Raw genomic sequence first — 72,089 nt, 5'->3', positions numbered from 1 at the left:
CCTAGTTCCTTTGTATTGAGTATGGAGCTTCCCTTGATCTTCATTTTAATCTGAAAGTTTGGCGATTTGGAGCACTTTGGTTTTTGGCCTTCATCTTCTCCATTTGAGGTAGGGATTTCTTTGTTCTTTTTCAATACTCCGTCTATAGATAGACATGTGGTAATTTTGTATTGCATGAAAATCATATCCGTGTTGGATTTGTTTTAAAATCATGAGGGGAACCTAGGGTTGGTTGTTTGAGAATGGTTTTGTTATCATTGACTGTGGTTTGGACTAATTAGAGAATAAAATTAGCATGTTATTATTGAAAGAAGAGAAAGCCCTAAATTATATTTTGATTTGGTAAAATAAAAAGGGTTTATGGTTGAACAATGTTGGTAAATTTCTATTGTTAATATGAGTTGTGTAGAAGGTGTTAACAGTTAAAGGATTAATTATGGTATTGGAGTTATTTTGAAATGAACGTATTGAATCAAGTTGGGTTATGGCTTATTATCCATGAAATTGATTTTGTAAAATGAAGAGAATTTAATTGGTTTTGTGAAAAGGGAAAAGTGTTTTTGGAATAAGTGATGGAACATGTTGACTTGAAAAATTATGAAAGTTGATCTTGAAAATGGTAAATGAAATGTTAACTCTATGTGAGTCTCAGAAAATAAATTTGAGAATTGAACTATTGTATCATGAGTGTTGAATACACACATTTGGGGGTTTTATCTTTACCTATCGTACTAGTGTCGTTGTTGGGTTTAAGGATTGCTTGAGAGTTGAGTCTCTTTTATTAGGTGTACTGAATACATGCATCTAGAGGTTTTGTCCTTGGTCATCGGTGGAGGATGACATTGTTGTGTTGAATTGTGATGTATACATTACACTTGTGTTGGGTAAACATTATTGAATAGTTTATGTGTATGTATTACACTTGTTATTTATGCTTTGTTGTATTGAGGAATTTGTACATGATAATCGCTTATATACATTGTTTTGTGTGGGAGGAGATAGGGGATGTACTCCACGGTTTAGGGGAAGATAGGGGATGGACCTCTAAACCGGATTTTGTTTGGGAGGAGATAGGGGATGGACTCCATTAGCACCACTATATATGTGCTTATTGATATTAGAAGTGTTTTTGTTTGATATTGATACAGCACTAAAATGTGTATCATTTGTGAAGTATAGAAGTGTTTTTGGTTGATATTGATACAACACTAAAATGTGTATCATTTGTGAAGTATGGAAGTGTTTTTATCTGAGATTGATACAGTACTAAAATGTGTATCTATTATGAGGTATGAAATGTTTAAAATGAGTTATTATCTCGCTTATCGCTTGGCGTATCCTTAGCTTACTGTGCATATAGCCGGTAGAGCAGAGTTTTAATTGTTATTGTCAGTGTATCAAGTATGTTATGGGTTGCGATGGTTACAGTTTTGAAAGGCTGAGCTGCCTCATTTGTGGATTTTATACATGTTGATGATTTGTTATTTCCCTTTTATTTAAGGCATGCATGTATTGATATGAATGTATTGGGAACAAACCAAAATGCCATTTTGAGATTTTGGAAAGTGTGAAGGAAAATGGGGTATTTGTGAACATGTTTTTCAAAAAAGGTCATTTTGTTGTAAGTACGGAAAATGGGGGAAGAGTAATGGGCTTGGTGAAATTGTTTTTTTTCTAAAACTGTTATAGTCATGAAAGTTTGGAAAATGGGTAATAAAAAGAAAAAAAAGGTGAACCGCTTATAGTGTCGAATGAAATGGATGTTTTCGAGAAAAGTTCATACTTATGTATATTTTGTATAAACTGCCACATTACTATTCTAGTATGAGAATGAACATTCATGATCATAGCTATCTGTAAGTTGTTATTGTTGGAGATCATGTTGAGATCCCTACTGGACTATATGTTCATCCCACGTTGTTGAATCTTTTTCAGGTGATAGCCAGGATGTTCTACAAGGTTTTGGATCTTCTTATTTGTTGGCCACAGGGCCTCTTTTGTGTTGGCGGAATGCCATTTATGTAAAAAGGGTTATACCCTTCTTCTTGACTTTTAATGATGTAAGCCCAAGGGCAATTTATTTAGTGTTCTCATGTTGTATTTACTTGCATACGAATGAGAGCAATGTTATTCACTTCTACAAGTTGAATATACGAGTTTATTTCCGCATGTTATCTCTGAAATGGAATTAAGTAAATGAAATTGGTAATACTTTGAGTAATAAAAAGTGGGGCGTGACAATAAGACTGATGTACTTTGGAAAACTAATGGTACTATGACATATGTTCCTTAATTTGTAATTTAGTCAGTGAACTAAATTTGTTATTATATTATGAATCAAATTATGATCATATATTACTTAGTTTGTTTAAAGATTAAACTTTAATCTATTATTATTATGAATCAAATTATGATAATATATTATTAGTTCTGTTATGTAATTTAGTCAGTGAACTAAATTTGTTTAAAGATTAAACTTTGATTCATAATACATTAGTCAATGAACTAATCTTACTTAGTGAACATTAGTCAGTTTAAACTTACTGATTCATCTTACTTAGTTTAAACTTATCTCATTAATCGGTGAACATTAAACACTGTCCATTCTTTTATCTTCATATGCCATTTAACATGTTCAAACATAGAGAAAGAGTCTGATGGTTGTTTTTCAAAAAGAGCATGGATTTGAGAAGCATATTTTGAATGATTTTTTATTGGTTGTTGGCAGTTTATTTGATAATCTTTTGGTCATGGATCCTCGAAGTGAAGAAACTTTTTTTGTGAGTCCTAATGTTGAGCCCGAATCATCTACTATTGACCCCTCTACCCAATCTAATGCTCCCCCTCGTAGACCACCCTTGGCCAAAACTAGTAGTAGTGGGAGAACAACATCAAAGGCTTGGGATCATTTTGAAAAGATTAAGGGTATTGATGGGAAAGATAGGGCTATGTGCAAGTATTGTAAGAAAGAATATATGGCAGGCTCTAAGAGTCACAGAACAAGTAATTTGTTAAGTCATTTGAAAAATTGTACAAAGTATCCATATAGGGACACTCATGGGCAACAAACATTGGGATTTCAACCTAGAGAAGTTGGCAGTGATGGTGAGGGTGTTGTTGATGTTGTGGTTACGCCATTTTCCATAGAAGTTGCTAGGAGGCATCTTGCCGAGATGATAGTAATTGATGAATTGCCCTTTAGATTTGTGGATGGGGTTGGTTTTAAGAGGTTTTGTAATGTCATGCAACCCAAGTTCAAGATCCCATCTCGATATACTATTGCTAGGGACATTGTAGACATATACACTAATGAAAGAGAAAGGCTGAAGAAAATTGTGAAGGGGCGTAGAATTTGCTTTACCACAGACACATGGACTTCCATACAAAATTTGTGTTATATGTGTCTAACTGCACATTTCATTGATGATGATTGGAAGTTACAAAAGAGAATTATAAATTTTTGTCAAGTTGAAGACCACAAAGGAGAAACACTTGGTAAAAAAATTGAGGCACTCTTAAAAGAGTGGGACATTGATGGCCTTTTCACCTTAACTGTTGATAATGCGAGTTCCAATAATCTAACCATTAGATTCTTGAAACGAACCACAAAATTATGGAAGGGAACTGTCTTGGGCCATGAATTTTTGCATATGCATTGTTGTGCGCATATTCTGAATCTCATTGTTAGTGATGGATTGAAGGATCTTGAGTCTTGTATAGCGAATGTGAGGCATGCAGTGAGGTATGTGAGGTCATCTCCAAACCGCCTTGACTCTTTTAAGAAGTATGTGGAAAGTTTGAAAATTGAGAGTAAGAGTCTCTTGTGCCTAGATGTGCCAACACGGTGGAATTTTACATATCTTATGTTGGAGGCAGCAGAAAAATTTGAAAGTGCTTTTCAAAGAATGGGTGAGGAGGACTACAATTATAAACAGTACTTTTTGGATAATGAAGGGGGTGAGAGGAGAGAGATGCCTACCGCCGAGGCTTGGGATAATTGTAGGGTGTTTTTGAAATTTCTTAGAATGTTCTACAATGCAACAAAGAGGTTTTCTGGCTCTTTATTTGTTACTTCAAATACATTCTACACTGAAATTTTTGTCATTGAAAATATGATTGGACAATTAATCAAAGACAATGATCCTATTTTGTCTTCAATGGCAAAAAAAATGAAAGAGAAGTTTGACAAATATTGGGGAAATGGGGATAAAATCAATCTCCTTTTGTACATTGCGGTTGTTCTTGACCCTCGAAGAAAAATGACATACTTGCAATTTTGTTTTTCAACAATTTTTGGTGGAGATGTTGTGAAAGTGAAAGAAATGTTGGAGAAGGTGAAAAATTGTTTGAGTAAATTGTATGATCATTATGCCGCGCTTGATTCAACAAATGTGCATGCCTCCAATGTAAATGAAACAATAGATATGGTGATAGATGAAAATGACCCACATTCTCTTGTGAACTCTCAATTTAACTCATTTTTGGAGGGGCAATTTTCTAGTAGTGGGAGTATGTCAGAATTGGACAAGTACTTGGGTGATATTGAGAAAGGTGGGAAGAATGCTCAATTTGACATCTTGGAGTGGTGGAAGGTTAATGCAACAAAGTATAGAGTATTATCACTCATAGCACGAGATGTGTTGGCAATGCCTGTTTCCACTGTTGCTTATGAGTCGGCTTTTAGTACAGGAGGTTGTATACTTGATCCATTTCGGAGTTCACTTGCTCCAAAGATGGTGGAGGTTCTTGTTTGTGCACAAAATTGGCTCCGAAGTAACATTCCAATATGCTTTCGACAAGCAATGAATGATATTGAAGAATTTGAACAACAATATGATTCGGGTAATACATTCAATGATTTATTTTGTTTTAAATTTCATTTATTTTGTATTATTCAAAATTCATTATTTTCACTTTACATGTTTTTCTTGTGTTATGTTTTATGTGTAGTTGTTTCAGAATCAAGTTCTTGTTCAAGCCCAAGTCCGGAACCTAATTTTATTGAAGTTTAATATCATGGTAAAATACCCCTCCCCTTTGCTAAATGTTGTTAACATATGTTTATTTGTTTTAAGTTTAAGACTTTTTAGTGTTTTCCTTATTAAATAATTTCATTTTTTTTTTGTTATGCAGGTTTAGAGGGCTCATGGTTTGACTCAAGGAAATTAATGACTTTTTGCTTCTTTTTGGATGACTGTATTATTGTTTGGATGACTGTATTATTATTATTTTTTTTAAAACTTTGGATGATTTTCAACTTCAACTTTGGATGACTATAACGAATTATGTTTTTGCATTGCCCACTAGAACATTGAACTTTGAATGCCCAGGAGACGATAATGGAAATTGATAACATGTCATATGAGGTTTGCTAAGTTGATGCTTTTTTGGAATTGTTGAAGTTTTCTTTATGCTTATGGTTTTATTTTTGTGAGCAATGGATTTTTGTTTTACTCATGTTCTGTTATTGACATCTCTTGTGAATAGATAAATAAACTTTTTTTTCCCTTCTTTTTCTGGTGCATTTGAGAATAATTTTCTTAGATAATATATGCACTTTGGCCAGAGATTGGTTTTTGGCACTTGGTTTGGGCAGTCTTGAATTTCCAACAGAATCACTTTTATTTGGAGAAGAAAAAGAAGCAACATTAGATATTGTAGGTGGGAGAGAATTGGAGAGCACTTGTGGTAACTGTTATATGTTACACTAGTGGCAAGATGACATATAAAATAAAATAAATGTGGAGTTCAATAATATTACCCTCTGCTTATTATTTAGTGAATGGTATTAGATATCTTCTTGTTTTTCAAGATTCAATTTACAGTTTTAGACCTATCAAATTTATGTATGTTTGTGCAATGTTTTCTGGTCTCACATCACATGTGAAAATGAATGGCAGATTTGCTACATTAGAGACTAAAAATATAATTTGAAATAATATTAATAGCACCTTGCTCAAAACGGCCCCAACTTCTTTCCATTCCTTTAAACAAAAGCATTCTACAGCAAACTTGAATTTATTGAAAATTCCTTGTATTCTAATAAAATGCCTAATAATGAATATCAAATTTACATAAAATACAAAAGATAGAAACTGCTAGAGTAAAATACTTTGAACATATGGGTTATTTTCATAGAACAAAGATAAAAGGTTCTGTGATCTCTTTCACCGTGCCATGCCATGCGGCTAATCTCATGGTCTCACCAAGGAATTGGAGTACGCAACCCAAACAGCAGGAAGGGGAAGCTTTGTTGATGCAATGTTTGTTGGGTAAAGTGGCTCAATGGTTGAGTCCTCCAAGTTGAACACACCCGTGTCATATCCTGAACTTTTAATGTACCTGTTTGTACAACAACACAAATCATCTGTAAAATATATGCAATTCGATTTAATCCCAGGCAGGCACATCACATTCAGACAGTGACACCGATGTTAATTGAATTTTTTCCTGGGTTTTTTTTTTTGTATGTTGAAAATTTGTAAATTTTCAAACCACCAAACCGATTCGCATCCATCCGCCAATCTGCCAATCCGCCAAATCCGCATCTGCCGGATTGGCGGACGGATGTGGATTGATTTCCACCAATCCACCAATTTGGTGGACGGATGGCGGATTGGAGGTTTCGTGGCTGCAACCGATCTGCGCACACCCCTACCTACAAGAAAGAACGAAATACTTAAACCAGCTGCTACCAATCGAAAGGCACTCTAACAATCTAACCAGTAATAATATCTCACAAGATAATCTCAAAACAACGGAGGTGTTTGTTTGGACCTTTTTGAGCGAACTTATAGCTTCTAATTTTGGAAAAGCTATTTTGGACTGTTTGGTTAAATTTATTTCAAACAACTTCAGATTTTAATAACTTATTTTAACTCAAAAAAATTGATTCTGAGAAGCTCCCCGTCCCTTGCTTCTGATTATCAACTTCTGTGGACATGTTAATTTACGGTTATATTCTTAGATTTTTTTTATTTTTTATTTTTTTAAAAATAGAAAAAGACCCAAATGGACTATAGATGATGATGATGATGATGATTATTATTATTATTATTATTATTATTATTATTATTATTATTATTATTATTATTATTTATGAGAAATATAGATAAGTAGTGAATAACAAAAAATAAAAATTAATTAAAAAAGCTACATTACAGCTTATTTAACAAACACTACTCAACAACTTAAATTTATAATCCAACAGCTACACCAAATAGATTAACAGCTTCTGATTAAAGTCATAATGTATAATCTGTTAAGCTATAATCTATAATCTGTATCAACGACTACACCAAATGGGGCCAACACACAAATAACTCACAAGTTCCCACGATGGTGCTTTTCTTTATATAAAATCAGTGCCCTCCTCTTCCTAGAAGTCAAGTTTCACTAGGACATGTTATATATTTTTTACTAATAACAATAATAATCTCCATGTTTTTTGTTTGTTTCATTTCTTGATTTTCACATTGGAACCTAAAGGAACACTTTCACTTGAAGGAAATTTAATATTTCGTTTTCCCTCCAATCACTTGGAATTTAAATTTTTAACTTGGTTCCCATATAGAAATTTTGAGCAAATGAGTGCGCTCTCATCTATTATAAATAGAGGAAAGACTTTCCATATTCTTTCAAGTTTCCATTGGAGGTATTCCATTGAAGATATTCATGAGATGGAGCTTCTAATTCTTTTGATATATAATATATATAGAAATAAATAAATAAATAAATTCAATATTCAAAACGGTTTGGGTTTAGACTGTTTGAATAAAACAATTTAAGATTTCAATTTCAAAATCCTAACTGCTAGTTGGTTTATGGACGTTGAGAATCAGTTTAAACATTTGAATTTCTGGTAATGTCTATAAAAGATGGTTGCACCCTTTCCTTGCTTGTTGTCTGTTCGAGTCCCATATAAAGAACTTTCTTCAACAGCCCAGAGATACTTAGTTTTTTCCTTCATTGTTTTCATTCTGTTTTTCTGGGTTAAGGTTCTAGTTTAGAAAACAATTAAGGAATACAACCTTAGTATTGTTTTTTGAAATAAGGCATTGTATCCTGGATATATAATTTCTAGGAGACCTTTCTATATAATAGAGAGGAAATTACTATCTAAAAGAAAGCATCTTGAATGTGCCTTTCTTTTAAGTGTTCTGCTTTTCTTCTTTAGTGAATCTGATTCTTTTCATGCACAGTTTATTTATTTATTTATTTATTTATTTTTCTACAACGGGACACTTGCCCATTATAAGAATAACACTTATCAGACTCTTCTTTCCTAGTTAAATTGGGTCAACCCTCTCATAAGAGTCTCAATTTATTCAACTCAAGACTATGTTTCTACTTTCTAACTAGACCTTTGTTTCCACTTCCTAACTAGGACTCAGGTCTACTCTGAATAGCTCTGAATTTGATGTGATCAAATCACACCTCGACTAATAACTATTATTCATGTGGCACCTCTGCTATGCAACTCAAAATTTATGTGGGGACATATTCAAATTTCAGAGAAGATGCTTAATCACAATGTTGTTCGATTCTTATATAATGAGATTTATTATTATTAAATTATGATAAAAAAATCATAATAACATTATTGGATCTTTAATGAATGAATACTGAAATAATAATTTGAGAAAGGGAGAGAGAGAATAGAGAGAGAGAGAGAGACAATTGTTATGTTTGTCTGTAAAATGTATTATGAATTACAAAGAGAATGCACTCTCTTTTTATAGAGAGAAAGATAGTGCATTGTATGCCAAAGACCACCGAAAACATAAGGCCTAAATCTAAAGGAATAAAGCTAAAGTTAAAGTTAATAATTATACGCTTTTAACAATTATGCACTAGACAATGATACACTAAACAATTATGCACTATACTATTAACAATTATGCACTAGACAATTATACACTAAACAATTATGCACTAGACAATGATACACTAAACAATTATACACTAACATCCCCCCGCAAACTCAAGGAGGGAAAGCATCAACCAAGTTGAGTTTGGAAACAAGGTCATTGAAGCGGCCAGGAGGATGAGCCTTAGTGCAAATATCAGCGGGTTGATCGACGGAAGCAATAGGGAGAAGATGAACAGTACCACAGGTAACATGCTGGCGAATGAAATGACAATCAATCTCAATATGTTTGGTGCGATCATGAAAAACATCATTGTGAGCAATCTGAATGGCACTCTGATTGTCACAATAGAGAGGGGTAGGATCAGAAGAAGAAACACCCATATCAGCAAGGAGCCAGCGAAGCCAGAGAAGTTCTTGAGTAGTATCAGCAAGAGCGCGGTATTCAGCTTCGGTGCTAGAGCGGGCAGTGAGGGTTTGTTTTTTGCTACGCCAAGCAAGAAGAGAATCCTCTAAGAAGAAGCAAAATCCCGTAGTGGAGCGTCGATCCGTAGGATCCCCAGCCCAATCAGCATCGGAGAAAGCACGCAGTTCAAGAGAGGAGGAAGCAGAGAAGTGAAGGCCATGGAACAGAGTGCCTTTGAGGTAACGAAGGATGCGGAGTAGAGCAGTATAGTGGGGAGTGCGAGGAGCCGACATGTACTGACTGACAATGTGAACAGCATAGGCAATGTCAGGACGAGTTACTGTGAGATAGACAAGGCTGCCGACGAGTTGGCGATAAAGAGTAGCATCAGAGAGAAGAGTCCCATCAAGAGGAGTGAGACGAATCTGAGGATCAACTGGTGTAGAGGTAGTTTTGCAATCAGTAAGACCAGCACGAGCCAGAAGATCGGATGCATATTTGGCCTGGGATAAATAGGAACCAGTAGAATCATGAGAGACTTCAAGGCCTAAGAAGTAGTTAAGAGTACCAAGGTCCTTCATCTCAAACTGGCGGTGGAGAAACTGTTTGAGGTGAAGAATACCAGCTTCATCATTACCAGTGATAATCATATCATCCACATATAGAAGAAGAAGAGTGGTACCATGAGAAGTAGTCCGTATAAAAAGAGCAGAGTCATAGGAGCTAGAGGTGAACCCGAAGTCATGAATGGTAGAACTGAACGTAGCAAACCAAGCACGAGGTGCTTGCTTGAGGCCATAGAGAGCACGCTGGAGTTTGCAAACCTGATGAGGGGGAAAAGTGGACCCAGGTGGAGGTTGCATGTAGACCTCCTCAAGAAGATGACCATTGAGGAAAGCATTTTTGACATCCATCTGAAAGAGCCCCCAGTGGCGAGCAGCAGCAACAGCAAGTAAACTGCGGACAGAGGTGAGCCGAGCAACAGGAGAGAATGTTTCCTCATAATCAATACCATATTCCTGGTTAAAACCCTTGGCAACAAGACGAGCTTTGTAGCGTTCAATAGAGCCATCAGAATGTGTTTTGATTTTGTAAACCCATTTGCAGCCAATGGCAGTTTTGCCAGGAGGAAGATCAACAAGATCCCAAGTATGAGCTTTGTCCAAGGCCTGGAGTTCATCGGTCATAGCTTGCTGCCAAAGAGGATTAGTACAAGCCTCACGATAGGAGGTAGGTTCATAAGTAGAGAAGGCAGCAGATCCAACAATATAATCACGAAGATGGAGAGGAGGTTGAGTTACCCGGCGTGGTCGACCCGTAGGAGGATCGGTGGGAGGAAGAACCGGTGGAGAAGGAGGTGTGGCAAGAAGAGGTAGACCTTCAGGGAGAGCAGGCTGGACAGGATCAGGAGTGAGCACGGGCGTCTCGATGGAGGAGGAACCTGTATCAAAATCAGCAGAGAAAAGATCTATGGAAGGATTAGTAAATAGTACAGTAGTGGAAAGTGCGGGTAAGTGAAAGGAGGATAGCGAGGAAAACATTTGGTGCTCCCAAAAAACGACATGGCGGGAGATACGAAGACGTTTAGAGAGAGGATCCCAACAACGAAAGCCTTTATGTTCAATTCCATACCCAAGAAAGTAACAAAGACGAGAACGAGGTTCAAGCTTGGTGTGTTCATGGGATTGAAGTGGCAGAGCCAAAAACTCGAAGATTGGCGTAAGGAGGGGGAGTGCCATGCAGACGTTCAAAGGGAGTTTGATTATGGATGACAGGGGAAGGAGCACAGTTGATAGTGTAAACAGCAGTGAGGGCAGCTTCCCCCCAAAAGTTTTCAGGGCAGGAAGAAGAGAGAAGGAGAGCGCGAGTAGTGTCAAGAATATGCCTATGTTTCCGTTCAGCGCGGCCATTTTGTTGGGACGTGCCAGCACAAGAACGATGAGGCAGTGTACCATGATGCTGAAGAAAGGAAAGGAAATCGGAATCCCGATATTCCATAGCATTGTCAGAGCGAAAAATTTTGATGGCTTTGGAGAATTGGGTGTGGACCATTTGGGCAAATCTATAATAAATGTGTTTAAGTTCAGACCTATTTTTCATGAGAAACAACCAAGTAAACCGGGAAAAATCATCAATAAAAACAACAAAATAGCGGGATCCCCCCATAGTAGTAGTAGGGGAAGGCCCCCAAATATCTGAATGTATAAGATCAAAATGTGCAAGGGAAACAGACGTACTTTTATTAAATGATAAAGCAGGTTGTTTGGCAAGTTGACAGGGGATACAATCGAAATTATCAGGAATGACATGACCCAACTGTCCACTAGAAACCAAAGACCTCAAACGATTAACAGAAATATGCCCTAAACGACAATGCCAAAGATGAAAGGGAGATAATGATGAAGTAGATGTAGGAGCAGCAATCTGAGGAGAGGTAGGAACATGGAGGTGAATGAGTTCATAGAGACGTCCATGCTTACGGCCGATCCCAATAGTCTGCCCTGTCTGAGGGTCCTGTACCAAACAATCAGTAGCAGAAAATGTGACAGTTAGACCAAGTTCACACAATTGACCAATGGAAATAAGGTTTAAGGTAAGAGCAGGGATATGATAAACTTGAGGGATAGATAAAGAAGGGGTGGAAACAGTACCAACATGATGGACAGACATGAGGGAACCATCAGCAGTATGTATTGAGGGAATATGAGGAGATGAAGAGAAGGAAGAAAAGATAGTAGAACTGGAGGTCATATGATTACAACAGGCAGAGTCAAAATACCAAGAAGAGTTACCTGGGATTACAGACAAAGCGGTAGGAGGAGGTGTACCAGATGGGGAGAGAAGTTGTTTGAGCATGTCCTCTACATCCGTCGGAGAAAAGCGAGGGGTAGATGGAGCAGGTGACTCAGAAAACCCCGCAAAGGTGGCAGCATCAGTGTGAGGAGACTGATTCCCGGAAGCAGCAGCAGCAGTGTGATGAGACTGATTCTTAGAAGCAGTAGTAGTAGTGTGATGAGACTGATTCCCGGAACGATGAAAGCTTCCCCGGGAAGAGCCACCGCAAGAGGAGTGGCTATTGGACGATGAGCGGGATGGATTGCGAAAACAATCCTGTTGCAGATGACCAGGACCAAGTTTGTTGCAGTAGCGGCAGGATCTGACGGGGCAATTGACTAGGAGATGGGTTGAAGGAAGGCCCCGATTCTGACAATAGAGGCAAGCAGTGGTCCGTTGGGTAAATGATGGCCGGTACGGAGGAGTGGCAAGAACAGAGTCCACATGATGAGTTTGAAGAGTACCGAGACGCGTCTCCTCTGATAGCAACTCAGAAATTGCTTGTTCAAGAGTGGGAAATGGATGGCGATGAAGCAGAGAGGCACGTACGGGCTCAAAAGAGGTAGTAAGAGCCATAAGAAAGTGCACCAATCTTTGCTGGTTGCGATAGATAGTAAATAAAACAGCATCTTCAGGGGTATGCCAAGTTGGTTCTGAAAGAGCAAGCTGATCCCAAACAGAGTACATTTGAGAGAGGAAGTCATTAATGGACTGAGTGGATTCTTGGCGCATGCGGTGAAGTTGGTTCTGAAGTTGATATTGGTGGGCAAGACCAGTAGTCTGGTATCGTTCTTTCAAGAAATCCCAGATGTCTTTTGCAGGAGTAGTTACTGAGTCAAGCTGAAAACGACCAAACTGAAGACTGATAGAGGTAACAGAGGTATTACGAAACCAGGTAATGATTTGATAATTCTTACTGTCCCATTCCTCAAGTCGGTCTTCAAATGTGGCAGTAGGAACAGTAGTCTCATTAGTGTCATTGTCTTTCACCGGTTTAGTCACATCCCCGGTGACAATTCGCCAGAGCTTCTTTCCTTTGAGGAAGGAGGACATTGCTTGGGCCCACAGAACATAGTTTGAACCATTCAAAATAACGGAAATAGGATGGGAGGCATCATGACGATCCATAATACTAGTTGAATAGGGTTTAAAGTAATAGGATAGACCTGTAGGAGCAAAATTAGGTAAAACAGAGTGTACCAGTGAGTCCGGAAGGTCGAAAATAGTCAGGAAAGGTATGCTGAACAGAGATGATGTCATCAAGATGTCAGCGGCGCACGTTAGCAGAGTGCAGGAAGGAACACGTTAGCAGGAAGCGGTGGTGCACGATAGCGGTCAGGCGCAGACGCGGCGCACGGTATTGGTTTCGGCGCACGCGGGTGCACAGTAGTGAAACGGCGCACGAGGGGCGCACAGTAGCAGGCGCGGCGTATGGTCTGACGTCAACCGCGGGTTGTGTGGGCGCGTGTCAGAAGTGACAAACAACTGATGGCGCGTTCAGGCGCGTGTGAGAGTGGTGGCGGAAATGGTGACGCACAGTGGACAACGGAGGCGCGTGTGGGCGCGTGGAAGGTTTCCTGAGGCCGGGCTTGGTGCCGTTGGAATCGTGAGGAAATCCCGAGTGGTTTGATATAGTGCCGCTGTGTATGGGACTAAACACCAAAATTACAAATTGCCAGAAATGTAACACTGGGCTCTGATACCATGAAATAATAATTTGAGAAAGGGAGAGAGAGAATAGAGAGAGAGAGAGAGACAATTGTTATGTTTGTCTGTAAAATGTATTATGAATTACAAAGAGAATGCACTCTCTTTTTATAGAGAGAAAGATAGTGCATTGTATGCCAAAGACCACCGAAAACATAAGGCCTAAATCTAAAGGAATAAAGCTAAAGTTAAAGTTAATAATTATACGCTATTAACAATTATGCACTAGACAATGATACACTAAACAATTATGCACTATACTATTAACAATTATGCACTAGACAATTATACACTAAACAATTATGCACTAGACAATGATACACTAAACAATTATACACTAAAATGGTGAGAACATAATTACAAATTAGAGTAGCAGCAGAGTGTTATTTCACTCAACCATTCATTTTTTATTTTTATTTTTATGCAAGTAATTTCTCACCCTTTCACTTTCCATACCATCATTGATTAAATGAGAGAGAATAAGTTTTTTTTTTAATTATTTTTATTACGCATATTTTTTTTATCGAATGTATAATGTTTAAAAAAATTTGCTAATTTTTAAAGGGACTCATAAATTATTTATTATTATTATTTTTCTTGATAACTAGCAAAATTTCCAAAGATATGGCATCACATCTAACAATATCATCTTGCGCTATGTTTTATTCATGAATTTGAAAAGAAAAATAGAAAACGTAGCGATCCAAACTTTGTTTGAATTACTATCAGTGGTAGGGGTGCTCGCGATTCAGTTGTGGCTTCGGAACTTCCAATCCGCCATCCGTCCAAAACTAGGCGGATTGGAGAAAATCAATCTGCAACTGTCTACGGGATTCGTGGATGTGAATTGAGCGAATTAACGAATGAATGCAAATCGATTTGACAGTTTATATTTTTACAAATTTTTAACATAATCAAACTCGTCGACATAATATATATATATATTGATAATAATCAAATCTGTATTTTACAAACATGATAACAATCCAATCTGTCTAGCTTCAGGAAAACCATGGCCTTGATGTACTAATCCGACAGATAATTTTAAAGCCCACCCTTGAAAAGCTAGTAGCCCTGCAAGTGAGGGCCATGAAACATGCACCAAAATTCTAAATAGGCTCATTTAACCACAAGTCCCCTAAAAAAAAAGAGTCGAAATGGGGCCTCCACCAAGACTAAGAGCCAATTTGGCAACACAATTAAAAGTTAAAAGTCAGTTTTTAACTTTTAACCATCTTTACAAAACATCCCTAAATTTAATAAACACCCATTAAGGCCATCTTCAATGGTTCACCAAATTTATCACCAAATTTGAACATGGTGAAAAAGGACAACTTTTTTTTTTTTTTTTTTTTTTTTTTTTTTTTGTCTCCAACGGTTTCATCAAAACAATATCAAATTGAGAACGGCCCAAATCTTTCACCAAACTAAGGATGTCTTGCACCTTTCAACAATTTACCGTGCATGGTCAGACGTCCAGCTGGACGTCCTCCCGCATGACCACTTCAAGGCATAATTTGTGAAAAATTTACATTGACCGATCGACCACTCGGTCAACCTCCCTGTCTGACCACCTCTCTCTCTCTATTCCAATTCTGTTAGACATGCATAGAAGATTAACAACAACAACAACAACAAAAAAAAAAAAAAAACAAAACAAAAGAAAAAAAGATACAAAAGAGAAATATATTGCTAGAAGATTAACAAAAACAAAAACAAAACAAAACAAAAAAAAGTTAGACATGCATAGAAGTATCAAAAGCAATTAACGGATAAAAAAGTTAGACATGCATAGAAGCCTTGGATGTGATGATCAGAACATTTGCAAGGCAGCATAAGAAAACTTTCGTGCGAATCACAACAGAATTGATCACCTCATCGGTAAGATGAAACATTGAAAGAACCTCAAAGCCTTGAAGATCACAAGGATCAACCACCGGATAAAGAAAAGCTCGAGCACCAAGAGCACTCCTCAGCACCAAAGTGGCTCCTGGAGCCATATACTTAGCCACCTCTCTCTCTATTTTGTCAACCAATTCTATCGACCACCTCTCTCTCTATTTCTCTTTTTGTTGTTAATCTGATGGCTTGGAGCATCTCATCCGGGAGTACACTACCTTTGTTGCAGATTTTTTTTTTTTTTTTCATTTGCTCTTGTCGGTCGACGACCGGCCGGTTAACCCCCGAACGACCTGTGTTTTGATGACAGCTACAAATTCACATTTTTTTTAGGGGTGGTTTTGTGAGAATTAAAATAATTTTAATTTAGAAAGAAGAATACCTCCTGCCATGATGCTCAAGCCTTTGAATCTTTATCTTTGAATGATAAAATCTTGAATATATAAATAAAACCCACTCACAGAACACTTTTACAGAACCATATGGAAAAAGTGGAAGGAACAGAGTTTCAAGCCCATTCTATTCACAAAACATCGTTTGTGTTTGATGGCTATCACGTGCATATATATAGATAGGCTTGGACCCATATCCAAGTGTAACTCCTTATAACTTTCCATCATCAGAGAAGTTGTAACTTCCTATGGAACCACCATATGGGATAGTGGACATATGTTAGTTACCCATTAAACTAATTAAATATATATATATAATATAAATAAATAAAACAAGCATGTGGCATATGGGCCACTTTATGGATATTCTTACATTCTCCCGCATTGCGCATATAACACACGTTGTTGACTGTCGGGTAACTAACAAACAGATTATGGCCATTAAATAAAAATACCCAAACCTTAGAGTTATAATACACGAATAATGGCGGTTATACTCTATTAATTGAGTATTTCCTTCCATGTATTACATTGCATGATTCTCTCAACTTTAAGTGGTCTCATTCTTTATGAATAACTTCAAATAAGTTATTCCGGGTCCAATGATCCCTATGGATCAATAGTCCTAATGGACTGCATAGCATCACAAATACTTTAGGTGCACAAAATGATGTTTTTCTTTAATAATAATCAAAATATCATGAAAAAATAAACAAAAAACAAAACAAAAACAACAACTACAAAAATTATCGAGCTAACCAATCAATCCCACGCCCTCGACGTGTTTTGAAAACACCTTTACAGAAAGACCTTTGGTCATGGGATCTGCAATCATCATATTGGTACTAACATGCTCAATGCTGACTTCTTGCTTCTTAACACGGTCTCGAACAGCAAGATACTTTATGTCAATATGTTTGTTTTGGTTGCAACTTTTGTTGTTGTTAGAGAAGAAAATCGCAGCCGAATTATCACAGTAAACCTTTAATGGCCTAGAAATTGAATCCACAATTCGAAGCCCTGTGATAAAATTCCTTAACCAAATAGCCTGTGATGTTGCTTCAAAGCATGCTATAAACTCTGCTTCCATTGTCGACGATGCAATTATCGTCTCTTTGGCGCTCTTCCATGAAACAGCACCACCTGCTAGCAGATAGACATATCCTAAAGTGGACTTTCTAGAATCTTGACAACCCGCAAAATCTGAGTCTGAATATCTAACCACTTCAAGACAGTCAACATGCTTGTAAGTAAGCATGTAGTCCTTGGTTCCCTTTAAGTACCTCATGATTTTCTTTGCAGCCTTCCAATGTTCCATTCCTGGATTGCTTTTGTATCTTCCAAGCATCCCAATTGCAAATGCAATGTCAGGTCGTGTACAAACCAGAGCATACATTAAACTGCCTACGACAGACGCATAGGGAATGCTAACCATTTGTTCTTTTTCCAAATCATTCTTCGGATATTGACTTAAACTAAATTTGTCACCCTTCAAAATGGGCGCTGCATTAGGAGTGCAATCGCTCATCTTGAATTTCTCCAAATCTCTTTCAATGTAGGCTTTATGAGACAGTCCTAATGTCCTTTTGGACTTATCTTTGTGAATCTCTATGCCAATGACATAAGAAGCTTCACACATATCCTTCATTTCAAAATTTTGGGAAAGAAATTGTTTAGTATCATGCAACAATCCCAAATCATTAGATGCAAGTAAAATGTCATCCACATATAGAACTAGAAAAATGTATTTGCTTCCACTAACCTTAAGGTATATACAATTGTCCATAACATTCTCCGTAAAACCATATGAAGTAATAACATTGTGGAACTTTAAATACTGTTGTTGGGAAGCTTGTTTTAGTCCATATATGGATTTCTTGAGCTTGCAAACTAAGTGACTATCTTTATCAGAACAAAAACCTTCAGGTTGTTTCATGTATGCTTCTTCCTCAAGATCCCCATTCAGAAATGCCATTTTCACATCCATTTGATGTAGCTCTAAATCAAAATGAGCCACTAATTTGTTCCTCTTGTGGTGGAAGTTCTTGAATTTGTTGATTTTCAAGAATATCGGGTTAATTATGTTGAAAGACAACCAATTCACCTATATTCATGGGTGTCGTATCCGGATCCCGTGATTCCTTCCACTCTATCTTTCGAGGGTAACTCCCACTAGGGTCAACTTCTTCAATAAACTTAGCATTTCTGGCTTCAACAATTCTAAGTGAATTTGAAGGTCAATAAAATCTGTAGCCCTTGGAGTTTTCCGCATAGCCTAACTGTTCTGGGGTCCAATTTCTTTAAATGTGGGTTATACACTCTTACTTCAACTGGACAATCCCAAACGTGTAAGTGTCTTAAACTTGGCTTCCATCCTTTCCATAACTCAAATGGTGTTTTGGGAACAACCTTGGATTTAACCCTGCTTAAGATATACATAGCGGTTTTCAAAGCTTCACTCCACAAATTCATAAGCACATTAGAGTAACTAAGCATACTCCTTACCATGCCCATAAGTGTTCGGTTCCTTCTTTCAGCGACACAATTTTGTTGAAAATTGTGCAATAATACCTTCTTTCTTAAGGAACTTAGCAAATGGACTAGGTAATTGTCCCAATTCTGTGTACCGCCCATAATATTCTCCACCTATGTCTGACCTCACAATTTTAATTTTCTTTTCTCTTTGTTTCTCTACCTCTGCTTTATAAACTTTAAAGGCATCAAGTGCCTTGGCCTTATCAAACAAGAGGTAGAGATACATGTATCGTGTAAAGTCATCAATAAATGATATAAAATATTTCTAACCATTCAGACAAGGTGGAGTAAATGGTCCACAAATATCAGTGTGCATGATTCCAAGAATTTCCTCACTCTTTTTGGCACTTTTACTGGTCTTGTTGGTCTGTTTTCCCTTTATGCAGTCCACACAAATACCAAAGTTGGTAAAATCAAGAGTCGGAAGGACTTCATCATTAATTAACCTCTTTATTCTCTAAATGGAGATATGTCCCAATCTCCAATGCCAAAGAATAGAGGAGGACGCATCAACAATATTACACTTAATGCCAATATCACCATGCAAGGTTAAAAGATTTTGTTCAAAAACAGGATCCAAATTTAATTTGTACAAACCATTAATTAAAGTACCAAATCCTACAAAAACAAAGTCTTTAAACAAACTAAAATTTGCACCAACAAACTGAAATTCAAATCCAAACGGTACTAGTCTAGAAACAAAAATTAAATTTTTAGAAAAAGATGGAATGTAAAAAGTGTTTTCAAGATCCAGAACAAAGCCATTCTTTAAAACAAGTCTGAAAGTTCCAAAAGTTTCGACGTGCGAACGCATCCCATTACCTGAATAGATGCCTTGTTCATTTCTCGTCAGTTTCCTTAGGCTGTGAAAGCCCTGCATGGTATTATCAATGTGAATTGTAGAACCCGAATCAATCCACCAATCATATTGATGAGTATTAACAAAATTAGATTCATAACACACAAGAGATATGAGATTACCTTTCTTCTCAAGCCATTTCTTATACTTGGGGCAGTCTTTCTTCATGTGACCCTTTTTCTTGTAGAAGAAACATGCATCCTTATGGCCATGATTTTTAAATGGCACTTTACCAAGCTTCTTCCATTTCTGATCAACTTTGCCCTTTTTCCATTGCCCTCCTTTATGTGTTGCTAAATGAGCACTTTCCACTTTTCCATGCTTCAGTCTCACCTCCTCTTGAACACACATGGTCAAAAATTCATTGATAGACCATTTTTCCTTCTGTGTGTTGTAAGAAATTTGGAATGCTCCATATTCCATAGGAAGAGAATTGAGTTTGAAATTGACAAGGAATGACTCAAAAATCTCAATCTCTAAGGACTTAAGACGAGCTGCAATGTCCCTCATTTCCATGATGTGCTAAAAAACACACACTCCTAGAATTGTTATGCTTCATTCCTGATAGTTTGTTCATTAGAGTGCTTGCCAATGCTTTGTCAGAACTAACAAATTGCTCTTGAATAGCCCTCATGTAGTTCTTGACCTTATCAGATGGTAGGATTCAGCCCTTAATGCTCTAGCTGATATATGACTTTATGAGCATTAGGCTTTAGCGATTAGATCGCTTCCACTTATCATAAGCACTCTTTTCTGTAGTGGAACTCTCGTCCGTGGGTTCAGGAGGTTCATCTACATGGAGTGCCAGATCGAGGTCCATGCACCCTAATGTTAGAAGGATTTTGTCCTTTCAGTCCGAAAAATTATCACCGTTCAAGAATGGAATACGAGAAGACATATTAGACAGTACAGAGGTAGAAATCACTGCAATTACCAAGAACATTATTATTGCTTCGAAACAATAACTATAGTCTGAATCAACCAATGTCAAATTCAGTAACAAATCTAAACCTTCCTATAGGTAAAGGTCACTAAACTGTATTAGATTTGCTATTACTTTATAATAAGACTAATGGGTTCCGAAATATTTAAGGAAAAGAAAACTCATACCTGTGGGTTTAGAGTGTTCAATCCCTTTAATACCCAATCCATTATCATATTCCAATTAAATTTCATAAATAATTACTTTCTTGTGGGACTGGGAAATTATTCATAAAACATAATTGCAATATGAAAAATGCCAAATTAATTTTTAACTTTATGTGATTATAATACTGAGGATCACTACATCTTTATGTTTTTAAGATGTTGTGGCTAATCTTAAAACAAAATATAATCGTTTTAATTATGGCATAATTTATTAATGTGAGCAAATCCATATGATCACAACAAGTACATAATCTTTTAATGCACATAATACATGCAATCAGAATAATATCACATGAAAATCCCAAGACCAAAACCCATGTAATTCAACCCTATATTAGATTTTGCTTAGAAGTTGGATCAAAATAAATTCCATAAGTCCAATACATAGTGTATACATGCTCTTATTTCACATAAATTTTCAATGCATAAATAATTACCTTAATGCATGTAATATAATATTGCATTTTATTTTAGATAACATGCCAATGAATCTCAAAAATTATAAAAACTAAAAGAACATGTTATAATTCACTGTAGCAAATTCAATTGAATTTGTTTACTATTTAAACATGCAACTATAAATAAATAAGACATCCTTAACAGCATGTTAAAATTTCTTTATGAAAATTCTAGAAATAAATTCAAGTCTTTCATGCCTTTTAAAATAAACCAAATAAATCCAAATAAAACATGATAATTTCTAAAATTTATACAAAATAAGAGGATGCAGTTTTTTTTTTTTTTTAAATGTTTGTCAATAAATAGAAATCAATACTTAATGACATACAATAATTCTCCAAGATGAAATAGATTCAGAACATGAGTAATTTTAGATGTAAATACTACAATCACATAATAGAATGAATTCTACTAATCCCTCTAAGTAATACATCATGCAATAATTCATCTTTGATAGACATCAAATTAATATTTTAATCCATCAAGTTTCTGTTGGGTATACTTCCTTATTGGAGTATGGGACCCAATTGGTTTATTAAAAGTATTTTAATTTGGTTTGGTTTGGGTATAATATATTTTATATATTAGATCTGACTTTTGAAATCCTAATAGGTATTTGATAATCAATTTGATAACAGTTAGGGTTTGATAAAAAAACCCAAGATTCAACCATATATATATATGGCTTTGGTTTCCCGTAGTACATAGAATTACACACATCAATTCGGTGGAATCAAATTTTGGGTGAGTGAAAAGTGGAATTAATTCGGCAATTTCTTTGCTTCGTTTTTTCGGTTTTTTGAAACACTGTTAGTGTGCATTTTTTGGATGATTTGGTGAAGTTGTTTTGGTGATTATTTTGAATCTTCTACAACTCTGTGTCGAAGATTTTTGTTCATCTATTTGGTGAGGTTTTTTTTTTCCACTTGTTATTTGTGATTATTTGGAATTCACCTAAGGGTGAATTTGTGAGACCATTCGTGTCTCGTTTGTAATCGTTTGGAAACTTTTTGGTTGATAGTGGAATCGGGTTTCAATCCCGTGGACGTACCTCACATTAAGGGAACCACGTAAAATTCTTGTGTTGTTTTTGATGTAATTTTTCTGCATTAGTTTTTATTCCTATGGATTGATTTATTTATGGGAAATCTTATATTTTCCCTAACAGTTTCATATATATGTGTATATATATATATATTAAGATGAATTAAACAATGAATATTCATTATGATAATTTAAAATTTAAATAATGTTAAACTATATGGCACAATCACAAGTCATGTATACTGATGGCACCATGTTGACTGAAACTTCACTATTTAAGTATTAGACTATCAATTTTATATTCAAAAGTATGATGGCCTGCTAGTTCCAAAACCTCCTTGACAGAAGAAAATAAACAGAGAGCTAAAAGCAGAGACGTGGTGTGCTTAGACTAATCAAAATATTAGGAAGCGTAAACCAGAATAATATATTATAGCCAACAAAACAAATCGAACAAACAAAGAAAATTTTCATGTCGAAATCATAATGGAATAGAGACCCAGCAAGTGTATGAAACAGAACGCAATAAGATTTCGTCTCCATAACATACAATAACGCTAAACAACAAGGACAGAAGGAGGCTCTGATACCAATTGGGAGAATTAAAATAATTTTACTTTAGAAAGAAGAATACCTCCTGCCATCATGTTCAAGCTTTTGAATCTTTATCCTTGAATGATCAAATCTTGAATATATAAACAAAACCCACTCACAGAACACTTTTACAGAACCATATGGAAAAAGTGGAAGGAAAAGAGTTTCAAGCCTATTCTATTCACAAAACAATGTCTGTGTTTGATGGTTATCACAAGCATATATATAGATAGGCTTGGACCCATATCCAAATGTAACTCTTTATAACTTCCCACCATCAGAGAAGTTGTAACTTCCTATGAAACCATCATATGGAATAGTTATGTTAGTTACCCATTAAATTGATTAAATATATATAATAATGTATATATATATAAATAAAACAAGCATGTGGCATATGGGCCACTTTATGGATATTCTTACAGATTCATCCACCACCCGATCTGCCATTCGTGAAATTCACATTTTTTTTTATCCGCATCTGCCCCTAATCGGTGGAACCCTGTTTTAAGTCCTTGAAGAGCATTGGGAAGGATCCAAACTTTGCATTTAAGTTACTAGCCACAAGCCTTCCAGTTACCATAACTTTCTTCTTAACCTACGTGGCCCTGAAGTAAGATCACATTTCTTTTTTGTTTGAGTAATGCTAGGAATACAAAATTTTCTACCAAATGAATGGTCAAATATCTCATGGGTGTAGGATCCACACTTTATGAACCCATGTGAGATATTTGGTCATTCATTTGGTAAAAAATTTGGATCTATAGCATTTTCCTTTTTTTTTTCTCTGCCTTATTTTCATCTTCTTTCTTGTCATAATTTGTTCATTTTACAAATGGCTTTGATAGATTAATTTTGTGCATGTCAAATTACATGTTATAATTGGATTGACATTCATGAGCATTTTTAATATTATGGCTATGGCTATGTCAGTTGATTTCATAATTTTCTTGGGTCAATTTAATTTTGAGTTGAGTTGTATGATTTTTTGAAATTTGTTTGACTATGAAGTTTGCTTAATTGCTTAAATGTTTGGTTAATTTAATCTCATAATTTTATTAATCTCTCAGGTTCTTTGTCGGCTATGGGCTGGAACTGTCTCGAATGGTTCCTTTAATCATTTGCCATCTTAAGAGGAAGTACCTTTGCAAGACTGAAGTTGAGCGAATAGAAGCTTGGGCTCCTGGAGATCTTGGGCTTGCAACTAGGGTACCTGGTGATTTGCTGGTTGTCACAATTGTCCTTTGCTACTCTGTCATCGCTCCTATCATCATTCCTTTTGGTGCGCTATACTTTGCCCTTGGTTGGCTTGTCCTTCGAAATCAGGCAAGTCCACTAACTATTTCGAACTTCTAGAGCTCTATTCAATATCATTGACAACATGGCTTTTGAATTTGTTCCTGTGCTGTTCTAAGTTGACATTGAAATCAAAATGTTCACCAAAAAATGCACTTAAGATGATATTTTTTCCTTAATTTTTGGTTGAATGCCCATATTTTGTTTCAAAGTTTGCTTCTTTCGAAATCTTTGTGGGGTTAATTACTATGATTTGAGATAATAACTTGTGCATTAGGTTGTGTACACTTGTCCTCTTCATATTTTGTTTTAGCAGGAACCTAGTGCATTAGGTTGCTCTTTTTATTTATTTATTATTTAAAAAAAATATTTGTCTTTAGGTTGCATGTATATCTTGCCCCTGCTCAGATCTTGCTTTAGTGGAAGCCCTCGTGCATTGGGTTGCTATTTTTTAATTTTTTTTTATATTGTTAAAATTTGTGAGTTATTATTATTATTATTTAAACAGCAAATATGCATTTGAACACTTAATGGCTTTTGTTGCAACAAATCTTTCACTTTTTTTTTTTTTCTATAAATCTCCCTTCATTTTCATGTATGTTTGCTTATTTTTTTGTTATTCTCTCCACCTCTAATATAGGTACTCAAAGTCTATGTTCCTTCATACGAGAGCTACGGGAGGATGTGGCCGCACATAAATGCGCGCATTGTGGCATTAATGGTTTGTTACTTCGAAATAAAGTAGTTCTACTACACGCCATTCTTGATCCCTCTTCCAATATTCTCCCTGATCTTCACCTTCGTTTGTAACAAGAAATTCTACAGATTCTTCCAATCCACCGTCTTGAAATTGCTTGTCGCAAATTGAAGGAAGCGCCAAACATGGAAGTAATCTTTAGATCTTTCATTCCACCGAGCTTGAGCGCTGGCAAGGCTGACGAAGAAGAGTTTGAAGATGCGTTATCTCATGGGGTTTCAAGGTCATCATCGTTCGTTTGATGTAGATTATATTTGTTTGTGTTTTTCCCACTAGTTTCATGGTGTTTATTGTGCCTGTTTGGTGCAGCTGAAAAGCTGCTTATTTCAACTTTCAGCTTAATTTAAGCTATTTTGATATGTTTGGTTTAGCTTAACAATGCAGCTTATAGCTTTTTGTAAGTCAGAAATCAACTTATTCTTTGAGTAGGGCAGGAGATGCTTAATTTATAAGTCAGAAATCAGTTTATGTTCATAGTTATAAGCTATAAGCTGTTTAGGCATAAGTTATAAGCACTTTCCCACAGCTTTACCAAACAGGGCCATTGTAACTTTGAAGCATGTAAATGTGACTGGTACTTAAATTGTTTGTTGGTAATTAGCACGATTAGGAAGTATTTTTTTTTTTTTGGTAACATATATATGATGTATGTGTTTCTGAAATGTGAAAATTTTCATTTTGCCTGTATTAGTACTAAGATAGAGTCTGTTGGTTTGCAAAAATGAAATCACATATAGCTTGATTATCCTACAAATAAAACGTGTAAACTTGATTTATTTTGGGTGTTGCTCATTGAATTGAATCTACATGTATTTTATTTTCACGATATTTTCAATAGTATTTTATTATATTTTTATTTTTGGAAGTTAGTCAACTTTGATGAACATGGATCGATTCAAGTGAAGTGGAACCTTTATTATTCCATTGCTCTCCAACTTTATGAGGAATAGTTTCATACCCAAATCATGAAATTTGTATTAAGAATATATCCTTCCCTAAAACATCCCAGAAAAGTGCATTTTGATTTATGAAAGAATATATTGAGGAAAACAAAAAATTCCTTCATAAAATAAATTTGTCTTTTAAATTTTGGTTGACTATACAATGGATATTCACACACAACTTCATGCTTGAGAAAAGTGTCTTGCATAATGTGCCCGTTTGCTGTGACTCTGATTGCAAGCCAAGGGCTTTATATTTGTGGGTTTGAATAACCGTTTTGTGTAACCAGGCTCAAGCCTTGGAAACTTGTAAACCCTTGGGGGTATTTGTTGTTTAATTAATTAATTGTATTCTTACATGAAGGCTATTTACATCATGTAATGCAAGTATGAGGATTTATGACCAGTTTTACTTTAAAGATCCATGACCATTGCATTACCATTTGGGCATGAAAAATGGAGGCGTTACAACTTGGTATCAGAGCTACCGGATTTGAATACTTGGAGCTCGTGGGAAGTGGTTGTTTAACCACAATGGGTTCATGCTGCATGATAGGAAGATGTTGTTATACATTTTGTGATTATGTGATAACTTCTTATATGGCTATGTGGGTATAGGGTTGGACTTTTGGGATGTTGTTTGCGCCTGTTAAATTCCTTGAGGTCTTTTTAGAAGGGTACTTGATCAATACTCGTTCTACTAAGAATTCATAGTTTTTCGTGGGACAAATTTCATCAGGAAAAAATAATCCGTATGTGTTTACATGATTAAGTGCTTATGTGGAATGATATTGAAATGTCCATATAGTAGTGAAATGTATAGAATCGCAACGATTAAACGTGTGAAGCAAATTGCGGGCACGTATGGGTTTGTGTGTTAAATCATTTCTTTTGTCCTCTATAGGATGTCAGGAAGAGGTCAAACCCGTGGTGGTAGAGGCGGGAGGCATGGTAGGGCTCGCCGAGGTGTACATGAAGTACCGGCCCATGAGATTCCGGTACAAGAAGAAGCGTCAAGCGAAGTGAATATGGCCGAACAAGTAGAACAAACGGGTCAAATCGCAATGAGGACCCTAGCCCAAGAGATAGCTGGGGCTATGAACATGTTGAGGGCTGATAACCAAGCCTGAGAGAATACCGTAGAGGCAAGGTCTAGTTTCCTTACTCGAGAATTTTTGCGGGCTAAACCGGATGAGTTCCATGGTGGCCCCGAGCCCAAGAAAGCGGATGAGTGGCTCGAGCAAACGGTGAAGACATTTGAGATGCTTCACATTAATGATAGTGAGCTAAAAGTGACTCTAGCGAGTTACTATCTTAAAGGGGAAGCGGGTCAGTGGTGGAAATATGCTAAGGGTAGAGTGGAGCCAACATGGGAAGCCTTTGTAGTTGCTTTCCAAGATAAGTATTTACCTCCTGCTGCTAGGGAGAGATTGAGGCAAGAGTTCAAAGACCTCAAACAACTCGACATGACTGTGGCCGAGTTCGAGGCAGTCTTCTCAAGTTTATCTAGATTTGCACCAAAGTTGGTAGCAACGGAAGAGTGTCGTTGCATCGAATTCGAGAAAAAAGTTAAAAACCAAAATTTTCTTCAAGATTGTTGGGAACATGATTTCTGAACTATGACCGTCTTGTAGAGGTGGCGGCATACATAGAGGTTTTCGTGCAAGCCGAGGAAGAGAGGCTTCGAAGTTCGAGGTCTAGGGGCCAAGAGTCTCAATGAGACTTTAGGCAGAACAAGAGGAGCAGGGGTACTTTTTCATCCCAGTCCCAACCACAGCAATCTCGTTATACTTTTCCTTTGCCTAGTGCAGGCCCGGGAAAGAGTACTTAGGGTGGCTTTTCGTGTTTCAAGTGTGGCCAACCGGGTCACAAAGCCTTCTCATGCCCACAGAAACGAGAAGGGCAGTTGATGTTGTCACCACCACCACCTAACCGATCACAGAGTCAGTCTCAGTCTCAGAACAGGGGACAAGGGTTTAATTGTTACCAGTGTGGTCAGCCGGGGCATATGAAGAGAACCTGCCCACAGTTGGGAGGCGCACCTGGCACATTAGGGTCAAGACAAACTCATAGCCACCAGCAGGCTCATTCAGCTCAGACTTCACGAGCTAATCAGGGAGCCACTTCGGCTCAGTCAGTACATCAGGCCTATGCTTCGAGAGGGGAGCAAGTTCATCAGGGACCACAAGGGTGTGTGTATGCTATTACCATGCTAGAGTAATTACCGGGAACCTCAGTTGTGGGAGGTATTTTTGTTATGTGCAATACCTTGGCTAATGTATTAATAGATACGGGTGCATCTCATTCATTTATATCTGCTGCATTTGTTTCTGCATTGGGGTTAGAGATGGCACAGTTAGCATCACTGATGAGAGTAGAATCACCTGTTGGGGGTATGTTTGATTTAGACCGGGGGTGTCATGATTGTGAGATAGAAGTTGCGGGCCGTCGACTTCCATTTGCTTTTGTATTGCTAAGCATGCCAAGTTTTGATGTCATTCTAGGCATGGACTGGTTATGTTCGTACCGAGCTGTGATAGATTGTTACCGTCAGAGAGTTACAGTTTGCACCTCAGGTGGTGATTGTTTTTACTTCCTGGGGAACCGAGTTGATAGGGTCTTGTCGCCAGTCTTTGACCCTTGTAGTAGGAGCAAGCTTAGTGGCCTTCTTGCAACACTCTTGAATGGTGAAAGTGACGGGACCCGTGTTGAATTACCAAGGGTAGTTCGTGAATATTTCGAGGTCTTTCCTGAGGATCTTACTAGTTTTGCACCCCACCGGGAGATAGAGTTCTCCATTGACTTAGTGCCTGGCACGACATCAATTTCTATGGCACTATATAGATTGGCACCAGACGAATTGCATGAGTTGAAGATTCAACTCCGAGAACTTTTAGACAAGGGCTTCATTCGCCCTAGTACATCGCCATGGGGCATCGGCTCTCTTTGTGAAGAAGAAGGATATATCGTTGCGGTTGTGTATTGATTACCGCAAGTTGAATCGAGTTACCATTAAGAACAAGTATCCTCTACCTAGAATAGATGATTTGTTTGACCAACTTAGAGGGTCTCGTTGCTTCTCAAAGATAGATTTGAGGTCGGGGTATCATCAATTGAGAGTCCGGGAGGAGGACATCCAGAAAACGCCCTTTCATACGCATTATGGCCACTATGAATTCCTTGTAATGCCTTTTGGGTTGACTAATGCACCGGCTTCCTTTATGGATTTGATGAATAGGATTTTCCAGGAATACTTGGATCTTTTCGTGGTTGTCTTTGTGGACAATATCTTAATTTATTCAACCTCCGAGGAGGAACATGAGGCTTACTTACGGGTAGTGCTCGAATTGCTTAAGGAGCACCGTTTGTATGCCAAATTTGACAAGTGTAAGTTTTGGCTCACCGAGGTGAAATTTTTGGGGCACGTAGTGTTGAGTGACGGAGTGATTGTAGACTCATCAAAGATAGACACGGTATAGGATTGGGAACAACCCAAGAATGTTTTTGAAATTCGAAGTTTCTTGGGGTTAGCAGGGTACTATCGACGCTTTGTAAGGGACTTCTCTAGACTAGCTGCACCTTTGACTAAGTTGACTAGGAAAGGCGTCAAGTTTGTGTGGAACGAGGCTTGTGAAAAGTCTTTCCAAGAACTTAAGACTAGATTGACTACAGCACCGGTTTTGATAATTCCGAAAAGGGGTTGGGATGCGTCCGGGGATGGACTGGGTTGTGTCTTGATGCAAGAGGGAAAAGTTGTGGCCTATGGATCACGACAATTGAAAACTCACGAGAAGAATTACCCCACCCATAATTTAGAATTAGCGGCGGTAATTTTTTCCTTGAAAATTTGAAGGCATTACTTGTATGGTGAGAAGTTCGAGGTCTTCTCCGATCATAAGAGTCTTAAGTATTTGTTTTCTCAAAAAGACTTGAACTTACATCAACGGAGGTGGATGGAGTTTATGGAGGATTATGACTTTGAGTTACACTATCATCTGGGGAAAGCTAATGTGGTTGCCGATGCTTTGAGTCGGAAAATTGTGAGTAGTTTGGCAAGTGTGGCAATTCGGGAATGGGTTATGCTAGGTGAAATTAACAAGTTTGATTTGCACTTGGGTGAGTCCAGCAAGAGTGCTACATTGTTTACTTTGAATGCTCAACCTACCTTGGTTAGTAAGGTCATAGAGGCACAACGAGGAGACCGTGATGTGGAATCAATCCGTGTAAAGATATCCAATGGAAAGGAAGAGAAAGGTTTGAATGTTCACTCGGATCTGAGTATACGTTACCTAGACCATTTGTTTGTACCAGAATCTTGTAGAGAGGAAGTACTTCGGGAGTTCCATCACTCACGCCTTGCGGTACATCCGGGAGGCACTAAAATGTATCATGATCTTAGTCGCCAGTTTTGGTGGAGGGGTATGAAGCGAGATGTCACTTTATTTGTTTCAAAGTGCCTTACTTGTCAACAAGTGAAGTCCGAGCATCAAAGACCAACGGGTTTGTTGCAACCCTTACCGATAGCCGAGTGGAAATGGGAGCACGTTACAATGGATTTTGTAGTTGGGCTTCCTAGAACACAGCGAGGCAATGATGCCGTTTGGGTGATTGTTGATAGGTTGACTAAGTCTACCCATTTTATTCCGATGTGCACCAGCGACTCAATTGAACGCTTGGCAGAGTTGTACATCAGAGAGATAGTTCGACTTCATGAAGTCCCTGTGACTATTGTGTCAGATAGGGATCCTCGTTTTACTGCCCAGTTGTGGCAAAGCCTTCAAGAGTCGTTGGGAACGAAGTTGACCTTTAGCACCGTTTATCATCCTCAAACCGATGGACAGTCGGAACGTACCATTCAGATTTTGGAGGAGCTTGTGTCCTTGATTTCAAGGAGTCATGGGAGAAGCATTTACCATTGATTGAGTTCGCATATAACAATAGTTACCAAGCTAGTGTTGGGATGGCGCCATTTAAGGCCTTGTATGGCCGACCTTGTAGATCACCGATTTGTTAGGCCGAGGTAGGTGATACACCGTTGTTGGGTCCAAAAATTGTTAGAGAGACCACCAAGAAAGTTGTTCTCATTCGGAAGAGGTTAGCTACGGCCCAAAGCCGACAAAAGAGTTATGCCGATAAGAGGAGACGACCCTTATCCTTTGAGGTTAGTGATCATGTGTTTTTAAAAATCTCACCAAGGCGGGGTTTAATGAGATTTGGTAAGAGTGGTAAATTGTCTCCAAGGTTCATTGGACCTTTTGAGATCTTAGAACGAATTGGGGAAGTGGCATACCGATTGGCCTTACCGCCACAGTTTTCGGGGGTTCACAACGTATTCCATGTGTCTATGCTTAGGAAGTATGAACCTGACCCTTCACATGTGCTTGATTGGGTTGATTTGGAGGTAGATGAGGATGCCTCATATGAAGAACGACTGGTTCAATTCTTAGATACCCGGGAGCAAGTGCTACGGGGTAAAACCATACCGTTGGTAAAGGTGTTGTGGAGACACCATGGGATTGAGGAAGCAACGTGGGAACGGGAGGCGGAAGTCCGCTCCAAATATCTGGATTTGTTTGAGAATGTTTGAGTTGCTTTTCGTTGTAATCTTCCTTAGTGTTTGAGGGAAATGCATTAAAAATGTTAATCACATATTGATTGTATGTTGTCAATTTGAGCATGAGGTCAATGTGGGTTGTCATTTCTTTTGGGAAACTTCATGTTTATGAATAGTTGTGAGGTGGTTGATAATGAGGTCACTGTGATGTAATGGTGAGGTTTGATTTGGAACTACTATTGTGATTTAAAAATAAAGCAGCGTGGTTTTGATCGCAAGAAACCCTTATTGAGTAGTTTGATCTAATTTCGGGGACGAAATTTCCTATGGTAGGGAGGTTGCGACGACCGGTTTTGTTGTGCGTCTTTGTTTCCTCCTTGTTTACCTTTTTGGTTTACACTTGTAGAGTGTTGGTTCAACATGGAGTTTTGTTGCTCGTTTGAGTTAAGTTGTGTTTAGATTGTTCTAAAAAAGTTCTCATTTTTGTTCATGCCGATATTGAGTTTCACTTGTCTCGGAGGGTGTGGAGTCGGGTCCGGTGAGTCGGGAGTTGAGTCAAAGCATTCCCGGGCTGAGGACCAGGGCCACACATGTTGGGCCTTGGGCCGTACGTGCGGGAGGTGAGGCCGCACGTGCGGATTTCAGGGGCATGGTGTGCAGCACACTGCTAAATAAGCAGGTGCGGCTGAGGTGCGGGGAGAGGAGGGCTGCACGTGCGGGAGTGTTGGCCGCATGTGCGGGAATAGGCTCCGCACGTGCGGGAGGTAGGTGAATCCAAATTTTTGTTCTCTTTTCTCCTCTTTTGGGCTGATTGAGTGTCACTTTTATGTATCCCTCTCTCTCTAAAAACATTTCCTCTTCTTTCTCTCTACATTTCCTACCAAAAACCTCAGAAGATCTTTGATTTCTCTAAATCCATTGGGATTTAGATCCAAGTTCTTCATCAAAGTTGGTTGGCTAGACGAGAGCTACGTTGTGTGCGGTGGCGATCGAGTTTCATCGTCGTTAATTTTGGGGTTTCCAAACTCATTTCTTCTTCAAACTTGAGGTAGAGATTTTCTTTGAGTTATATATATGTGTTTGCAAGATCAAGGTGACTTTCGAAATCATCCTTTGATTCGTTTTGAAAATTTGTTGTGGATTCAAGAAAGAGAGTAATTTTCAAAGTGGGTTTACCATTTAATCCTTTGAGATACAAATTGGGATTTTGAACTATGTTGACTGAAGAAAAAGGATTTTGGTGATATTTTTCTCAAATGTTTGAAGATGGATGGTTTTGGTGAAAAAACCTAGAAATTGGGAATTTTTAAAAGAGAAGTTGAAAATCCATAGTTGATATTGTCATATTTATTTTGAATGCCAAAATAAGTGACATTTAGAAAATTTCTTGTTTATATTGTATAAATGGTAAATTTTGAGAAGTATGAGAGTTGTTGCTCATTTCGGAAATTATTATTTAAAGGTTTTGATATAGTCTTGAAATGACTAAGTTGTTGGAAATGTTTGAAATGTGGGAACTACGTTATCCCTTGGATGAATTGAAATAAATGTATATTTATTCATCTTGTGAAATTGCATTAAAAGGAGAAATGGGAGTTTGGATCACAATAGTAGTATTGTGTGGAAGAATTGGAAATGGAAGGATTGTTGCATTGCATTGATTATTGTTGCATTGGCATATCAATTTATTTGATAATGAAGAGCTTTGAAAATTGATTTGAAAACTTGCATTGAGGAAGAAATGTTGAGAAACAAGTTTTTATGAAATGGTTTTGGAGTAAATACAGTGGTAAGTCTTAAAAGGTAGTGTAGAGAATATGTGTCGAGCCTTCCAGTCAATACTGGTAAAAATTACAGATTATGGGTGTCGAGCCCTCCAGTTGATACTGGTAAAAATGACAAATTGGTAGTACTTGTATAGTCTACTTGCAGACATTGAACTAAGGATTACCAGAGTCATATTTACCGCCCCTCGAATAAAATTGGATAAATGTTGAGCAGTTGAAATGGCATGACATCATTGAACATATTGGTTTTCAAAAGATGAAGTTGTGCAATATTTTCAAAAAAGCATGGCATGGCATAAGCATTCCATCTCTTGAGACTTGCATAAAATGTATATATTTTGTTAAGAATTCTCTACTGGGCTTTATGCTCACCCTACAGGATTTTTGTGCAGGAAAGGATGTGGTGATTCCACCTAACTAAAGGCGTGGAAGTGTGTGTAGAGAGCATAATGTGCTCATTTGCTGTGATTCTGATTGCAAGCCAAGGGCTTTATATTTGTGGGTTTGAATAACCGTTTTGTGTAACCAGGCTCAAGCCTTTGAAACTTGTAAACCCTTGGGGGTATTTGTTGTTTAATTAATTGTTGTTGAATTAATTGTATTCTTACATGAAGACTATTTACATCATGTAATGCAAGTATGAGGATTTATGACCAGTTTTACTTTAAAGAGCCATGACCATTGTATTACCATTTGGGCATGAAAAATGGAGGCGTTACACATGTTGTACTGTGCCTTAGATGCCAACAAGTTCAACAAAATTTCCACATATAAAGCTGCAAAAGAAATTTGGGACAAGCTTATAGTGACTCGTGAGGGAACTGAACAAGTTAAAGAATCTAAAGTCAGTTTGTTAGTCCATAATTATGAACTCTTTAAAATGAAGCCTGATGAGACTATTAATGGTTTAACTTCTCTTGGGAAAATATATACTAATGCTGAAATTGTAAGAAAAGTGCTTAGGTCATTGCCAAAAAGTTAGGAGACAAAAGTCATTGCCATTACTGAAGCCAACGATTTATCAAAGCTAAGTGTAGATGAGTTAATGAGATCTCTCTTAACTCATGAGCTCATAATGCAAGAAGGAAAGAAAGAGGAGGACAACAACAAGAAGAAATGAATAGCCTTCAAATCCACCTCGAAACATCAAGAGGATAAGGAAGATGATTCAGATGAGGATGAGGATGAGGAAATGACATTCATCACTAGAAAGTTCCAAAGGTTTGTGAGAAAGAAACAAGGCGTACGAAATTTTTTCAGAAAAGAGTTCAACAACAGGGATTTTCAAAGAGGAGAAAATCACAAAAAAATTGAAGTAACCTGCTACGAATGCAACAAACTTGGACACTACAAATCAGAATGTCCAGAACTTCAGAAAAAATTCAAGAAGGACAAGAAGAAAGCTATGATTGCAGCATAGGGAGAAGATAATGATGAAAGCGACACAGAAACCGAAGTTTGCAAAAATGAGGTTGCTAACCTATGCTTAATGGCTCTTGGAAACGAAAATGAGGTAAATGATGAATCCTTTACATTTGATGAATTACAATTAGCTTTTGGTGAATTACATGCTAAATTTAAGAAACTTAGTTTGAAAAGTAATTGTCAAAAGAAAGTAATTTCAAGTTTATCAAAAGAAAATGAATCATTGGCTTCCAAGATAAATGATTTAGAAAATGAAGCCATGAAAATGAAAAAGGAAAATAAGATTTTAACTCAAAAAGAGTCTTCAATTTCTAAAAAACATTTAGTTGTATTGCAAAAAGAAAACGAGTCTTTAAAAAAGGAGCAAATTATTTTGAAAGGAAATATTGAAGACTTGAAAAATACTCTTTCAAAATTCACTCAAGGTAGAGAAACTTTAGATAAAATTCTTAAAAATCAAAATCGTACTTTTGGTAGAGCCGGAATTGGATATAAACCTTTTTCAAAAGTAAAAACTATAAAAAAAAATGGCTTTGTGTATGCATCTTCTAATCACTCTCATCTCACATGTCATTTTTGTGGTACAAAAGGTCATATTTCACCTTCATGCCCTCTTAAAAAAAATCATTTTGCTAAAACAAAAAAGATGTGGGTCTCTAAGGACATTTCAAAAGTATCAAATTCTAACTTTTATGGACCCAAGAAAAAATTGGTACCAATAGAAAAATCAAATTTTTGTAGGTATGTTTCAAGACAAAATCCAATAACGATAGATGGTATCTCGACAATGCATGTTCGAGGCACATAACTGGAACTAAAGCTATGTTCGCCACACTTCAACCAAAGGATGGCGGATATGTGACTTTTGGCGATAATAGCAAGGGTAAAATCATTGGTGTAGGAAGTATTGGTAAAAATCCCTCTCCTATTATTGAAAATGTTTTATTTGTTGAAGGTTTAAAACATAACTTGCTTAGCATTAGTCAATTATGTGAGAAAGGTTATAGAGTTATTTTTGAGAAAACTCATTGCACTATTGAAAACACCCTAGAAAACAAAACTTTATTTGTAGGTTATAGACATGAGAATGTATATGTGTTTGATTTACATGATTTATCTTCTCATTTTAACATTAAATGTTTATCTGCTATAAATGATAATGGTTGGCTTTGGCATACAAGATTAGGACATGCTCATTTTGATTTAATTTCCAAACTTTCAAAACATGAGTTAGTCATAGGTTTACCAAAAATTGTTTTTGAAAAAGATAAACTTTGTGATGCATGTCAATTTGGAAAACAAACTAGAATTTCTTTTAAATCCAAAAATATCGTTTCAACTACTAGACCGCTTCTACTCTTGCATATTGATCTATTCGGACCATCTAGAACATTAAGTTTAGGAGGAAAATCTTATGCCCTTGTTTGTGTTGATGATTATACTAGATATACATGGGTATTATTTTTAGCACACAAAAATGAAGCTTTTTATAATTTCTCAAAACTTTGTAAAAGAATTCAAAATGAGAAAAATCATAATATTTGTAGTATTAGAAGTGACCATGGTAGAGAATTTGAAAATGATGATTTTATTATGTTTTGTGATGACTTAGGAATAGATCATAATTTCTCAGCCCCTAGGACTCCCCAACAAAACAGTGTGGCTGAAAGAAAAAATAGAACTCTTGAAGAAATGGCCCGTACTATGCTTTGTGAAAATAATTTGCCTAAATATTTTTGGGCGGAAGCTGTTAACACTGCATGCTATGTTATAAACCGTGCAATGATTAGACCTATTCTTAAGAAAACCCCTTATGAACTTTGGAAAGGTAGAAAACTTAATATTAGTCACTTGTGTGCTTTTGGTTGTAAATGCTTTATATTAAATAACAATAAAGATAACTTAGGAAAATTTGATACTAAATCGGATAAAGCTATATTTCTTGGTTATTTTATGTCCAGTAAAGCTTATAGAGTATTCAATAAAAGAACTCTACTTGTTGAAGAGTCAGTGAATGTTGTTTTTGATGAATCTAATGACATTATTTCCAAGAATCTTGTAAGTAATGATATTGTAGAAAATCAACCAAGCATGGAGAGCATTTACAAAAAGAAAAATGAAGAAAATCCATTACGTGAACATGAAGAAGAAATGGCAATGGAGAAACTTCAAAAAATATATGCTCTTCCAAAAAAGTGACTCAAATCTACCAAAAGAATGGAAGTATGCTCATGGCCACCCCAAAGACCTCATCATAGGTGATGCGGCGGAAGGTATAAAAACTCGTTCTTCTGTTAGAAATATTTGTGGTAACCTAGCGTTTGTTTCACAAATTGAACCAAAATCATTTTTAGAAGCTGAAAATGATGAAAACTGGATTTTAGCAATGTAAGAAGAATTAAATCAATTTGAAAGAAATGAAGTTTGGTTTTTAACCCCTCAACTTAAGGATCATCCCGTTATTGGTACATAATGGGTTTTTCGAAATAAAATGGACGAATCTGGAGTTATTACTAGAAATAAAGCTATATTAGTAGCTCAAGGCTATAATCAAGAAGAGGGAATTGATTTTGATGAAACTTTTGCACCAGTTGCAAGACTTGAAGCTATTAGAATGTTACTTGCTTTTGTGTGTTTTAAAGATTTTAAATTATATCAAATGGATGTTAAAAGTGCTTTTTTAAATGGGTACATTTCGGAGGAAGTCTATGTTGAACAGCCTCCCGGTTTTGAAAATCATAAATACTCGGATCATGTTTTCAAACTTTCAAAAGCTTTATATGGCTTGAAACAAGCTCCTAGAGCATGGTATGAAAGATTGAGTAATTTTCTACTTGACAAAGGTTTTTGTAGAGGAAAAATTGATACAACACTTTTTATAAAAATCAAAAAAAAAGATATGCTAATTGTTCAAATTTATGTTGATGATATCATTTTTGGTGCTACTAATGAAAATTTGTGCAAAGAGTTTGCTAAAGACATACAGGGTGAGTTTGAAATGAGTATGATGGGGGAATTAAATTACTTCCTTAGTCTACAAATTAAACAAACTAATGATGGAATCCATTTAAATCAAACGAAATATATATCAAATATCTACTCAAAAGGTTTGAAATGGAATCATCAAAGCCTGCAGCAATTCCAATGAGCACATCGATAAAAATCAACAAAGATGAGCAAGGTAAACCTGTAGATGAAAAAAAATATTGAGGTATGATTGGTTCTTTACTCTATCTTACTGCAAGTAGGCCCAACATAATGTTTAGTGTTTGTATGTGTGCACGTTTTCAATCCGCATCGAAAGAGTCACACATCACCGCGGTCAAACGAATTTTCAGATATCTTGTTGGTACTCCATATTTGGGATTATGGTATCCTAAGGGAACCACCTTTGAACTTTTTGGTTACTCAGATGCCGACTTTGCGGGATGTAGACTTGACCGAAAAAACACTAGTGGCACTTGTCATTTTCTTGGACACTCACTCATTTCTTGGTTTTGCAAAAAACAAAACTCAGTGGCTCTGTCAATTGCTGAAGCAGAATACATTGCCGCCGCTGGGTGTTGTGCGCAATTGCTTTGGATGAAACAACAACTTCAAGATTTTAGACTTCACTATGATCATATTCCTATAAAATGTGACAATACAACTGCCATTAACCTTTCAAAAAATCCTATTCAGCACTCACGCATTAAACACATTGAAATAAGGCATCATTTTCTAAGAGATCATGTACTCAAAGGTGACATTGAACTCGAATTTGTGCCTACAAATCGTCAATTAGCTGACATTTTTACCAAGCCTCTAAATGAAGAACAATTTTGTTATATTAGAACTGAACTTGGTATGATGAATACTCCAATATAGTGTTTATATTAAAAAAAATTATATATAAATAAAAAAAATTAATAATAATAAATAATTAAATAAAATAACTATAGTAATAATAATTTAGTAATAATAATAATTATTATTATAAAAAATAATAACAATAATAATATACATATATATATATATATAAATTTTCTCTCTCTCTCTCTCTCTCTCTCTCTCTCTCTCTCTCTCGCTCCGTCTCTATCTCTCACCCACTCTCTCCCTTACTCTCTATTTCTCTTTCTCTTGCTCTCTCGCTTTCCCCTTCTTCCTCACATCCTCAACCGGCTCCATCTCCATCCTCATCATCGTCTACAACCAGCTCCACCATCCACAAAATCATCCATCACTTTCATCACTACCATCATCCACCCAAATCCCTCACCAATCTATCATCACTTCTCTACCCAAAATCTGCATCACCATCTTTACCTATTCATCAAGTTCCAGCACCGATCCATCAAGATCAGCGACTAATCCATCAAGATCCATTGGCGATCTACACAAATTCGTCACCGATCTACCCAATCTTCTCCATTTCTTTCGATCATCAAGGTCACCACCGATCAACATGTTAAAATTCTTGTTGCACTGTGTTATATTTTTTTACTTATTGTATGTGCTCCAAATTCTCTTGGATTTAATAATGGTTGCTTCTACCCTGTCTGAAGAAATTGTTTTTATTTTTATTTTTTCCTTTTATGCTAGTGCACTTGTTGTAGTTGTTTATGGCCAGATCTTAATGGCTCTTGGTATTATAGATTGGTAATTTGTTTCTTCAAATTTATGTAATTTTTAGTGCATTAATTCAGGGGGAGACTCATATATTTTGAGATTAACAATTATTGGAAAAATATAAAAAATAATAAAATAATAAAATAAAATAAAATAAAAAAGGGGCGTGTGTATATTCTGCGCATAATTTTAGGAGGAGTATATATACATATTTTTTTTTACTCCTTATCTGCACCAACAAACAAATTTTTTTTTTTGTTTTGTGCAAAGACAGAATTAAACAAAAAAATATAAATATAAATAAATAAATAAATAAATAAAAAGGGAAGAAATGCTTGCAATTTTATTTCAGAAGAAGAAAATATTACTTGATTATATGTAAATTTTCAAAAGGCTTCACAGATTTTTTCCGTTTCACTTCTCTCAACAATTTTTCATGAGCCTCTTTTACATGTTTCTCTCTATTTTCAACTTCTGTCAGTCTCGGTATTATAACCGTTGCATAATATTGCACTGCATTCTCCAATTGTGCATTTTTCCTTTTTAGCTCTTTCTTCTCCTTACACATATTAACCAGTTATTGTTTTAATAAGCACACCTCATCTCTCAATTGCTGATTTTCTTGTACTCTTGCTTGTAATCGTTGCGCCATATTAGAAACTGCAGTCGTTGCCTGTGTACTAAGAGCCATAGTGTTATTAATAGCATCGATATCATTTCGATTACCAATAACACTAGGACCCTCATTTACAGGCATAGCATGTGCCTGCACCACTGGTACCCTCTCATTTGCCTGTATTACAGGCACCTTATACAGGTCCGAACCATTGATGGCTAAGGTAAGGAATGACATGATTACACAAGAAGCTAAAACAAATTTTTCTCTCCAACACTTGATGATTTCGTATCTTTGCCTATGATCTGTGTCACTTTTTATACACTCCATCGATCCATTACTTGATGCATATATGCTCAAATCTTTTGTTTGTCAACATTTTCTGCGCTTGAGATGCTCCAAAATCCCCACAATGATCTGGACAAGACCTATGGACCATTCTTCTATTTTTGGCATCTCAGAATATTTTACCAAATGTGTTTGTTTTCTAACTCCATATTTTATTTTGATGATGTCAAAGGAGGAGAAAAACATATGACTTTGAATTGCTGTGCATGCATGCGCTTTAAATATTTTATGTTGCAAAATTATCAAATAACTTGTTAATTTTTATTGTGTCAAATCCATACAAATATTGCCATCATAAAAAATGGGGAGATTGTTAATCATGTTGTTTAATTTTGATGATGTCTAAAATATTAATTGAAAATTTGTAAATAATATACATATTTTATATTATTTGACACAAAATATTATCTATTTAAAATATATCTTGTATGATACATTTGTTAAAAATTATTTAAATAAAAAATATTTTTGAAAACTTTACTATTCACTTTTTGAAAAATTAGGCTGATCACTATTCATCTTTTGACAAATTTGATATTGATTGGTTGTATTATTTTGACAAATTTGGTATTAATGGGTTGTCTTTTTTTGACAAAATTGATATGGAGTGAAAGGTTATATTTAATTTAAAATCTCTACAATATATACAGAAAATAGTATATATGATCAGATCTATTATAAATATTACTTAAATGGATTTTACTATATATGCAAATATTTGATTAGAATATTATATAGAATGCATATAATATAAACAAAATATATCACGTGAGCAATTAAATTTTTTACACTACATTGATTATATCATATTATAATAAAACAAGAAGAAAAAGATGGAGTTATATATTATAATAAAACAAGATGGAGCAAATCATTTGCTTGTTTGAAAGTTGTGAACTTTGTATTAAATTGTCTACAAAAACGGTGGCTCCATGTTTAAAAAAACAAAAAAAGAAAAGAAAAAATTAGTTTTACTTTTATCTTTTTAATTATTAACATTTGCTGACTATTTAAAATCAAGCAGCGCGCTTATGTAAGCCATGACGTCAACAGTGTGGTTATATAAGCCATGACGTCAGCAAGGAGCGTCCAACGTGTATATTTTTGTGTATAAACAGAAGTGTTGTGTGTGGAGAAAAATCAAGAACTTGAAGAGAAAATTTTCTGTGAGCTCCAAAATTTTGAGTATATTGTATTCTGCTCTTTCACTTTCAGATCAAGTCTAGCCTTTGTTCTTACACTTTCATATCTACTCTTAGTGAGAGAATTATTGTAAAAGAGGGTTTAAGTACCACTTATTCTTATTCCTTATTTTTGTGAGAGATTTTGTAAGGGTAAGGCATTTATTGTTGAGTGAGGCTCAATAGATAAGAGTAAGTCTTGTGCCAAATCCACAAGCTTGATGGTGTATTTATTCAATTGATAGTAAAGAAATTCTCAAGGAGGTTCCTTGGGAAGTGGACATAGGCCTGGCATGCCGAACCACTATAAATCTCAGTGTTTGATTTTCTCTCCCTATCTCTCTTACTTTTATATTGATAATTATTATTCTGTTTTTTTATTTATTAAAATTCTGAATAGTGTTAATTTTAATATTGTGAAATTTTTAATAACCCAATTCACCCCCCTCTTGGGTTGCCTACCTGGGATAACAACATTTTTATTGTTTGGTATGACATAACACAAAAGGCAATACAAACGTTTTCCAAGTCAACAAAAAACAAGGTTATTTGAGCAAAAAACGTTTTGCAAACTAGAATCTTATCAATGGCATCACACTTCCACTAACACACTGCTACCACCATATCACCCTACTACCTCCACCAACACCATCACTAACACATTAGTTTCAAGGTTGGAAAAAAAATGTATATTTTTGTCAAAACAAACAGAGGAATTAAAAATAATGAATGCATAGACATGAAAAGGAATTGTAAGATAGAAGCATCACCTGGTGCAATACATCCAAATGTTGCTATTGTCCTTGTTTGTGCAATGCTCTCCCCCACACCTAACAACTTTGCAATGCCGAAATCACTCACATGTGCAACCATATCATCATCTAGTAACACATTGCTTGGTTTCAAATCACAATGAGCCACAGACACTGAATAACCATGGTGAAGATACTCCAAGGCACAAGCCACATCTATCATTATGTCCAACCTCTGCAATAAATCTAAGAAATAGTTGTGAGAATACAATCATTCTTCTAGAGTGCCATTAGGCATGTACTCAAGCACGAGGGCTTTAAAATCAAGGGTTGAGCAACTGTTAATGACTTTGGTGAGATTTCGATGACGTATGTTGCGCAATATTTCACATTTTGTTTCAAAACTTTTGAACGCACCATCCAGTTCCAATTTGAACACCTTCGTAGCAAAAATTTTCCTACCGGGAAGCATTCCTTTATAAACTGAATTGAAACTCCCTATGCCAAGCAAGTTGCTTTCACTAAACATATCGGTCGCTCTTGAAAGTTCATGGTATGTAATTCTTCCATGGCTTATTCTTGCAAGTAACAAATTAGTTTGAATTGGAATTTTGTTTCTTCTTTGGTGGCGTCTTATAAACACAAATACAAATATCATGGCAAGCAATATGGATGCAATTGGCAACAAAATGTATACAACTAGCAATATTTGTTTTGTTCTCGCTTGATGAGGAGAGCTAGTATGGCATGGTCGGACTTGCAACCGAGGAGCACCACACAATGCGTCATTTGACATGAAAGATTGATATGTGAAGTTTGCGACAGACCCTCTACTTGGAATTTCTCCTGTTAATCTATTGAAAGATACATTGAAGTACATTAGCTGTAAAAGTTCCTCTAACGACTTGGGAATTACACTAGATAGATTGTTATGAGATAGATCACAAAATTCCAAGTCTATCAAACTACCAATTTACTGAGGAATTGGCCCTTGTAACTTGTTATGTGCCAAAGAAAGATTAATCACACCTTGTAGACCTCCAATGGTGCTTGGGATTTGTCTTGAGAATTGGTTCATAGATAGATCAATGCTAATTGCAACCTTTAAATTGCCAAGTTCTAGTGGTAAATATCCACTTAAATAATTCGAGGATAAGTTAAGTTCCAAGAGATCCTTGAGGCTCCACAAACTTGTGGGTATGCTAGAAATTAATTTGTTTGAATCTAGATCTAGATATCTTAGGGAAGTAATATTCCCTAGGCATGCCGGTATCAATCCATAAAAGTTATTTTTTCCCAAGTACATTGCACCCAGGTTTTTTAAATAGCATAGATTAACCGGTATGAATCCTTGTATTTGGTTGTCATAAAGAGATAGTATTTGAAGCTTGCTTAAATTTTTGATTGTGATCGGAATGAATCCTGTCAACTCATTGCCATCTATATTTAAGAAAGCTAAATTGCTTAAGTTAGCAATTTCACTGGGAATGCTACCTCTGATTCCACAATAACTAGCATCAATATTGTCCAGAGAATCAGAGAGATTCCCAATAGAAGCTGGAAGGATGCCGTTTAGAGGATTGCTACTGATCACCAATTTTCTTAATTGTCTGCAACTTGACAAGGAAGTGAGGAAGTTCAATTCAAAAGAGGAAGAATATTCACAAGTGAAGTTGTTTCCTGATAGGTAAAGATAGTCTAGGAGTCTTAAGTTGCCGAGTGAGCTTGGAATTGAACCATTAAACCTGTTATTGGAAAGAACTAATATAACTAGTTTAGAAGCATTCGAGATAGAATCGGGAACAATTCCACTGAGTTCATTTTCTCCAAGATGAAGTCGTTCAAGGTTGGGTAGCGAAACACCTATACTTGATGGAAGTTTACTTGAAAACTGATTCTGCGTAAATGCAATAATTTGTAATGTTGAGATGCTGAAGATTGTTGCAGGAATGGAGCCCATTAAGTTATTGTACTGGAGATATAGTACTTTCATTTTTGGAAGCATACCAATCTCCTCTGGTATTGAACCTGACAAAATTTTAAACAACGATTGAACTTGTAGAAAATGTCATTATGATTACATTGAAAAAACTAATCAAGAGTGTCGTTGGTGTTTTTCTTTAAAATCTACAAAAGTATTGTATTTAGGATGTGGACGTGCAACTAGATTTGTTGGATTTAATATAGTTCTCATAAATATAGTGAAGGGATCAATGGCAGCTCTGGGATTTTTGTTTATTGTCAATAAATTTCCACAAATTATTATTAAAAAAATTTTGTTTTACTCTTATCGATATCCATTTTTAATAATTTAACAAAAACAATTATATTTCTTAAAATCATAAATAAATACTACCACTATGCTTGGTTATCAATTTTCAAAAATACTTTTTAAAAAATTCTACTTTCTTATTTTTCGTGTTTTTTTTGTTTTTACTAAATTTTTTTAATATTTTGAGCAATTTTTAAAATTTTTAGACATACCTAACATAAATATACCTAAAAAGTAAAAAAAAAAATTTGAAAAAAACCATTTAAAAATTCACTAAATACCAAAAATACAAAAAAATACGAGAATTCAATACATTTTTTGTATTTTTATATATTTATTAATTTTTAAAAATATTTTTTCACAAATTTTTTACTTTTTAGATATATCTAAGTAATGTGCATCTAAAAAAATAAAAAAAAATATTTAAAATTTTAAAAATATTCACTAAAAACAAAAAAACACAAAAACCAAAAAACTCAATTTTCAAAAAACTTTATTCAAAAAACTCATCATTGCTATCGACGAGTTTTTGTATTTTGAAATCATTGCATAATTGTCACATTACAATGTTGTCAAATGCGTCATTTTGCAATGTATGTGATTGAACAATTAGTCATCCTTACTTTTCCATTCGATTTTATAATCAAATCTTTATGACTTTCATTGTTAAAAATGCTCTTTCCATAATTTTAGTTGTTACTGGTAAAAGTAATGAGATAGATTCTTTGTATCCAATGTCCTCCATCAACTTATTCTAAACATTCTCTCTATCACTTGATCAATCTTTCCTACATTGATTACGGGGCGAGAAAGAGTTTTAAAATAGAAACAATGGAGAGAATAGGATATACATGATTGAATAATGTTAGGTTTCATGAAATAAATATTATGAAAAGTTTCGTGAAGATTTTTTATTCATTGTTTAGTTTGTGGTGTTTTATTGTAAGTGTAATCTAAAAGTGGAGAATATTCATGAAGCTTTTTATGAATTTTTTTCATGAAGATCAGCGTTACTTTAGATGATTTGTACCTTAAAAGAAGAAGCTAATTTCACAAAAAAAATTTCTTCAACTCTTTGCAATGAGTTCCATTTTTATAACTAAACGGGCTCAATTTTACTATAAAGTATAGATAATATATATTTTTTTCCAAGACCTAGTGAGGCCAATTGACACCACAACTTTCCACCCTCGAAGAGATAACTATTTTTTCATTTTGGGAGAGAATTGTCTCCAGTCCAGATTTGGAATGGAGAGGTGTTATTCGGGTCTATCATGAGTCATGTTTCGATAATCTGAATCGTTCATTTTTTAAGCCTCTACGTGTATATCAAAAACCCAAAAAGTAGGTTATTGTAACATATTCACTGTTTTGTGTTTGTCTCTAAAAAATGATCAGGAAGTGTGATTTCCTTTTTTTTTTAAAGACAAACACGATAAAATAAATGTTACAATTATTATATTGATATATTTTTGTTTGTGAATGACTTACACGAAGTGGTCAAAAAAAGTGAACGATTCGATTTATCATAATGGTATTCGAACATCACTTCTCTAGTCTAGATTTGGACCGGAGAGAATCCTCTCCCTTTTAGTTTTTAATGGTGGAGAACTCCAATCGACCCACCCAGTTATCCAATAAAAGGTTTTGATATTTTTTTAACTAATTTGTATCCAATCCGTTTTCTACATATCCTTTTCTGGTATTGTTTTTTATTATGGCTTTCTGAATTGAACGTTTTTGAGCAATCTAGATTAGCTTGTTTGGTTACAAGTCCAAATAGCTCCGCTGGTCACATTTCTAGCTGAAACATGTGATTCTACTGCTTTTTGTCTCTGAACTTTTTTGGTAGTTTTAGAATAAGAATTTTCTATTACCTTCTGTGGTTGTTGAAATGGTGGATTATTTGATTGCTTCAGAAATTCTTGCATTCTGGTCAAGTGGGTGTTCAGGAATATGAGGTTTTTTACGGATTCGGTTTGAATTTCTGTGTCAAACTAATTTGTAATAGCTCTAATAGGTGACCAAAAAAATATTAAGAAATATGTCCAAATTTTGAAAGTATGGTGATTTGGGCACCACCCAGGATGAATTCATCTACATGTTTCAAATTTTGAACTCTTTTATAAATACGTAACATTGTTGGTTGTATTAAGGATTGAGCATTTTGATGTTCAATGGATTTTAATTCTCTATTTCATGTATATAATGAAAGATTTTCATTATATAAGTTGTTTGGGATGTGTACTTTTTGACTTTTTAATTAAAAAAGTGTAGAAAAAAATATGTATGTTTCGGATAATTTTTTGACATTTTACGAAAAGATGTGTAATAAAATATTGTAGTAAAATCAAAATGACCATTATAGCCTTATCGACCTTTTGACTTTTAACTTTTTGACTTTTGGATAGTTGAATTCAAAGGGCAAAATAATAATTTTGCCCTCTAGGCTTCCCTCACAAGCTTCCCCCAAACAGTATGGTTTTTTTTTTAATAATTTTTTGACTTTTTTAGTTTATCCCAAACTTTAAATTAAAAAAGATTAATATACTCACCGTTAAATGATGTAATAGAACCGATCCATTACAAATATCCATGGGAGAGGATCACAAAAAAAAAAAAAAAAAAAAAATTATTACAAAGGTGCCGTTTGGTAACACTTACGTTTTCTGTTTTCTGTTTATATTTACAAAAATTTAAAAAACTCAAATAAAAATTTGTTTGGTAAAATTTTTGATTTATAAATCAGTGGTCTCAGTTTATAAATTTGACCAAAAAATGAAAACACAAAAAATGTGTTTTCATTTTAAGTTTTAAGTTTTTTTTTTTTTTTTACCACCCAACACTAGCCACCACCCGCCACAATTTTCCATCACCGTCTTCCGCCACCACCACCCACCCCCCACCACCACCTGCCACCACCACCACCACCCACTCGCCACCACCACCACCATCTACCCCTCGCTGCCACCACCACCCACCACCCGCCACCTACTTGCCACCACCCACCCGCCACCCACCACTACTACCACCACCACCCACTCGCTACCACCTACCACCCGCCACCGTCACACATCCACCCACCCACCCACCCACCCACCACCCACTTGCTACCACCCATCACTCGCCACCGTCACCCACCCACCCACCCACTATATCACCACCCACCAACTATCCGCCACCACCCTCCACCATCCACCACCCACCTGCCACCACCAGCCACCACCACCCATTCGCTACCACCCACCACCCGCCACCGTCACCCACCCACCCACCACCACCACCACCACCCGCTACCCACCTGCCACCCGCCACCACCACCACCCACTCGCTACCACCCACCACCCGCCACCGTTACCCACCCACCCACCACCACCACCCACCCACCACCACCACCCACCCGCCACCTGCCGTCATCACTTTCCACCACCGTCTTCCGTCGCCACTTGCCACCACTTGCTATTTCTTACACTTTTTATATTTTTAAAATTTTTTAACATTTTGTCAATTACCAAACGCGTTTGCAGTTTATGTTTTTCTAAAAATAAACAAAAATAAACAAAAACCAGTTTATAAAATTTTTGTAAATATAAGCTGAAAACGTAAACGTTACCAAACACAATAAATCCCAAATTTTTTATTTTTTCAATTTAAACCCTAATCTTTTGGTTTATTTCAATCTAAACCACCATTTGCCTATTTTTGTTAAGTAAAACTGACAAAAAAATAGTATTTTAGTTATTGAACTCAATATAAGTGTATATAAAATGTCTAAAATATAATTTTCTGTTGAGTTTAATAACTAAAATATAATTTTTTGTGTCAATTTTACTTAACAAAAATAAATAGATGGTTTAGATTGTAAACAAATCAAAAAATTACAGTTTAAATTGACATAATAAAAAACTTAAAGTTTATTTTATTATAAGAGTCAAATTCTATTTTTTTTTCTCTTTCTAAATATTTAATGTGTGCCTTGGGTGGTTGAGAATTTAAACGTGCCATTCATTTTATTTTATTTTATTTTTTTAAAGATGGGAATGTGCCTTTCGTTTTGAATCTTGAATTTAGATAATGTGGTTTTAGTTTAGAGCGACGTAGAATTTTTTGCACTATTTTCTCTTCATATTTTATTTGGAACAAACTTTAATATTTGTTGCATATCTAAGCATTTGTTTTAGGTTTTGTAGATAGATGAAGCAGAGAAATCAATAAATTTGGTGGTAATGATTGACAAGTTAGTTTGAACAAATATGGTTGATTAATTCCCCCAAAAAAAAAAAAAAAAAGAACTATGGCTGATTATTTTCAGTTGTTATAAGCAATTAAATGCTGCCTTACTAATAATAGAGTTTTTATTTATTTATTTATTTATTTATTAAGTGTTTTATGGAGAAATTAATTTTGTCTCTTAAAGGGTTTTTTTGTTTTTTTGTTTTTTTTTTTCAACTTTGACTCTTTATATATATATATATATATTTATATATTTAATTTACTCTAAAAATCAATTTGTATCCCATTTGAAGATCCAAAACCCAAACCTCAAAGTCCAAACCTGTTAGGTTTTATTCTTGGTAATTCCGTTTGACAAAACTCCTTTCAGTTGTATTTATTTTCGCACTTTTATTTTAGTGAGGCTATGAGTGTTTAGATGCGAATCCAACCCGAATTGTGCCTTTCAGAGAAATTTGTGATGCTAATGCTTTCAAAAATGCATTCCAAGTTGCCTGTCCACTCGAGCGGAGAATCCTTGGTTCCAGTAGTTTTGGTCGCCTGTAAAAGTACTGAGATGTGTGATTTCGCGCTCGAGCGGGTTCTCTAGCGCTCAAGCGGACCTCTGTTATATTACACGCATATTTTGCTGAATCCGCTCGAGCGGGATGTGGGGCGCTCGAGCAGACCACGCGAACACAGTTTTCCGGATTTCAATAAGGATTGGGTTTTCTTTCAAATCTAGGATTACTTTTGGTTCTCTATAAGTAGTTGGTTTTCTCCCAAAACTAGACCACTCCTGAATTCCTCCAGATCTTCTTTTTTGGTTCTTAAGGTTTATATCTGGGGATATTTTGTTAGTTTTCTTTGATGTTTTACTGAGTACTCAACTCATGGTTTAAAGAGAGTACATCAAAGGTTTTGTTTGTTCTACAAAAAAGAGAGTTGTTCTTCAGTGGATTCTGAAGAATTCGAGCTTGAAGCTTTGGTGGATTCCGGGGTGGCTCATCGTAAAGACAATTCTGAGGTGAAGAGGGTTGGAAGAAGCACATAGAGGTTGGTTTAATTAGGTAATTGAGAGTATACTTGTGTAATTCCTTTAAATCTTCTTAGTGAATTGTTTTGTGGCTGTTGCCCGTGGTTTTTTAATCACAGTTGGAGGTGTCCAATTGTGGTTTTTTCACGTTAAAATCGTTGTGTTGATTTGTCTTGATTGTTTGATTAGGATTGTTATATACTGCTTAAATTTGATACATAATCACAAATCAACATCTAGGGAATTTCTAGATTTTTCAAAACCCAAATTCTAACTCCCATCTCTTTCTCCTCTTTAATACAATGTTTGGTTACTTAAGAAACAAAAGAAAATAGTAATTACATAAGTTAAGAGAGAAAAGAAAAGAAAATAAAAGAAACGACTGTGATTTTTTTTCCTTTTATTTGGATGAATAGAAGAGAAAAGAAAAGGAAAAATATTGATTATCTCCTATATTATTTGGTTAAGTTATATAAAAGAAAAAAAATAATGATGTCATGTTATATTACCAAATTAACCTACTATAAGTGTCAGCCTTTTTATTTCTTCAATATCTAAAAGGGTAGTTCTGGTATTATAATAAAATATAATATTTAGTTTGTTTCTTTTTTCTTCCAATTTCACTACTTCTTAGAGAGATTTAAAATAAGGGTTATGAGAGAAATGAATTACTCTTCCTTTTTTCCCATTTCACTCTATTTCTCTATTTTTTATTTATTCAAACGAGTGATATAGACTAAGAGAAATGCATTTCTTTCTTTTCTTCCCAAATCACCTAAGCCAAACAGGCTATAAATTCACCCTTAAACTTCTACTGCTCTGTAACGCCCCAATTTCTAAGCCCAAATGTTGATACAACAATCATGGTTTTTTAAAGGAAAATCGAAATAAATTCTCATACTTGCATTACATGACACAAATAGTTCTCATGCAGTAATACATTCAATTCAAAACAAAATAAAACCAACAAATAGATATCCTCAAGGGTTTACAAGTTTCCAAAGCTTAAGTCCGGTTACACAAAACGGTTATTCAAACCCACACAAATACAGCCCTTGGCTTACAAAACAGAGTCACGTAAAATGAGAGCATTGTACTCCCAACACACACACTTCCACACCCCTAGTTGGGTGAAATCACCACATCTTTTCCTGCACAAAAATCCCGCGGGGTGAGCATAAAGCCCAGTAAGAAATTCTTAACAAAGTATATACATTTTATACAAGTCTCAAGAGATGAAATGCACATGCCATGATATGCCTTTTTTGAAGATAAATCGCATTTTCATCTTTTGAAAACCATCATGCTCAATGATGTCATGCAATTTCAATTGTTCAAAACTAACAATTTATTTCAAGGGCGGTAAATACGACTCTGGTAATCCCTAAGTCTGTGTCTGCAAGTAGACTATACTAGTACTACCAATTTGTCATTTTTACCGGTATTAACCGGAAGGCTCAACATCTATCCGCGCGGATTTTCGGTCTTTCACCCCGGACCCTCAGGCCAACTTATTCAATTTTATCTACACCACCTATCAAGACTTACCAACGTATTTACCCAAAAACCATTCCATGAAAACGTGTTTTCTCAACATTCTTTTCTCAATGCAAGTTTTCAAATCAATTTTCAAAGTTTAATGTAATCAAGTGAATTGATATGTCAATACAACAATAATCAATATATGTAACAATTCTTCCACATAATACTATCATTGTGATCAAAATTCCCGTTCCTCATTTCAATGTAATTTCTCAAGATAAATATAAATACTTTTATCTCAATTCATCATCCAAGGAATAGTACGATTCCCTCTTCTCAAGTATCCTCAACAATTAGTCATTTCAAGACTATTTTAACATTTTGAACAATAATTTCCAAAATGAACAATAATTCTCATATTCCCTGAAATTCATCATTTATATAAATATAAATAAGAAATTCTGCAAACATCCATTTATTTTGACACACAAAATAAATATAACAATGTCATTTATGGATTTTCAGTCTTTAAAGAAAATCCCCAAATTCTAGGTTTTCTCACCAAAACTATACAACTCAAATCTTTTGAAAGAAAACTTTCCAAAATCATCTTTTCTTCAATCAACGAAGATCAAAACTCATAAGATCATTTTAAAAGAACAAGAGACAAACCTACTTTTAGAATCGCTCAACTTCTTGAATCAACAATCAATTTTCAGAAGCTATCAAAGGATGATTTCGAAAATCATCTAGATCTTGCAAAAATATATATATAACTCAAAGAAAATCCATACCTCAAGTTTTGAAGAAAATCTAATATGAAACCCCAAAATTTACGGTATCGAAACTCGATCTCCACCACACACAATGAAGCCCTCGAGGTGATAACCAACTTTGGTGAAGAACTTAGGCCTAAATCCCAATGGATTTGGAGAAATCAAAGAGAGAAGATGACTTCTAGAGAGAGAAGCTCTAGATCAGGAAATTTGGAGAGTTTTAGAGAGAGAGGGGGCTGCAAAAAGTCAGCTGAAACCCTAATTTACGGATTGATAAACAAGGTCGCTCGAGCGTGAAATACACTTTTCCGTAAACAATTTTCGAATGCATTTTGCATTTCTGCTTTCGGCGAGCTGACCGGGCAGCTCGACCCCCGAAGTTGACCGGGTCAAAATCGGGATCGCTACATGCTCTCTCAGTCTTCCCTCTACCCCAACTTCCACCACCTCTCTACCTCTATCATTCTTCATTGTCCCTTTCCTTCATCATTCCACCCTGTACCACGATCATTGTTTATATATACTCAAGCACCGCTCTATTTAGTTGAGTTTTTATAATTTGTTTTTTGAAATTTTTTTCAAAATTAGTTTGGTGAAAAAAATTGAAACAAACATAAAAAGACTAATTATTTTCATATGGTTTTCTCTTTTTGGGGTGAATATTTTTTGAAAATTCAAAAATATAAATTTATTTTGTTAAACTTGTCCCTAATTATTCAAAAACAATAAAATAAATAAAATAAAATCCAAAATTTACTTCTAAAAACTCAACTAAATTTTAATATAAATTATTTTGATGTACATGGCTACCAAAGTGTCATTTTTCCATCGAAAATTGGGTAATGCTTTGTTTTGGAAGTAAAATGAGAAAAATTATAAACATTAAGGCCAAAGTTGGTAGGAAAAATATTTTAAGGGCCAAAGTAAGATATTGCGAAACTTAAAGCGGGAAAAGTGCAATTTATCCATGTAATGCGACATGGCTGTTCTCGTGGCGACACATGGTTGCTAATGTGGCATTCCCATCCAAAATTAGATTGAAGTTTATATGGGAGTAAAATGAGGAAAAAAAAAAATCAAATGTAAGAGCCATCGTGGAGAAAAAATACTTTGAGGTTCAAAGTGAAAATTTTTAAAACTTAAAAGGACAAAGTATAATTTATCCAAAAATCATATTGATTTGATAAATATAATCACGTGGTTTCATCATGTTTGTTTAAAAATAAAAAATGGTTTATTTCAAATTAATGCTTGTTGTTCATTTTTTTTTACAATAAATATGGTAGAATCATGTGATTACGTTTTATGGATCAATCAAATTTTTTTTTTTTTTTTTTTTTCACACAGACATATAAAATGAATAGATCGGATAATCATTAAGGAGTTTGGTGGGTTCAAGTGTGACGACTCCAACACATATAATGATTAGCACTTAATTAATTAAGGAGATTTGAATTTTAATTGCCAATCTAATTTGATCTGAGATTTACGAAAATTATGGAGACTGATTTATATATGATTCTATTGAGGATTTATTTTGGAATTAAAAGCCTAAATGGCTCAAGATAGTACAAATGGTGAATTGAATTATTTTAATTTCGAGTGTCGGACCATATGGAGGTTTAATTAAATATTCGATTCAGATTTATAAAATTGAGATTTGATTAATTGGGTCCAAATTGGAGTTAATTAAGTTATACGACTTAGGAATTAACATTATTATGAATTAAATTCATTTATGAGGTGCCTAATTTGAATATGTAATTTATTGACGAAGATTTTAAAGTTTAATCTGGAATTGAAAGCCTTAATAATTAAGAAACTAAAATTGAGATTGGAAATAAGTTTAATTTAATATTTAGAGTCTTTTGAAAGTTTGATTAAAAATTTGATTCAGAATGATAAATTTAATTGGGCTCTAATGAAAGTCAAATTAGACTTACTAAATTATGTGGGATTCGTAATTAGTTACGATTAATTAAATTATGTGCTAATTGAAATTTATTAAGATTAAGTGTTAATTATAATTAGTTAAGACTAAGTGGGGTTTAATTAAATTAATACATAAATTAGTAACCTAGCTAATTCTAGAAAGGCCTAGAGTATGTGGACGTGTGGATGTGCTAAACCATGAAGTGGGTATATGTGTATATGGACTCATTTTCTTTTAGTGTTGAAGAAGAGCTGGAGAGGGAGAGGAACCGCAAGAGAGAGAAAGAGAGAGAGAGAGAGAGAGAGTACAGAGAGCTCAATTATTGAATCATTACTCTTCTTTGTTGAAGAATGATTCAACTTGCTCGAAATTTTTGAAGAAGTTCAAGGGAAACCCACTGTTGTGCTAAGAGTTGAAGAGGACATAGAGAGCTAAAGAAGAAATCAACTAAATTTGCTGAAATTAAAGTTTAAGGTATGAAATTTATGTTTGATTTTGTAGAATCCTTGTGTTACACTTGAAATTAAAGATGAGTTTGGGTTCAATTTCATATAAATTAGAAGAAATTAGAAAATAAAGATGAAGGGATTAAGTTAAGTTCATAGTTATGAAAATTAATTATTTTGGGTTTGATGTTGTGATCTTGCATGAAAATAAGTCTCATTGGTACATGCATGAGCAAATTAATACTCTAATTACAACATGCATCATGGATTATGAAAAATTGGAAATAATTCAATTTCATGTTTTGAAGAGAAAAAAGGAAAAGCTTTAGAAAACTCAAGTTTATGAAAATTTGGAGTTAATCTTAAAATTAGACAAAGTTTTGTTTTTATTATGAAAATTAGGAATTTGTTCATTTAATTTTGATTTTTAATCAATGCGTGTAATTTAATTTAAAAGTGTTATTCAATTCAAATATATTTTGGAACATCTATATTCATGAATTAAGTATTGTAGACTGCCCGGAACTCCGCTCCACGCGCGAGGGCGCGAATCGTGGTTTTAGCTACTACAGTTCGGACTCTTGTTACGGTTCTGAATCTAATCTCACAAAGTGCAATGTAAGACTGATAAATCACCGAAGAGTCCAAATCCGGCAAATCGTTTTGAAAAATTGATTTTAATCAAAAAGTGCCAAACATGGACTGCTATGCCAGATTTCAGAGTCGCCACCTAAATATTTTATTTTGAGAAATTTAGGAAACCCTGACTCGTGCCGAAGGCCACGTGTCCGTCATCACCAAAGTTGCATTGGCTCGAGAACTTGGGTACGAGAGGGGAAGGTCATGCAATGAGCACCCCCGCTCGCCCGATCAAAGATCGGCCTTTACTTAACATGATATGTTGTTTTTGAAAACACATGTGTTCTTATTCCGATTATTAACCTAGAATTACTATGTGATGCGCACAGCATACAAGTATAGACTCAATCACGTGGATTGGAACAAAACAACTCATGTTTGTTTTTGAAAGTGGTTTGAAAGTGTTACTTGCAAGTAGGCTAAGACGCGGATTTGCCACCCTCAAGTGGGCTTAGAAAAATATGATTTTGCCACTTCAAGTGGGCTAAAAACTCACAATCATCGAGTTGTGCCAATTCAGGCAATCAAGCCTCCACCCACAGGCATTCATGCAGTTAATCACTTAAGTAGATAGCCTCATGGCAAGCATGCTAACATGGCAACATACACATCTCATGCAGTATGCTAAAGCGTAAACACTTACAGTGTACTCCGAGCCAAAACAAAAACTAGTTAGTAATCAATGTATGATCCTAGTTTATGTTAAAATGCCTAATGCAACACATGCAAAAATGCAATTAAGATAGGCTCGGCTATTCTAAGATGTCAAGTGAATGCAACTTGATACATGTATTCAAATAGGAATTGAAATATAATGCAGTTTGTATGATGCGCCGAGCTCGGTGCATGCAAGACAAATGAATGGATGCACGCATGCAAGCATAAGGATGCTAATTAAGATATACCCTAAAACTAACCATCGAAAACTGCTAAATAAAAAGGAAAAAGAAATGGGTTGGAAGACATGCATCACACACACGCACGTTTATTACAAAATTCGCCCCTTTGACGGAGGGTCAGAATGAATCATCAAACTAGCTATGCTAAGCTAAGCTAAACTACTTAGTTACAAACCGAAACTAATTAACTAACAAGCTAATTAATTATTACAAATCAGGTTGAAACAAATAACTATTCTAAGTTAACAAAAGCACTGAAATGGCCTCGTGATGAGGGATGCATGCGTGCTCAGTCGGCTTCGCTCGGAAATCCACTACCGTGCCTCATATTGCCTCTGTTTGCACTGTTTTGGACTTCTGAAAATTGTGCCAACTTCCAAGATACTTCTGATCCACCTTAGGACCATGCTGAGAGGTGGTCGGCCAAGAGGAATGGCCATTGGCCAGTGTTTATGGCTATCGACCAATTTTGATAACCAATCAACAGACTAAGTGGTCGATCGGCAGCTCTGATAACCGGTCGGCCACTGCTTCCTGTAAATTCTCCTTTTGCTGCAACAGAGCACTAACAGAGGCATGGTAGTGTATCTACAAGAAAATGTGCGTGCAACCACACTCCCTATCATGTTTAAAGCTCTAAGGAGTGTAGAGCTTGGCTCTCGAGCCATCAATCACGCATCTCAATGCATGATGGCCAAAGAGGCCGAGTTGCACAAATCAATGTCAATGAATGCACACAAATACCACATAAGAATCGATGAAACCTCCACCTTATCATGCATGATCAAAGGTGTCGGCGATCGAGAATTGAGGCACGTTTCATCACTTCAAGTATAAAACGTCCCTCGTTCCTCGTGTTTGGATTGATACCCTATCTAAACAAATTGCAATGCATGCACAAGATTCTAAACACAATGCAACATATGCACACACAATGCAATGCAACATATGCAACCTATCAATGCTAATGGCATGCAACTACCATGCAATGCAACATAAGCATGCAAACATGAGGCAATCCAACAAGCATGTAAACTCGATGTAATGCAACAACATTCAAACACCATGCTCAATGGACTTAAACCAAATATGGACAGACCTCAATCATGCCCAAAATAGTGGCCAAAATGTTGAAATGAAGACATGAAATGCAAGATAATACATGCACATGCAATGGCTCATCGACTAAGCATAAGAGCACAATTCTCAAAAGTGCTCAAGGAGTGACAAATGTGGAAGTGTAACAATACTATAAGCACTGAAATTAGGTATGAAATGATGCCAAATCATTCAATTAACATAAGCAAGGCATGCAAGAGTCCTTAAGGCACAAAGCTACCAAGGAGGACTACTCTAGAGACATGCAATACATGGCACAAATGCATGAACCAAGCATGGACAGAGTTCAAATAAGTCTAAGCAAAGACCAAAACATGCTGAGATGGGGGCTCAAAGGTCTAAGCATGCATGCATACACACTAGGCCATAAACAAGGCAACAATGCACAACCCTTAGAGGCACTCAAAGGGTGAAAGAAGTGGGAGCATGGCAATGCTACATGCTCTGAAATGTCATGTTAAGTGATGCCAAATCATCCAAACAACACAAATGAAGCATGCTATGGTGCTCAAAACTCAAAGCTAGCAAAGTCAATTGCACTACAGCTATGCAATACATGAAGCATATGGTAAATACAACCCAAAACAGTCCTAGAGCATGTCAAAATGATGCTAAAACATGTATGGAAGGAACCCAAAATAAGCTAGCATGGTGAGCATGAAGCATGAAATATGTAAGGCCAATATAGAGGATTACACTACACCTACCAAGACCAAGCATGAGATGGCTTTGCCAACAAAAATCAGAGTTATATCATGGAAAAATAACCCCAAAAACACACTGAAATGATAGCTCGCAAGCTTAGGCATGAAGGCATTCACAATGGCTCCTGTTTAAGGCATAAAGCACAAACTCTCCAATGCATTAAAAGAATGAAAGATGTGAGTGTATAGCAATGAAACATGCTCTGAAATCACATATGAAGTGATGCCAAATTATGAAAATAGTCCAAGCAATGCATGCTAGTGGACTCAATACACAAAGCTAATGAGCTAGATTAAACCGTGGCTATATAAAGCAATGCATGCATGACCAAAACAACATAAATAAGACCTAGAGCATGCTAAAACATGACCAAAAGTTTGCTGAAGTTAAGCCAAAATCATGCTAGAATGATAGTAAAAAACATTATGTATGTTAGGCCAATGAATGGAATTGCACTACAAGTGCATGGAGCATACAAGAGGCTATCAAACCAACCCAAAACAGAGTTATGGCATGCTAAAACAACACCAAAAACAAGCTAAGATGGAGCCAAAACATGTTAGAAAGACATGCTACTTCATAAGGCACACAAAGCTAGTTTGCAAAATTTACACTTCAAGTGTATAAAACATGCAAGGGGTGACCAAACTAAGTCAAAAGAGTGGTATGCCATGTCAAAATAACCCCAAATACATGCTAAGATAGAGTCAACATAAACTTAACAAACACGCTCAAACATGAGGCAAATGAAGCAAGCATCCAATACAAGGAGAGGGGATGACCCTCTCCTATTTAAGACCTCAAAATACAAGTTTTACCACTGAAAATCCACTGGATTTCAGTGGTTAAAAGGCCAAGAGAAAGTGATCTCAAGTGATGGCGTAAAACAAAGCCAAACAAGGCACAAGAGAGGGTAGACCACCCCCGACACAAAAGAGACCTTAAGCAAAAATTACAAGCATGCAAAATTAAAACTTTTTGTAGTAGAAAGTCAAGCCAAAATAAGCATGCAAATAGGTCCAAGAGCTTAATCAAAAACAAGGGTTTAACAGGTTAGAAGCTCACCCTTGTAGAACCACTTTAGAGCAACAACTCCATCAGCTTTCTTGGATCAAAACTAGTCCAAAAACACCAAAACTAGCTTCAAAGTGCCTCAGCAACAAGAGTATGGTGTTTGAGTGTCTGTTTGTGTGCAATAGTGTGAAGAAAAGGCACTTTTGAGCACAAAGATGCACAAATATAGAGAGAGAAGATGAAATATATAGAGAGATATATATGTTTTGTATATCAACTTTTCAGAACCTCAGGAAAGGGAGAGGGGTCTCTCTTCTTATAGAAAATCAAATCCTAAGCTTGTTGGACAAGCTAAGGGTTGGATTCAATCCCCCCATACATGTGTATGGAGGATGAAATCTGTGCTCACCAGCTGTCACAGCTGGCACAAAAATATCTGCAAAAGCAAATAAAAAGCCCTCAACCAAAAGATATGGTCGATAGTCCAAAAAGAGTGCCGATCAACCATCACTAATGGCCGATGACAAGAAAACATGGCCGATAAGCACAAGGCTTGGCCGATGGGTTGTAGGGCTGGCCAACAAGCCACCCTCTTCCCTTAGAAACAAAACCACAAGTCCTTGGTCCACAACCAAGCACAAAATAGACAAGTTGAGAGGTTCTAAGGCAAGGCGCGCAGCCGAGACCTTCAGGAACTCAAAACGAACACGAGCATGGATGATCATCGAGTGTTCAAACGATGACGTCCAAGTCTTAAGGACAGTCAAAAATGGGGTGTCTACAGTTGTCCTTCTTTAACAGAACTCGAAAGTCATAAGATGACGGGAGTGAATGTCAAAGCCCAGAGACGACCCATTTTTGACAAGGCCGAAGACTTAGGCAAACAAACAAGATAACAAATAGATGCGCCCGTAGGCAGGGGCAAGATGCAAATGACATGCATAATGCTGAACATAACTTATGATCATGCAAAGAAAGCTGTAATGAAGCATTTATGCAAAATAAATACAACAATTTAAGCTAATAAGAAACAACAGTCTCACACATTCCAACAGAAAGGATGTAAGAAAATTATGCAATTCTCACTGCATCTCACGCGGAGAAGGCTAAAAATGACTACCGAGAATACTTGGAGTCTCAAACACAACATCTCTCAGTGTATCACATGCGAGAGAGGAAAAAGCAACACTTCTCAGCGTATCACACGCGGGAGAAGAAAGAGCAACACTTCTCAACGTATCACATGCAAGAGAAGGAAAGGTACACCTCTCAGCGTATCACACGCGAGAGAGGGAAAGGGAAACGCTTCTTCGCCTATCACACGCAAGAGAAGGAAAAGAAGTATCTCTCAGCGTATCACACATAGGAGAGGAAAGAAAACATCTCTCAGCGTATCACACACAGGAGAGGAAAGAAAGCATCTCTCAGCGTATCACACGTAAGGGAGGCAAGAAAGCAACACTTCTCAACGTATCACACGCAAGAGGAGGAAAGAAAGCATCTCTCAGCGTATCACACGCAAGAGAGGAAAGAAAGCAACACTTCTCAGCGTATCACACGCAAGAGAAGGAAAGAAAGCATCTCTCAGCGTATCACACGCAGGAGAGGAAAGAAAGCAATATCTCTCAGCGTATCACACGCAAGAGAAGGAAAGAAAGCATCTCTTAGCGTATCACACGCAGGAGAGGAAAGAAAGCATCTCTCTGCATATCACACGCAGAAGAGAAAAGAAAGCAACATCTCTCAGCGTATCACACGCAAGAGAAGGAAATAAAGCATCTCTCAGCGTATCACACACAGGAGAGGAAAGAAAGCAGTGCTAGCACTGAGGAGTTGTATAAACATCGGAGTGAGTCCGAATGCTTCTAACAAGGGTACAGCGAGAACACCGAGCGCACCCGGGTATTCCTAACCGAAACAAAACAAACTCAAAGAACAGGAAGGGTCTTACCTAGAATTCCTCTGAATAAACCGTACACATAATACCGTCTGGTTGCACCAGTCTCAAATGAACCGTACATACAATATCGTGCTTGCATAAGAAAGAAGCTCAACAGGTACAATATAGTAGCAACACACATTCAATGTCACGTCAAGATACAATTCCAATATGAAATAAACGCGTGCATACACAATGCAAGTGAAAAGATGCGTAACAACGCAAGTGAAAGGTGCGTAGCAATGCAAGTGAAAAGTGCATAACAATGCACGTAAAAAGTGCATAACAATGCAACGAGGGGTGATGTATACTCCATGCAATATTATGGTGCATATTCTATGCAAGAGGGAGAAATGCATATTCTATGGAAAATAACAAAGATGCATGTTCAATGCAACATGTATGCCCTATGCAATGTAATTGTGGATACATATCCGATACAACATGCATATGCTAGGCGAGCATGATGATGCATATTCTAAGCGACAACGCAACACGCATGTTCCATGCAACGACATAGAGATGCCATATTCAATGTAAGCATGGTAAAGGCATGTTATCCACAATGTTGAGATGCAACTTCAAAATGAGATGAGGCATGCTCGATGTAAGAGTGAAAAGGCGTAAAACGAATGCGCACCTTGCAAACATGACAAAACACTGTAATGCAACATATTCAAAGCAATTTTTGAATCTTGCAATATACAAAAGGATACGAAAAAGGATACACCTCGCGCGTATCGAGTGCCACACACAAAAGACACGGTTTGAGGTCACCATGGAGACCGCTTAAGCTTCAAAAGTGTATTTTCTTGCACTTTCTTGAGAGATGAGGGCACCAAACAATAGAACTACCCCAAACAAGGGCATTACAGGTCCATCGGCCACAAGGGGGGCCATCGACCATCCATTGGCCATCAAAAGAGCTTATTGGCCAACAATTTAGCCGATCGGCCAAAAGTGGCAGATTCGGGACAATTTTTTCCATTTGCCTCGGGTCTTTAAGTATAGGGTTCCAAACCCTATTTCCTCACTTCTCCCTAGCCAAAATTCATTCTCCTCTCTCTCTAGGTTGTTTTCCATCCTTCGAGCCGAGCTTTTCCCCCGTTTTCAAGCCTCCCACAACGTTCGATTCGCAAAACCTTCGTTATTCTCGACGTTTTGAACCGATTGAAACGTGAGTTCGGTGTTCCTTTCTTGATTTCCATCACTTGGGGTTTGTTTCCCTCGAGTTACCCTTGGTTTCCGTGCCTTCTTCCGCACTTCGACCTTTTCTTCCATTTTTCACCCCTCGGGGTTGACTTTCGGTTGACTTTTGGTATTCCTGCCCATTTTCCATACATTCGCCCATTTTCTCGCTCTTCTTGAGATGGCGGATGATATTTCACAGGGTGGGGCTCCTCCAGGGATGGAGATGGATCCCGAGTTCGAGCTCTTGCCGCTCAGTGTTTGGCCATTCGACTCGGCGACGTACCAGCCCGAGGTACATATGTTGCTTCCCGACAGTATTTGCCAGTTTAGGAGCTTCGTGCGAGGTGCGCCGTTAGAGCTCCTGCTACACAAGCCGGAGTTACACTTGTCCTATGGCGCCGCTGAGGTATACTCTTCCCCTCTACTTTCTGCAATGTAGGTCATACGCTTCGGATAGCTAGTATCACTCTGCATCAGATTAACCCAAACACACTTGTACATCGCATGCCTAGTTCATCCTGAGCACATTCATACATGATATCTGTGTCAACTCGAAAATATGCACAAGCACTGCATTTTTATCAATTCTGGACACATTCAAACACTGTATTTCTAATACTACTTTGCATCTGTTTGTCTTTGAACACAGGGAGATTCATATGCCTTTCGGGGGTATGGGAATACCATTGCACGCGACTGGTACATGGAGCTACCCGATGAGGTCTGCCATATCGTTGATCAGACCGATTTTGGCACATTCTGCATGGGACTCTCGCGCCTCACTGCGAGTCGGCCTCTCCTAGGCCCACTAGTGGAGAGGTAGTGGGACACCACCGATTCCTTCCACCTTTCCACGGCAGGGGAGATGACGATGACTCCCTTCGACTTTTCCATGCTTACCGGCATCGGAGTAGGGGGTGATCCGATCCCTTTCAACACCGACATGGGCGAGTGGGATGCTGCCTAGATTTTCTTGCTCAGCGTTTGCCCACCTCTCTCCCAACCGGGGTTCATGAGATATTCATGGTTCGAGGACCAGTTCAAGATACAGATACCAACGACCCGAGAGGAGGTCGAGCGCTATGCCCGGGGGTTCCTCATGTTCATGTTGGGCACCACTCTCTTCGCCAACCAGGCGAACACCGTTGGCCTCTACTTGTTGAGCGCGTTGGTGGACGTGACTTAGATCCGGCGCTATGACTGGGGTGGCGCAGGATTGGCCACATTGTACGGATATATGAGCTCCTCATCACGCCAGAACGGGCATCTGCTAGGAGGCTACTGGCGAGCCTGGGAGGTACACCTTTCCTTTCTACTTTTACAATTCTGCTTTACATTATCTGTACACCATACACACTGCATACACGCAATCTGCTTTACACTGGCTATACACCGCACCAACTGCACAATACACTGCACACCCTTCTCTGATTTCTGCTTTATCTGCATACCGCTTCATTGATAAACATACTCATTATTACCCTGTTACATTCTGTAGTTATGGGTGTATGCCTACTTTCCGAGGCTTGCTCCAGAGCCGGAGGTAGAGATGCCCCCCATGGTCCCATATTCACACAGGTATGATGGGAGATGCGAGCGGTGACCACGAGAGTCTTTTTTGTTCTTCTACAAATATTTTGACACCATAGCCGCAGCAGAGGTATTTCAAAGTTCACAGTTCATTTGAGTTTTGCTCTACATTGTACTTCCGATAGTAGATAACAAACTGTATATCCTGTCATTTGCAGATCACTTGGCAGCCCTGGGCGGTGCTGCCTGATGTAGTAAGAGACCAGTACATGGGTGCTCGGGAGACTTCCCGGTTCTGGGTCTTGCTGGAGGGTCCGGTCTGTCGGGCATGGTATTTGGGAGAGCGCTTCCTGCGTCAGACCCTTGGTTTACCTGAGCAGATAGTCCCGAGGCCACCTCTCACCCATATGAGGCATCTAGAGAGGTACACCCCGTAGGAGATGATCGATTTCATGATAGGCTGGGATGTCGACTTTTTAAGAGATGATGGCGACTACACCGACTTCATCCAGACTTATCTCATGCGAACTCTGACCAACGCTCACCAAGCTGAGAGGGAGAAGCCTGCAGCCCTAGTAGGAGGAGCGGGAGCATCGAGGGCGACTCAAGCCCATAGCAGGAGGGGTTCCCGGAGGGGACGGAGAGTAGAGTGGCCAGACTTGCCCACCACTATGACATGTCGCGGGCAGGCTGGAGAGACTTACCAGATTACGATCGCTCCTCCCCTAGTTGATCATGAGCTCGTCGGAGTTCGAGGCTCGACCCCGGTATGTGCTGTACTTTACATTCTGTACAGTCATTTCATTTCAGTTGATATCCCGCAGATTGCTAATGACTTCAACACTTTTGCAGGCTTCCATCGAGTACACTGGGCAAGCCCTGGAGCTGACGGCTTCGGTGATGGGGATGTTGCAGAGGAGCACAGACCTACTGAGTATTTACGGTATCCCAGTAAGTTCTTTCAACCTCAGTCCCAAAACCTTGCATAATATATTCCATACTGATCTGATGCATTACATTATCAATTCGGCATTTGATACACTGCACTCATATACCACTCACGACACTGACACACTGTATCTCATATACTGCTCACAGCATTCATACACTGCAATTATACACTGCTCACGGCACTGACACACTGTAATCATATACTGTATTTGATACCACACTCAGCTTCGCATAGCATAACTGATGCATCTGCCAAATGTTCTTTTCAAGCCCCATTCCAGATACCAGCCACAGCGGGTGCCTCAGCGGGACCATTAGTACCTTCCAGAGCAGCAGGGGGGCCGAACGAGGGATGCCGATACACAGTCAAGGCAGGCATAGGCGTACTCATTCCAGGAGCAATTCACGGGCGCCTGCCCCAGATGACGATGAGTCTAATACGGAGGCAGAGTCGTCTCAGAATGAGGCTGGAGATGGCTCAGGTTCAGACTCAGGCAGTGGAGCTGATGGTGGTGATCTTGGACCTTCGTCTAGGAAAAGGACGATGAGGGATTCTCGCACTTGAGGCGACTGGCGCCGATTTGGATGCTGATTCAGATGTTTTATTTTTTGCTTTATTTTTCTTTTCGCTAGTAGTTTTGCACATTGTACTGCCTCAGGCATGTTTATTTTCTTTAAAACTTTGTACTCTTGCAAAAGAAAAACATGATGGAATAAAAAATAACTTTTTGTTGAAAAAGTGTTACATTTTATTTTATGCATCGCATCGCATCACATAACAATGTAAATGAGATTGAACTTTGTTTTAAAACGAAACATTCGAATTGCATTGATCAGGTAGTGAACCAACTGACAACAAAACAACTCGATAAGCAAAACAAAGAACTTGACATACAAATCAAATGCAAATACAACTCGATAAGCTAGACAAGAACTCAACAATTAACACAAAATACAACTCGATAAACAAAAATACAACAACTCGATAAACAAATTGAAGTAACACAGGCGCGACTTCGCAAAATCGTCGCAAAAAGGCATTCGAAGTAGAACAAATCACAAGTTCTCAATACCTCCAACACATGGACAGCTTCAGAGGACAAAGGAGAGGCCATCGGCCAAGGTGGGAGGCCATCGGCCACAAGAAATGACCATAGGCCAAAACAACTAGCCGATCGGCCAAAAAGATGGTCGGTCGGCCATAATTACTGGCCGATTAGCCAAAGATGGCAAGAACCTCCAGAATGCTGCGACCTGTCTTCCACTCAACACCTTATCTTCTACAAAAGCCCCAGCTTCGTAGTTTCTCCATTTCAACTCAGTTTTTTTGCACCAAATGGAAGCATTTCTTGTCCAAAATCTTGCAAATTGGATCGCTAACTTGGATGGCTCGGAAAAGCTGAATTTCTGGGGCTTCAGAATAAATGCACTATTCACGCTGAGTCGCACCCCACTGCGTTTTCCGTTCCTCCATGCCTCGGCAAAGTGTTAGAATCCGATCACGCACAATTTTAGCTTTGGCGGACAAGAGATATGTCCCACTTTCGAAGACTTTCAAGCTTTGATGTAGTCCGAGCGCGATGAAGAAATCTTGCCACAATTCCGCTTTGACTGCATCCAAGCCTTAGGACAGATGTGCGGGCTCACTATGCATGACGCTCGGTCTTTAATCCGCGATGGGAAATTGGACATCCCCAGCTTGATTCATCAGTTTTCTGATGCTAGTGACCGCGGCGATCATCACTGGCAGGGTTTTCGGCGACATGCCCTTTGCTTGTGCATGTTGTCTCATTTCTTACTTACCTCAGGCTCCGGAGGGTCTAGTGTCCGTTTGATTGAGGTTCCCAAGGCCTAAAAGAGGGCAAGAGTTGCATCACCATGTCACTAGCTGAGACACTAATGGGATTGGATGTTTTCTATCGCCGGGAGATGACTAGGTTCGCAGGCAGTCCACTACTGCTGCAGGTAATGTTTCCCACCCTATCTCACATATATTTCTCACATCATTCGGCCCTCAGGCTCGATTTTTCTTTCAAAAACCCTTTTCTCACTTTTCTCTCCACGTACACCTCTCTATTCTTTAATCTCTCATTTTTCATCCCTCCCCAGATATGGTTGATGGATAAGTTGAAGGATGTGGACTCATGCCCAGCATATTCAACTCGCGGCTATTTCTTTCGGCAACGTCTAGTCGATGCCCCTGATGAGGGATGGTGGTGTAAATGGATGTACCATTTGTTTGCTGCCAGTATTGCTTGGCGCTGCCCTTGGCTCAATCTTTTGGCGATGAGTTACAGCATGTCTCGCCAGTCCGGGATTCAGTTGATTGGCCTGACACATTGTGTCTTTTATTTCCCGTTCCGTTTTCCGCGCCAATTCGGCCATGATCAGACTTGCTCGGAGGAAGGGATAGAGTACCCTGCCACATTTTCAGTCTGAGGTGCACAGCTAGCTCGGTATGCCACAACATGGAGGACGAGAGAGCTTCTGGCCCTCGCTCCTACTTTCAGTTGCATCCTCTCTGATAAATGCATAGCTTGGCTTAATGAAGAGGCGCAAGTTGGGCCTTCTTTGGCATCAGAGGCTTCCACAAGCTCTGAGAGGGGACGTAGGAACACCTGACTATGCCCCAAGTTTATTTGCTTTAATCAGTACTTTCAAGTTTTCTTTATGAATGTAATAAAAAGTAACTTCTATTTGTATTCAAGAGTAGGAGAACTCTGTACTGAAATCAGTGTAATTGAAGGTTGTGGGTACTGAAAATTTTCCGTTTGGTCTAAAAATGGTCTAAGTTGTAAAAAGATTAATTTGAGCAAAATCAACTTTTATTAAAACTTTTCAAAACTATTTTCGATATGGATTACAACTGGACACGCCCGAGATCTATCACTGAGATGTACAACCCCGGGTCCCAGCAACTGGAAAGTTGCCCCTAGTCTGAATAGCACTGCACTGGAGATCACAACCGAGCTCTTGAATGCAGAATAGATAAAGATGACCAACATGATCAGATGGACAAAGTTGATTTAGAAGTGTTTATGGCTGGACTTCAAAATGAAGTTGCCTACGTATCCCAAAGATGGGAATCAAGCCTTACGTAGTTCGGTTAAGGTTCACTCGTGTATTAACACTCTCCTTTTGCGCTCTAACTTTTGCCAAGGCCGCCCTTTCTGGGTTTTCAAACTTGCGAGCTCAGTTTTTATTATTTCAAAATTTTCATGCTCTAACTTTTGCCTAGGTCGCCCTTTCGGGTTTTCGGCCTAACGAGCCACTCAAGGATAGTATTTCTTCAACTTGTCCATGTTGATCGGTTAGGAGAACTCTAGGCCATCTAGGTCCATCAAAACGACAGCTCCACCCGACCAGATAGACTTGATGATGTAAGGGCCAGTCCAATTGGGTCTGAACTTCCCCCTAGGGTCGTGGATGGGAGCTCGGTTGTCTTTGAGCACTAGATCCCTCTCTTTCAAATTCCTAGACTTAACCTTCTTGTTAAAAGCCTTGGCAATTCTTCGTTGATAACCTTGGACGTGATACAGTGCTTTCAACCTTCTTTCATCAAAGAGCATGAGTTCTTCGAACCTGCTTTGCTGCCAATCTGCCTCAACTATCTGACACTCAGCCAATACTCGTAATGACGGAACCTCAACTTCGATAGGCAGAACAGCCTCCATCCCATAAACCAAGGAGTACGGAGTTGTCCCAGTAGAAGTTCGAATTGAAGTCCGGTAGCCCCAAAGAGCGAATGACAGCTTATCTGGCCAGTCCCTGTAGGTTTCCACCATCTTCTGCAGAATGTGCTTGATGTTCTTGTTGGTGGCCTCAACTGCTCCATTGGTTTGCGGCCGATATGTAGATGATTTATGAAAAGTCACGTTGTACTTCTCCAACAAGTCGATCACCTCCTTCTTGAAGTGGGAACCATTATCCGAAATAATCTCATTTGGGACCCCGTAGCGATAGATGATGTTGTTTCTGATAAACTTAGCAACATGTGATGCCTTCAACATCGCGTAAGATTGGGGCTTAACCCACTTCGTGAAGTAGTCTATCGCTACCAGAATATACTCATGCCCATTGGACCCCTTTGGAGTGACAACTCCAATCACATCAATCCCTCAGACTAAAAACAGCCATGGTGACGTCATATTGTACAGCTTTGACAGCGGAATATTCATGCGGTTTACATGGATCTGACATTTGTGGCATCGCCGAACAAAGCCAATACAATCCTCCTCCATGGTTGACCAATAATAACCTTGTCTAAGGATCTTCCGGGCTAGCATCACCCCGTTCATATGCGCTCCGCACTCTCCTCTATGAATGGCTTCCATCAGGCGCTTGGATTCTTCAACATCAACACACAGTTTATGCATCCCAAGATGACCCCTCTTGTACAGTTTACCCCCACAGACGATGAACTAAGCAGCCATTCTTCGAATTGCCCTCTTATCTTTGGCATTTGCCCCTGGTGGATACGCTTCCTTTTCCAAGAAGTTCCAGACATCGTAATACCATGGATTCTTATCTTGTACCTCATCTATGGCAGCAATCAGCTCATAGGCCGGCACAAATTTCTGTTCAATGATGATCGGACGCATCCAGACTCCGAAAGGAATGTCTATCATAGAAGATAGAGTTGCTAATGAATCAGCGAACCTGTTGTTCTCTCTTAACAGATGGGCGAAATTTAGTTTCTCAAACCGAGGAATCAGAACGTCCAAGGTCTGGTGATAGATTCTCATCTTTTCTTCTTTAACTTTCCAATCTCCTTTAGCTTGAGATACAACAAGGTTCGAGTCCCCGATGACATCCAACCATTTTACCCCTAGTTCCAGAGCTGTTTCTAGTCCATCAATACATGCCTTATACTCTGCCTCATTGTTTGATACTTTGAATCGGAGTTTGAATGCTAAGGGTATGCAGGAATTGTCAGGTGCTATCAACAACACCCCTATCCTATACCCGTATTGGTTTGACACTCCGTCAAAGTACATCGTCCAAGTCTCCTCTTCGACATGTAAAATGGCCTCGTCTGGAAACAGATACTCAACTGCTTCATCCCCTTCAGCTGGGTCATCGGCTAGGAACTCCGCTACCGTTCTCCCTTTCACTGACTTGCGCGTCATATACTTCTGATCAAATTCGGAAAGCAAAAGCAAACAACGAGCTAGCTTACCCATAAGTGCCAGTTTCTCGAAGAGATATTTGATAGGATCTAATCTCGAAACCAGTATTACGGAGTGAGCTAACAAGTAGTGCCTCAGCTTCCTGATAGCCCATACCAAGGCCAGACAAGCCTTCTCCAGCGGAGTGTAGCGGGTCTCGTAATCCAGCATTTTCTTGCTCAGGTAGTAGATAGCTTTCTCCACTTTGTCCTCAGACTCCTGTGCAAGCATGCAACCCATTGTAGTTTCAGTCACTGAAAGATACAATTGCACTTTACCCAGAAAGCCTTGCACCTCCTTTTCAGTCCTTGGTGGTGGCATTTCTAAGATGGCCTTGATTTTGGAAGGATCGACCTCGATACCTCTCTATGTGATCAAGAACCCCAGCATTTTCCCTGTTGTAACACCAAATGTACATTTCTTGAGGATTTAGCCGCAACCGATACTCTCTGATCCGTTGGAAGAATTTCTGCGAGGCGGTGTAGTGGCCCTCTCTTTCCTTGGACTTGACAATCATGTCGTCTACGTACACCTCAACCTCTTTATGGATCATGTCATGCAAAATTATGGTCGTAACCCATTGATACGTAACCCCAACATTCTTCAGCCCAAACGGCATCACCCTATAACAATAGGTTCCCCATGGGGTGGTGAAAGCAGTCTTCTCCCTGTCTTTGGGGGCCATCGAAATCTGATTGTAGCCTGAAAATCCATCCATGAACGAGAGCAGCGCATGCCCAGCAGTGAAATCCACTAATTCATCGATATGCGGCAGAGGAAAGTCGTCCTTCGGACTGGCTTTATTCAAATCCCTGAAGTCCACACATACCCAAATTCTGCCATCCTTCTTCAGCACTGGAACTATATTGGCCAACCAAGTTGGGTATTCATATACCAGTAGGAACCCTGCGTCAATTTGCTTGGTGACCTCTTCTTTGATCTTCAGAGCCCAGTCTGGGCGGATCCTTCGGAGTTTTTGCTTAGCAGGTCGGGCCTCTGGGTCAAGAGGGATCCGGTGCTATACAATCTCAGGATCGATTCCAGGCACGTCTTCATAGAACCACGCGAAAACATCTTTGAAATCTTTTAACAAAGCAACTAAGCGCTCGCGCTCTTCCGAAGACAACATGGACCCGATCTAGACCAGCCGCGGGTCTTTCTCAGTACCAACATTAATTGTGGTGATTTCATCAACCAAGGGTTTTACAAACCTCTCCTGCTCCTGATTAAGCAAATATTGCAAAATCGGAGGAATTTTTTCCTCATCGTTTTCATCGAAATTTTGAAAGTCTTGATTAATGCAATAAATTAAGGGCACAGAAAAGTACTCGGAAGCCACAACCATTCCATTCTCATTAATCACTTCCAAATCGCCTGATTCCTCTGTTACAACAGACTCAAAGAAAAAAGAAAAAGGTGACCTAAACGGGACTATGGCATCTGGGTTGTCACCCTAAAGAATACTGAACTTAGACTCAGACGAGCTGGAACCTGATTCCGACTCCACAGACTCGGTGGAATCAGATTCCGACTCACTACCTGACCCGGTGCCGCTCGATAAAAACCCCTCATCGTATTGCCAGACGAGGGAGGGTGCGATGGATGCATCCAAAATGCTTGAAGATGGACCCACAGCCGCTTCATTCCCAATCATGGATACTGAAAAGTTATCCCCCAAGCACTCTTGTACGATCTGAGGATTTCAGAGTAGACAAGCCAGTGCTACCCTCATTTCAATCTTTATGCCCTCAGAATCCTCCTCATTGACTTGCTCAGCCTCAGCTAGTGGGTCTGTCTGCTCTTCGGTAACATCATCCCTAGACAATTGCAAGTCAAAGAAAATCTCAAATCCCGGCAGGTGTCGCCTCTCTGCATTTAGCCATGGCTCTGGGAAGCCGCAGAATAGGAAGTCTTCCCCTTCCTGGACAAAGCGTCCGTTTAGGGTCCCCTGGATAGGCCGGTGCACCAACTCATAAGGCTTCCCGGCTTGCTTTGCTCTGGCCCTTCTGGCCATCTCTTTTCCTTTCCTCACCCAGTCCTCCTTGGTAGGCAGATAACCTAAACCAAAGGTATATGGGCTATGCGGCACTTCGGCCGATGCTGCAACGCCTTTCCGGCCACTTCGCCCTAATCCCATCCCGGAGATATGCTGAAGCTTGTTCATAAGGTAGACTGATTGTGCATTGACATATAGCCCCTCATCAACAGCCAGAATGTTCTATACAACCCGGGCCTCGGCTAGGGTGAATCCTGACAAAAACACATCCTCCACGCCATGCTCAATATCCAGAACTGGTATAGAAACCTCTGGCGACGGATGAATTGAAGAATTCCCAAAAACTATAACCACCCCCTTCCCGTGGAGGTACTTCAACATCTGGTGCAGGGTGGACGAGACCGCCTTCAACTAGGAGTAGATTAAAGGTTGCGGGAACGTCCAAGACATGAAAGTCAATATCCTGTTGTCCTGGACCAACCTGAGTCCGAATCTGTACAGTCCCCATCACCTCTCTGCTGGTATTATCGTATGCCCGTATCACTTGGGCAGTTGGCACAAAATCCGCGACCTTCAACCCGATAGCATATGCCGTCCTCGATAGGCACACATTGATAGCGGATCCTGTGTCAACAAGAACCACCGGTATCTATTTTTCTCTATACTCCACAGAGATGTAGAGTGGTTTGTTATGGTTTGAGCCCTCAGGTGGCAGTTCCTTATCAGCGAAGGTCAATGTCGGGGGAGCTCCTCCCGGAAAGACCAGCC

At 37.6% G+C, this 72,089-nt stretch overlaps 1 long non-coding RNA gene and 1 pseudogene across 1 annotated transcript in view; both read left to right on the top strand.

Moving 5' to 3' along the window:
• The window catches only part of LOC145799053 (uncharacterized), a 2,255-nt gene extending 28 nt beyond the window's left edge, over positions 1-2,227 (top strand). Inside the window, exons 1-2 of the long non-coding RNA XR_014341050.1 lie at positions 1-108; positions 1,936-2,227. The exon at positions 1-108 is cut by the window's left edge and continues 28 nt beyond it. This is a non-coding gene — a long non-coding RNA (uncharacterized LOC145799053). The remainder of the gene's footprint in view (positions 109-1,935) is intronic.
• Positions 2,228-23,668: 21,441 nt separating this feature from the next.
• Positions 23,669-25,087, top strand: LOC114288260 (hyperosmolality-gated Ca2+ permeable channel 3.1 pseudogene; annotated as a pseudogene).
• Positions 25,088-72,089: the final 47,002 nt, after the last annotated feature.

Source organism: Camellia sinensis, chromosome 9 (assembly GCF_055761805.1).
Source record: "Camellia sinensis isolate YWXY chromosome 9, ASM5576180v1, whole genome shotgun sequence".
Taxonomy (NCBI): Eukaryota; Viridiplantae; Streptophyta; class Magnoliopsida; order Ericales; family Theaceae; genus Camellia; species Camellia sinensis.
This window is presented reverse-complemented; position numbering and strand designations above follow the sequence as displayed.